Source organism: Amblyomma americanum, chromosome 1 (genome assembly GCF_052857255.1).
Source record: "Amblyomma americanum isolate KBUSLIRL-KWMA chromosome 1, ASM5285725v1, whole genome shotgun sequence".
NCBI classification, from domain to species: Eukaryota; Metazoa; Arthropoda; class Arachnida; order Ixodida; family Ixodidae; genus Amblyomma; species Amblyomma americanum.
This window is the reverse complement of record NC_135497.1, coordinates 9714412-9786500: the sequence shown is the minus strand read 5'-3', so window position 1 is coordinate 9786500 and position 72089 is coordinate 9714412. Positions and strand designations below refer to the sequence as shown.

The 72089-nt window shown below is 43.2% G+C and overlaps 2 protein-coding genes across 10 annotated transcripts; one reads left to right on the top strand and one right to left on the bottom strand.

The window, feature by feature from the left end:
• Window positions 1-43132: 43132 nt before the first annotated feature.
• On the top strand, window positions 43133-44428 carry LOC144109850 (BEN domain-containing protein 5-like). Its single transcript, XM_077642632.1, has 4 exons — window positions 43133-43532; window positions 43633-43754; window positions 43861-44001; window positions 44269-44428. Exons 1-3 carry the CDS (start codon window positions 43340-43342, stop codon window positions 43918-43920), a joined length of 375 nt encoding a protein of 124 aa, XP_077498758.1. The 5' UTR covers window positions 43133-43339; the 3' UTR covers window positions 43921-44001; window positions 44269-44428.
• An 11987-nt stretch (window positions 44429-56415) lies between these two features.
• LOC144109859 (uncharacterized) lies at window positions 56416-71271 on the bottom strand. 9 transcript variants are annotated; one of them, XR_013309639.1, is made up of 5 exons: window positions 70473-71271; window positions 70129-70238; window positions 61780-61952; window positions 58441-61225; window positions 56416-56879 (listed from the first exon to the last, which is right to left on the bottom strand). XR_013309639.1 is itself a non-coding variant. In XM_077642635.1 (5 exons), the coding sequence occupies exons 3-5, from the start codon at window positions 61810-61812 to the stop codon at window positions 56627-56629; spliced, it is 336 nt and encodes a 111-aa protein (XP_077498761.1). In that variant the 5' UTR covers window positions 61813-61952; window positions 70129-70238; window positions 70473-71271; the 3' UTR covers window positions 56416-56626. The 9 variants fall into 9 exon arrangements, 5 of the variants coding, with proteins under 5 accessions (XP_077498761.1, XP_077498765.1, XP_077498767.1 ...); XM_077642635.1 differs by having other exon boundaries at window positions 58441-58490; XM_077642639.1 differs by having other exon boundaries at window positions 58441-58490; window positions 70142-70238.
• Between the last annotated feature and the right edge of the window lie 818 nt (window positions 71272-72089).

Sequence of the window (72089 nt, the reverse complement as noted above, 5' to 3'; positions counted from 1 at the left end):
TGTAACGCTTCCCACCTATAAAGCTTCCCAGTTCAATTTGCCTTACTATATTGCCGTGAATCTTTGTAAAGCTTCCCATCTATAAAGCTTCTCAGTTCAATTTGTCTTACTATATTGCCGTGAATCTTTGTAAAGCTTCCCATCTATAAAAGCTTCCCAGTCCAATTTGTCTTACTATATTGCCGTGAGTCTTGTAAAGCTTCCCATCTATAAAGCTTCCCAGTTTAATTTTTTCTATTATATTGCCGTCAACCTTTGTAAAGCTTCCCATTTAAAAAGCTTCCCAGTTCAATTGGTCTTATATTGCCGTGAATCTTTGCACTGTTTGTTCGTTCGCACTCAGAACCGCCGGCACAGGGCATTATCATTTTGTTTTGTAATGTGAGATGTGACCAGACTTATCTCCATTGATCATGCCACCTGCAACAGCTTCTACATTTTTCCAGGTTGTTGTAGTTGCTTTTGGTTCTTTATCTCGAAGGTTCCTTGCCAGCTTTAAATTGAGCGTGGACAAGAACTGCAGGCATTCAGTTCCATGACCGCCGAGCATGGCTATCGCCACTGCCGAGTCATTCAGTTCTTAGTGGGTGCAAGTCAGTCCCTTAAAGTTTCATTTGGAAGCCTTATCGTTGTCTTCCTGACTGCTGGAGTGTCGTCACCACATGACAGTTTGCATAATGCTTTGAATACTGAAAAATTAAAAAATAATAAAACTATAAAATTTATTATGTAAATGAGAATTAAATAAATAAATAAATAAATAAATAGGAAAATAAGCTCGAAGTCTTGCCCCCAACTCAAAAAAAGCTACGGAGTCCCTGAGTGTCCCCCAATCACCTGAAAAAAATACTTTGAGGCAAAAGAATGTGATAATTGCTTTGTTGCCTAATTATTAATTGCTTGACGGCATGACCACATCAGAAGGTGTCAGACTGTCTGGAAAACTAATGGGCTGCATCAACTTGGGCCACAGTCAAGTCCAATGATCACAGATGATGCGTTGTTAGCAGGGAAAGCTTCTGTGCTCGTGGTACTTGGTGCGGTAGCTCCATAGAAAATGCCCTTCGGGTACTTCGTTACAATGAGCTAAGTGAACACGAACTTAGGAACATTGAAAAAGCCATCCAGCAGCTGACACAATGTTCACACTGAATGTCGTTGATGTCATGTGTGATGCCCTTGCTGCAAATTTATCCATGGGCTTGCTGCTTGAATATCGCATCCATGAAACCACAAGTGAACTGTTTGCAAAGGCTTTCCTCCATTCTTGCAAGCAATTAAGGGCCATATCCTTCAGTCTGTGCTGCCCATGTATTTAAATGACTCTGGAACCTCCTGGGAGAGAGCGCAGTGCATATGGAGTAAGACATTCAGGTTTCATGAAGTGTAATGTGTTTAACATGCATTTAATTTGTAGTGTATGTTGCTTGTTATTTATTTTCCAGTTAGTCGAATGGCGCTTAACGAGAAGTTGCAAGACCTTCAAGAAGCAAACAGTGTTCACGTTGCAAGTCCCTATTCAATACTACAACAATGAAAGTGGAACTAGCTGCACAAACATTCAGTGCATCAAATCAGCAAAAGCCTGAAGTTTGCCAAGGAGATGAAAATGTAAACGTTCAACGTATCCAGAGGAACCGCAGAGTTACTCTTATTGCTTTATTGCTTACAGTGACCACCCAATCAAAAACCAATGGGTCCAATTGGGACCAGTTGGACCGAACAGGTCAGCCAAGTGGGCTCATGAATAAGCTTGGGTAGTCTATTTGGTTACTTTATAGTTACAGTTGGGCATTCCATTTGGTTCTGCCATTTCAATTGGATCACCCAACTGGTTCCTGAGGTTCCAAATCGTTTTGGCACTGCCAACTGGATCGTCCGATTGGAACCATTTTCCAGCTGGGCATTCCAATTGATTCTGTCATTTCAATTGGATCACCCAACTGGTTCCTGAGGTTCCAAATGTTTTTGGCACTGCCAACTGGATCGTCCGAATGAAACCATTTTCCAGCTGGGCATTTCAATTGGTTCAGTCATTTTAGTTGGATCACCCAACTGGTTCCTGAGGTTCTAAATGGTTTTGGGACTCCCACCTGGATTGGCCGATTGGAACCATTTGGAACCAGTTGAAGATTCTAAATAGAACCAGGAAACCAAATGGAAGCAGATCTCCCAGTTGGAAACAATTGGAGCTACCAATTGGTTATCCGGGTTCTAACTGGAAGCACCGATTCGTTCATATGGGGTAATCCCAAGTGGAACCCAAGATTTGCAAAAAAAAAGAAAACTGAACTAATCAGGTACTTGTAACAACAGATATTAGCAGCTTTATCTTCTGAATTCTTTTCACTATTTCCACCACCACCACAGAGGTGATTAAATAAGAACACTTTGCTTCATGGACAAGCATCATTGGCACCAGCAGGAGAGTCTCATGAGTGCGTAGATATATAATTGGCTGCAAAAGTGCTTTTTGTAGATATATGTCAAGGACTTATATTAGTATAGTGTCCAACTATGGTGCTCCATGTGTGTGATGCATTCTTGTCGGCCTCGCTTGAAGATGTTGGCACAGCTCTTCAAGCAGTTCCAGAAGAAAAGCCAAATGGTTGCAAATGGAATTTTTTTTGTCTGGCTAGTTCAACGCATTTGAGTCCAATCGGTGTACCATTTGCCATTTCAGTTCACTTGGCGAGCCATTCTTTTTAATTGGAAGCACCAGTTGGGCTCAACTGGTTGAGCCCAATGGGTGGCAAAAACACAGTTAGCTTTTGACCAATTGGTTACAATTGGGAATTTTCCTAATGGGTCCATTTTTTTCTTATAGGATGGTGGGTTCCTGAGAAAGTCCTCTTTTGTGAAACTAATAATACAATTTCTTACGGCTCTTTGGTATTACTAAATTCTCAAGGTCCGACTGGAGTGATAAAAGGGGCGCAATCGACCCCCCACCCCAACATATCTTGAGAGGTGGCAATGCCCCCTTCTCCCCTGTCTCTAATGGTTCACACTCAAATCAGATTTCTGAGCAACGTTGATCAGACCTTCTGTGCCAATTCAGTGATGCGTTTCAACATAATGCCAAACTGATGACAGACATTGCTCCTGGAGGTATACATATGATGGTACCAGATAAAAAGCACAGGGACATGAACTTTTATTACAGCTGCACCATCGTCTGCTTTTGAGAATGGACTGTAGCTGTTTGCAACAGCGCCTTAAAATTCATTCCAGTCAGAAAATGTAATTGTCTCTCATCTTGGTGGACACCAGAACTCCACTGTAAAGGAAGGGAGGTAGGTGGGAGTGAAAGAAGAGAGAAAGGGGTACTAGTGGAGGGCTCAAGAATAATTTTTACCACCTGGAGAGCTTTCTCTCTTTCTTGTTTCACCCCCTCTTACCTCCCTTCCTTTACCCCAGAGTTCGGGTGTCCACCAAGATGTGCCATTTCCTTTCCTCAAAACCCAATTTTCTGACTGGAATGGATCTTAAAGCACTGTTGCAAGAAGCTACAGTCCATTCTCAAAAGCAGACGATGCTGCAACCGTAATCAATGTTCATGTCCCTGTGCTTTCCATCTGGTAACCTCATATGTATACCTCCAGGAGCAGGATGTCTGTAATCAGTTTGCAATTATGTTGAAGAGCATCATGGAACTGGCACAGAAGAGCTGACTTTGCTTATACAGGCAGGCAGGGACCCCAGAACAGGGGGCAAAAGGGGGCAATCGCACCCCCCCCCCCAATCTCCACAGTCTCCAATGGTTTGCACTCAGATCAGATTTCTGAGAAAGATTTCAATTCTTGGACATAGGACAATATTAATGTAAAGTGGAGTGGGGCTGATCATCTTAACCAGTCGTAAACTATTTCCTTTTAGTAACCTTAACCAATGTCCCAACAAATGTTGTTGAGTGTCTGTCCCATTCATGAGCCTGATTAGCAGATATGAAACAGACTATGTGCAAACTTCTTCAGTGCAGCCAATCACTCCTCGTTTATACAGTCATGCACACATGTACTTCTAGAGGACTCAAACGCTGCACCGAGGAGTACACTTACCAGTGACCTAGGGCACGAAAGCTGTCCATATGGTGCATGTACATTTCCACGGATCGCGTATATCTCATCGTGAATAACTCACAATGAATAAATCCTGTTGAAAGCGCAGCATTCATCCTGTTCCCTTACTCATCCGTTTTGCCATTTTCGCGCTCTCATGTCTTTCATGAATACCTCGTGTCTTTAAAAGCTGTATCGGACCTGCCAGTCAGCAGATACTGTTATAAATGCAAAAGAAAGCACGCATTCGAGCACTCTAGTGTGTGGACAACTGTACATCTTTATGAATCTGCCCATTTAAGTTCAAGGCATTAAAAAATACACCTTTGTAGAGTGCAAAATAGGAAAATATAAACAAGAAATATACATCTAAACATGTCAATAAAACATGGTATAAATAAACAAATAAATTACAAAACAAATTTGAAGTCTTGCCGCCTCCCCCAAAAAACAGTTTCGGAGTTCCTGCAGGCAGGGCTATACATTGTGCTTCCTGTACATTACAGCATATCGATAATGTGCAGTGAGAGTAAATAAGTAACCTTTCATGCATTACAACTTAAACAGCTCTTAATCTGCATTTCCAGTGCTGCTTCTTTGATAAAGAGTGCTCAAGACTACAAAGTACTCCGGGTAGTGAACCATGTATTTGGAAGCATATAATCAGGAGTTTCAAATGGTATGTGCATTTCATCCCGACTATAACAGTACACTTCAAAGCTAAAGCATAGCCATGCAAGCATAACAAGGTGACACTGACAGGAACACAACTGGTAAACGAATACTAAAACTGTTTGCAAAAAGAATATTATCATATAGAGCACACAGCCTCAGTTCTTATCACTGAATAACACAACATACCTGCTTGCCCAAAACACTAGCCCAACGACCTGACGGTGCAGTAAAATTTAAGTATAGAGACTAGAACAGAAGAGCATGCATTCTGAGCCACTCACAAGGCATATTTCTTGCATTAAAGAAGCCCGAAAAATAATAATGCATGGGGACATGGATACAGAATAAATAAACTCGAATTCTGAAGGGCATGACTGGGATATTGCCAGCATTGCAAGCAATTTAACTCTCCAATTGCACAGTATAAGAGGTACCACAATGCAGAAATCTATTTGATGTGCAATTGTGTTTGCAAGTGAGGCAAGTGGAAAGTCAACAAAAGAACAATAAAAAGTCGAAACGAACCAAACATTGTACTGTTTTGTAAGAGTAAGAAGTCTAAAAAATAATCACTGGCTCAAATTATTTCAATGTTCCATCAAAATAGAACATGAATATGACGCTACATAAAGAACAGAAACATTTTGCTTTGTCAATAAGCACAGAATGCTCTTGACAAATGATATGTGGTGAGGAGAACGGAAAAAATCTGTATGTTATGCAGATTGACCAGTCCTCCTTCCCCACCTTAAATTTGGCAAGCAGTGATAGCAAAACGGCTCAATAACAAAAACTGAATAGCACATTCAAGACATTTCATCACTGCGGAAGGAAAAAATAAATAAGAGGAGGAAAAAGCGAGATGAAAACGAAATAAAGGTAAAAAATCTTTTACCTCAACTAAACATGGCATGCAAGAATTCTTTGATAATAAGTGGAGTTTGTCTAAAGTAAGTTTAGAGTTATTTAGTAAACGCGGAAGACTGGACTGCAGCAATTGCAGACCATAGTTGGTACGGGAGAAAGGTACATACCAGAGCTCACCAAACCTAGTGGAGCGAAACAAAGCATTTTCTTTGAGGTGGGCTGTGTTTAATAAATTTTTAGTGAGTTTATGTAATTGACGTTTAAGTAATGTTAGAAGCTGAAATTCATAGAGGTGGTCTACTTCTAGAATGTTGAATTTTTTAAATAAAGGAGCACTGTTAGCATCATATGGTTCATTTTCAATGACACGGCATTTTTCTGCAGAATCTGCAGCTTATGAAGCGACTGTTGTGTTCCATTACCCTAAACTAGATGACATTACTGAAAATATGATGAAAACAGCCAGTTGTATAACATGTACATTCGTGATGGAGGTAGTAGCTGCTGACCATCCTAAGAATTAAACCTAGTACTCTACATAGTTTAGTAAGTAGATAAATAGTGTAACAGCGCCAAGCCATTTGTTTGCAGAAGAAAACACCTAGTGTTTTTACTGTGGGACATATTTCAGCTTCAAAAATCTTTACAAAATTAAAATAATAAACAAAGAAGCTAAGCAACAGCTATACTGTTTTGAGCCTTGCTAGAAACTTATTCACTGGACAACGTCAATACGATGGAAAACTGATCATGGTGGTTTTTCCTTCATTGCAGTTACTTGTACACACAGACATAACCAAGATCACCTTGAGAAGTTCTTTAGTTACACCCATCAGAGAAGTAAATGGAGCAATAACACTTCTCATTTGCAGAGCATGCCAGTATGCATACAGAAGCCTGCTGAAGCCTGTGACCGCCAGCAATGTTGCCTCAGTTCCAGAGGGGAATGACAGTAGCAGTAATCATGAATGAAGCTGATGAGTCCCCATGTACCTAGAGTTGCTGCCACAATCCATGACTACAGGAGCCTTAGGTATGGGCTAAAAATTTCAGCAGTAAGGTTGTTACATACATAGATGGTTTTATTTTGAAGGTTGCATCAGAAAGCATAAATTGCAGTTGATGCTTGTAGATTGATCTTTGTGCAGGATGATACTGCATGTGCTCTGATTTTTATCAAAAATAATAGAGGCCTCTGAAAATACCTTCAGCCTTCACGCCCTGCACACGGCAAAACACATTTTCTACAGTAATAAAGGGCAAAGCACCACCTCGTCATGCAGTCCTTTTATCAGTTCTTCCAAAGATATAATAAGAGCTTGCTGCCAGTAGAACATTATGAGGAAAATCGCTCACATATCATTGGAATCATAATGTTTATTTCAAAGAAGTATGTAACACACACTAAGAGAGGGGGCCAGAAAGACATCAGAGAGGACAAGGGGAGCTTATGTCAAAGTACTCATCACAACGCAAATTTTGTTTCAATACCAATAAAAGTAATTTTCGATCGCAGGATTGAATGAACTTCATTGCAATTAGGGGCAAAACAAAGAGTGCAGGAAATAATGAGGGAAGTAAAAAATAATGAATAACAAGTCAAAGCCGCACTTGGGCTGTGAGGCACAGTGTATAAGCGGGCTCTGTTTCAATCTCCGAGGTTCAGAGGGACCGATGGCTCACCAAAACGAGCCATGAGATTATGGCGCAAATGGAAATAAGATCATACCTCATATAGTGAGAATTCAGCACTGCAATATTGAAGAAATGAGGATATATAATTTTAGTTTAGCACTGAAAAATGCATGAAAAGCCATCTTGCAGTGAAACCCCCCATTATTGATGTATCCAACCACGTGACCACATCTCGGTAAAATATTGCTGATTTGTTTTGAAGTGCAAAGTTTTTTTTCTTTCAGACGTGTTTGTCATATTTAATTAAAGTTTACACTCTCTTCAGTGCCAGCTTAAATGAAAAACAACGTTCCCTTCGCGTCTTATGTGCTTTTAGATTTTGGCACTATATAGTGCCACGGTGTTTTGCATTTCTTAAATGAAGCGGCAACGACAGTCCACTAAAACTTTTGTCAAAGGAGCATACAACACTGTGCCATAACAGCTTTGAGTGTGGAAACTAATATGGACTCATCTCTACACTAAAAAATTAGTCTGGCAGGTAAGATTCATATTAATTTTTGATACACCATTTTTGCCAGTGTTGGAAAATATACATATTGTTTGAAATGAGGAAATAGAAGTCTTGGCATTAGCTTTGTTTAAAAGATTACAAATATGCCATATTTTGTATGCATAATGCGGAGAAGACATGCACTTCTTGATAAGTGCATGCCTTTTCCGTGCATGAAATCTTTTGAAGCCAACCTAAATGCACAGTAGTTACACATTTCGGTGCTATTTATAGCAATATTCTGAACAGATGTTCATCAGATACACCGTGATATTTATAGGGTTAAGACTTGAAATACTGATTCCAACTAACATTGTTCATGCCCAGCTGTTGCATTATGATGCCAAGATAAAAATGCAGGTTTTTTAGCATTGCTTAATGTTTGTACAACTGTGCGATGAATGGCTACCAAATAAATTTATTGTGACAAAAAATCCAGCTTTGTTTTTTTCTACAAAAGCAATAGCACCGCAACCAATAAAGTCAGCTTATTTGGATTAAGCATACTTTCTTGACAGCACTGCTCCTGTTTGCATCACTGCCTGTTTTCAGTGCCCACTAGATAAAAGGTGTCAGCCGGTCAATTAAACTTGCACATAAAATCTACAATATGAAATATGTTACAATAACAAGAAGAGAGAGATTAAAGGTATGGGTTGGACATTTTGGTTTAAACCTAAAAAGAACGATAAAAGTACACCGAATTCAGTCGTATAAATTCAGTTTTAACCGAAAAAGGTCAGTATTCTTGGTGTGCAAGGCATTGTATGCTGGCTGCTGAAACACTCAGTCAGAGAGTTACATGGGACAAGTGTAGTATTGCTGGATAAGCAGTGCAGTTGTGCGATCTGAGGTACAGCTCCTCTGGCATTTACACGCCTCTGCAGACAAGTAAGCATCACCTCCTCGCCTCTTTGTACTGTCTGTTCACCATCATTGCCTGCTTAGAGCAGTTAAGGAGAGTAATAAACTACACGTAGATCATTGACATGAAACCACGCATGGGCGCTGCGAAAGAGTACGTTCTGGCCCCCATGACGATTGAGCAACAGTTCCACACGCAGACCATGTGACGCCCCGCCCTCGTGCTCAACACAATTGACCATTTGTTTAAAAAACGAGCGCCATCTGTCGTGCGAACAGGGAAGCTCTGTTGGCACTTTTAGTTGGAAACGGGTTCTAGAGCAAATATGTGCAAGGCAGCGTGCAGCAGTTCACGTGCTTGTTTTGTTTTTATTGTTGTTTATTTGCCGGAAACGTGCGTCTGCTAACGAAAGAGCATGATAGAGGAGAACATCCCATTTCCGTTTTTAAAAACAGGACGGAACAAATACTTTTTGCATTGTGACCTGAAAAACGACCATGTGTGGCAATACCTGCACTCTGCTACCTCAACAGAACGCCGAACGATCAAACGAAAATTTGCATGAATGTGCACCTATGCACGGGCGAGTGTAACAGTATAATGGAATGCACTTTCCAAATTCGCACAGACGTTTATGTTTGCGCTTCCCTGATAGGGCAGGAGAGAGAGAAGCTCTTTAATAAAAAAACAGAATTCAGCTGGAGTTTAAAAATTGATGGCATGCTAATCTGTGCGGAAAGTAAGCAGCGCGTAAAAAGTAAAATAAAGCAAATAAAAATGTGAGAAGATAAAACGGAGCCATCAAATGCGTGCTAAGGTGCCTCAGCGAATAATGATGTTACATATAAAATGATGAAGTGTGCATAGTTTGACAAATTAGCTAATGAAGTTCACTGAGGAAAGAGTGCATGAGAGCAACATGCAACGTGAAATTAGGGCTTGTAAAGGTGTCCAGTGTCCTTTCAATATTGAAATAAAAAGTTTCTGCTCACTTCATACAGCACCTTTTGCCGCAAGCCACACTTAACTGATTACTGAACGACCCGTTGTATTATCTCAATCACGGCTCGTGCTGATACGGCAGAGCGTTGCTTTGCATGCTAATGGGACGCAGGAGCGTTATAATGCACGGATATATGCGAGGTTGTGCTCTGCCGCGCTCCCGCTGTACAGATAGCACAGCTTGACATAGTAGCATTTATGGTGAATGTCCGTACTAGTATATATCATTCGGTTTTAACCGAATACGCATGTGCGTCGATGGCAAAACTCTTGTAGAATGACAGCACTGTGCACACTTGGAAGCAAGCGCGAAATGTATCAGGAACTCACGTTTCGAAACATGCTGGATGTGCGCATTACTGGCCCCACCAATTGCTTCATCTTTTGCGCCTTGTATCTCATCATGACTTTTAGTAAGCCCAAGTCTCACTGTGGCAAAACGCGTAGTTAGTTTAGATAGAAAAACGTTGCAGTTGCATGGTGGTAACGTGCCAGTTACAGCTCACACCAGTCACCGCACTACAGTGCAGGAATGCTCGGCTGGCTCATGTTTTCTAACCAAAACCAAATCGCCTAAAGAGGTTGCTGGCTGCGCCTTCAGCCCGCGCATGCGCAGAAACTTTTCCGCAAATGGTCAATTCTCAGAAAGAAAAACTTCCACTTCCATTTTTGTCTCCCAGCTAAGGCATCTAACTTGAGTTACTCTATTACTGACAATAGCAGCTTCTCTTACAAGGCCAGCTCCAAGCACTACTGTTAACATGTTAATTTGTTCAGGATTACAAAAACACCGAGATAGACTTTAAGTGAATTTTTACCACAGAGGATTTTTTCACTGAATCACCGAAAAAAGTCAGTACTTCATTCGTCGAAAATAATAATTTCAGAGAAAAAAAACTTGCATACTGAAATAAAAACAAAAAAGTGTGCCACGTGTTCAAGAACTAGAAACCGAAAACTCCAATGCCTAGTTATATGATGTGAAGAATGGGGGTTTGGTGTGAGATAAACATCACAGAAAATTTGAATTAGCATGCCTGATGTAATTAGAAAATTTTTCTACCTGCCACAATGGCTCAGCTGGTTAGCGCGCTTGGCTACTGAGTTGGCGGAGGCGAGTTGAATTCTGGCTTTGGCAGCTGTTTTGGTGGCGGAAAAGTGCAAAAGGCATCCGTGCGCTATGCGATGTTAGCTCACGTTAAAGAACCCCAGGTGGTCTAAATAATTTGGACTGTATGTCAGTCAGAACTTTTTGTTACTATAAAATATGCCGCAGATATTAGTAAGTGTGCTGCGCTGAGGATTGTTTTTGTACATTTTAGTTCCATATGGAAGCATTTGGAACACTGTGTTGTTTGGCAGACTGTGTATGTATTAAACATTGTTTACGTGCTGTAATATTTTTCTTTATTGCATGCCTAGTGTGTAAGGGCATTACAAAATAAAATTAAGAGAATTTAGGGACACGACTAAATGTTAATGCTAAAATAGCACTGGTTATGACATCAGGTGCCGCCTTTTCAGGAGCAATGTCAAGAGGCCAGTTGTGTAACGTCTCGTATACTATAGTTGTGATTCTTTCAGATCTACTGCTTGCAAAAGTTCTTTTGATAGTGATCTGGTTGATATTTCAAAAGTTGTATATGAATTCTCACATTTCTCTGCACCTTAAATTCCTTGCATAATTAATATTTTGTGGGTGCTATCTGTATAACACTAATCCTATCATTTTCTTGCATGATGTTTTCCACATACGTGCTCCTGCAGTCAAAAGTTAATTAAAGGCAATAATTAGTGAAAAAAATTGATTTCATTGAGATATCTTTTCATTAAGCCACGGAACATAATATTGACATGAAAATTACACATTAAATGTCAAGCAATACATCCTGAATGCAAAAAAATTCAACTCCTTTGACAGTCGCCTTTTATAAACTTTTGACAGCGGGTGCAAACGTTGATGCTTCATTGCATACAGATCGAACTTTCGTGAATTGAACTTGCGCTTCAATCATGCAACATTCACATTCACAACAATTTTAATGGAGGCTGTTAAGATTTTTCAAGAATCTTGGAAGAACACTAACATCATCTTAATGAAAGAGAGTTCAAGGACTTGAAAAATCAGACTAATCAGCTGACTGCCCACTGCCTCCAAGGTATATATACTAAGGTAACTACTAGTCAGGACAGCCTTAGACTTGAATCAACCAAATGATAAGGCAGGCTTTCGTAAAGGCTATTCGACAATAGACCATCTTCACACTATCAGGTGATAGAGAAATGCACAGAATATAACCAACCCTTATATATAGCCTTCATAGATCACGATGAAGCATCTGGCTCAGTTGAAACCTCATAAGTCATGCAGGCATTACAAAAGCAGGGTGTAGACGGGCCTTATGTAAAAATACTTGGGTGATATCTGTAACAGCTGCACAGCAACTATAGTCCTCCATAAGGTCAGCAATAAAATTCCAATAAGGAAGGGTTTCAGGGAAGGAGACACGATCTCGCCAATGCTATTCACCACGTGTTTACAAGAGGTATTCAGAGACCTAGATTGGGAACAGTTGAGGATAAGAGTTATAATGCAGAATACCTAACTAATCTGCGATTTACTGACGGCATTGCCTTGCTATGTCACTCTGGGGACGAACTTCAAAGCATGACCAATGACTTATCAGATAGGCAGAGCATTAAGATGGACCTAAAAATTAATATGCTGAAAAAACAAAATATTGAAGCCTCGGAAGGGAACAGCAGTTTACAATTGGTAGCGAGGAGAAGGAAGTGGTAAGGGAATACGTCGACTTATGGCTGATAGTCACTGCAGATCGAGATAATGAGATTGAAATAACTAGAGGAATACGATTGGGGTGGAGTGCATTAATTGGCAGGTTTGCTCAGGTCGATCACGAATGGCAGTTTAACAATATCCCTCGATCAAGAGAAATGTATATAACAGATACATATCATACCAGTACTCATCTATGAGGAAGAATGTGGAGGGCAATGAAAAGGGTTCAACTTATATTGAGGACAATGCAGCTAGCTATGGAAAGATAAATGATAAGACTCAATGTTAAAAGACAAGAAGAGGGCAGCGTGGGTTAGGGAAAAAATGCAGGTTAATGACATCCTAATTGAAATCAAGAGGAATACATTGGCTTGGGGAAGGCATGTAATGCGAAGGAAAGGTGGTTTGTAAGGGAAACCCCAGGTGGAAATTGCACAAGTGCGGCCACTTAAAGTGAGTTACTGGACAGGCACCACTTGGCAAAGTAGGACCATTTGAGTAAGTGGGAGCACTTGATAAAAGGGACTATTTGGAACTTCCCGGTAAAAAAAAAATACGTTTAAAATTTTAGTTACAACCACGCAATTGGATATTTCCGATGGTTGCAACTGAGTTTTTAAACTGGCTCTAATTGTGCCTTTAATCAGCTCACATATTATTAAGGTGCAAAAGGAAAAATGATTTGTGAGGACTGTAGGGCAGCCGTGAGCCTAGCGCATGCCAAGATTTTCTCAGGAGAAAATTTGCAACTGTGAGAATTGCATATGCTCTCATAGAAATCAAGACACACACACAACCAGACATCCCACACAAGAAACACATAGCCTGGTCAGATGCTATAACATTAGGTCATGTGTACACACCCACAGAACGTACTTCTGCTCCAACATATATATCCTACTTATCAGACTCTCATACTTGGGTCAGTGGCGCTTGCCTACTGAGCGTAGTTATTATATCTAATTTCAACCTCGGTGATTAAGCAAATGATAAGTACAATTTAGTAGGTTAAGCTGCCGACAGCTCTTTATGCCTTGTTTGCTGAATAAGCAAATGTTCACATGGATCTTGGTTCTACTTGACTCCCAGCTGTGGCCACTTGCAGTCTAGTGGTCCCACTTTGCAAACCACTTGCTTTCAAAACACTGGCACCACTTGAAAGCAAGTGGGACCACTTGTAAAAACCACTTGCTTTCAAATGGTGCCACTTGAAAGCAAGTGGGACCCTTTGCAAGAACCATCTGCTTTGAAGTGGCACCACTTGAAACCACGTGAGACCACTGGTAAAACAACTTGTTTCAAAGCGGCATGCACCACTTGAAAATAAGTGGGACCACTTGGAATTTCAATCCATATTTTCACCTGGGACAGAATGGATTCCAAGAGAAGGCAGGGTAGCAGAGGACGGCAGAAGGTTAGGTGGGCGGATGAGATAAAGAAGTTTGCTGGGATATGGTGGTAGCAGCTGGCACAGGTCAGGGTTAATTGGAGATATGGGAGAGGTTTTTGTCCTGCAGTGGGCGTGGTCAGGATCAATGATGATCATGATTATATAAGGTTTTGCACATTCAAACAGAACTCACAACTTAATTAACCCTTTTACAACAAACCCTGGGCTGTACTCATCATGGGCGATTGTACTAATATCTCCAATGGTGAGTCACACTTGCCTAGCTCGATGTTGCATTGCTCCCACTGCCAAAGATGAGTTACAACAGCCAGAAGAGCGTGTTGTCGGGCAAGTTGGCTTTGCATGATATAGAAGAAGTTAGCGCAAAACTTAGACGAAGACAGAGAAGAAACACACAAGACGACAGACGAGTGCTACTACCAACTGTTTATTGGGTCTTAACACCCGGAATATATATCCGAAAAAACAAGCATGCGCAGAAAGTTGGAGGCACACACGTCATACACCAGCGCCGTGACGAGGCGAAAGGTAATCCAGAAAATCACATTCAGAAGTATAAATCTGTAAGGAAGGATCACTCGCGCAAAGATTCTCGAACAAAGATTCTGGGCAGGAGCGCCAATGTCACAGCGAGGCTTGTGCTGGAGGCCTTCCACATTAAAAGGCTATCTGATCGCTGCGCGAGTGATCCTTCCTTACAGATTTATACTTCTGAATGTGATTTTCTGGATTACCTTTCGCCTCGTCACGGCGCTGGTGTATGACGTGTGTGCCTCCAACTGTCTGCGCATGCTTGTTTTTTCGGATATATATTCCGGGTGTTAAGACCCAATAAACAGTTGGTAGTAGCGCTCGTCTGTCGTCTTGTGTGTTTCTTCTCTGTCTTCGTCTAAGTTTTGCGCTAACTTCTTCTATATCATACAACAGCCAATTGATCTGGTTGCAATTTTGAACACTAGGGGGGTAGTAGCTGTTCATGAAATGTTTTGTACCTTTAGCTTGTTTAAGCCTGACAAATGTCTAACCCCCGGAGGCCACACTCATTGGGTCAATAAAGGACATAAGCATATAGCTCTGAGCCATGAATGTGTCCTCTCATCCGTTCTGCCCCATCTTTTCGCACTGCAGTCTCAGGATGAAACCACACTCGTAACAAATGGGGGAATCATTATGCAGAGAAGTGCAAAGCCAAAGAAGGCTGCGCGCTGCTTGAGTTCCATTCATTACTGCTGGTAAGATGTGGTTAATAGTGAAGACAAGAAGTCACAGTGTTGCTCACTTCATATAACGGGGAACTCTAGATAGTAAAAGACACAGGGCACACATATTTTATCAAGCAACTCATACAACAAAACGTAAAACCTATCTGAACCTCGCTACCAGTTCTTGTTTACCTTGGCTCAGACAAGTACAAATCACATACGTTCCTGGCACAAGACTTGCCACTTAAGTACACTGCACAGTCACAAAATAGCAAACACTGGGCAAATGAAGAAGACAACTTCAACACATTGCCAGCAATATTAACACTGGAGCTCCATATACTGCACAATTCAATGCATACACTGCATGTGGCCATGATGGTCTAAGTTGCCAGGTTAGTACTCCATAATTCGTGATATACATATATGCATTTGTTTGGCAGCTGCTGGGTACATGCTGGGTACCATGAGCACGCTATGACAGCTCACGATCAAAAAATAAGTGGTGAGGGTGTACATGGGAATGTGACCGCTGCTTTTGCTGCAGGGACAGCATGTATTGATTCCATGGTTCGAACTGATCATTAAGTGCAAACTCCTCTCTTCTGCGGCTCTAGACCAAAGCGTATTCATTGAAAAAAAATAAAAATGGAGGCACCATGCTGCAGTGGTTCATCGCAGATTGCCCAGAGCAGTTTAATCCAGTGGTGTCGTGGGCAAATGGTTTTACCTTTGCTGTGGCTGATCAGCAAAATAAGGCTTTAAGCATGAGTTTATGGGCTCAATTCCTGCCAGAACAGCCGCATTTCCATTGTGTAATGTGAGGATACCCGTGTACTAGCTGATCAGTTTTAGGTGCATGCTAAACAGCCCGGGCAAGTAATATTCTGTGAGGTCAAATATTCCATCTCAAATGTCCCAGGTGCAGCACTCAATATCTCTAGTTTTAAAAAGATGTACGCCCTTTTGGTGCACTTTGATAAAATAGTTTTGATGAAAAAACCATTTTTGATGCTTGAGCAAATTTGGCGTTGGGCATACAACTTGGTAGAGCAACGTATGCGAAATTTGGAGGTTGTGGGTTCGGGCCCCACAGGCAGCACACGGTTGTTTCTTTTTCTGCTTTTTTATCAATCATCTTTCAGCTATAAAATGATTACAATACCAACCTCCCATTGATTAACACCACTTATAAATAGAAACATTCCTGTATGCCTTCCTTGGTTTTCAGTGACTGTTGGTTTCCTTCATGTAATTCATAATGAGCCCCTAATGTCCCTACTAATGTATTCTCAATATACTGGCAGTAATATTCTAAAAACAATGTGCTTCATGCAAAACTTCATTTTATTTTTCCTGTGCAAGCAAACTCATGGAAAAGTTGGTAATTGAATGCCTAACCAACTGCATGGAGGAAAACAACATGATACCTTTTATCAAGTTTGGCTTTAGACATAATATCTTGAGGCAATATTTACTCCCTGAACTAAAGAAAGAAATTATACATTAACTTTGAAAGGCCCCCACAACAGCCGCTTTCGCCTATGACCTCAAAGGGGCTTTTGACATCAAACATTGTAAGACTCTCCACAACCTCCAAGGAATCAACTGCAGCAGAAGGACCACTGCCCACATCCATAGCTACCTCGGTGTCAGAACCGTACACATTAATGTTGAGGGTGAAGATGTAGGCTATGAGAATGCTGCCAGAACACTGGCAGAACAGTTAAGCAAAATCAAAGGGATCAGTCATGTGCCTTACGCCGACGATGTAACAATTTGGGCAAACCAGGGAAACATCGAACAGATATGGAATCTACCCTTGAAGAAACAGCCAAAACAGAGCGATCTTATGGCACGGAATCCTGGCTCAAGTGCTGCACAGAAATGTCGGAGCTACTGTCCTCAGAAGGAAAGGAGACGATGGAAAGATCAAAACAGGATCAGTGGAACACACATTAGGGAGGTAGAAAACATAAGAAGCCTTAGGCTAATCACCAACAACATGGAAAACGACTCTATCACCACAGCAAAACTAAAGGAGGCGAGGAAGAATAACAAACAAGAGAGCCAGAATGGTCAAAAAAGGAACCCTGAGACTTGCCCAAGCATTTTGATTAACAGAATAACATTTCATTATTTACTTTACTTAGAACATACTGCAGTCTAAAAATACCAAGCAGATGGGAAGATATATAGATAAAATTAAAGGTGTTAGAAATGTTTTAATTGGGAAACATACTTGAAACATACTTGGGTGTGCTTGGTTTCAGAGAAGCAGTCACTAAAAATGACATGGCAACAACGACTTACCAAGTGCAGAAGAAGAATACATTCAACAAGAGAAAAATTTCTCTAGTGTTGTACATCTGCAGATACGTTTTCCACACACACAAAAAATATAAACAGTAAAACATCAAATATAGAACTGCGCTTGCAAAAGAAGATCAGAAAGTGTTGCAATGAAACGTTAAAGCACCATCAGGATAGTAATGCATATTGGTCAAAGCATGCTCAGTTTGCTTTGACCATGCAACTCACTCTCTCAGGCTGAAGAAAGCAGAAGTCATCAAACTTGATACAATCTTCAAAAAGGCCTTAAAAGAAAGCACTCAGCCAAATACACTTAATGAGAAACCACTATGCCTAGGCATTAATTAATGACATTGTGGAAGAAATCATAGAGGCCCACCTTACAGCACAGATAGTGAGGCTTGCCAACATCAAGGCTAGAAGAATGGTCATTCATGACCTCAACATCCCCTTCCACTGAACACAGACAAAATCCACTGAGCAGACTCGACATCCTTAAGCTTGGAGAGGGAAAATAAATGCAAGTCTCCTCCACCAGGAAATATGCACCCAATTTACAATGAGAAAAGAAGCCAGAGCGAAGGCGATCCAAAAGGCATTCAGAGGAAAAATAGGCATGACATGCCTGGATGATGCAGGAAGACTGATTGATCATTGTCAGGGGACTGAACATCCATATATAGGGGCAGAATTATCGTCACAATACCTCAGAAACCGAGGAAATAATCCCTATAGCTGCTACAGACAAGCACTCCGAATTTGTTCTCATGGACTCACAGACTGCCTACAGGAAGTTCACCAAAGGTAGAATTAATTCCAAAGCAGCAAGAATATGCAGAATACACTGCAGAAACTAAGCACTTAATTTGGTTACCTGTCCATCAGGGCTTCAAAGGGAACGAAGGTGTACACCCCGTTTCCCGAGCTTTCCTCCCCTGAACATCCTTCCATCCACTTAATTGATCATGACTGAAACACTGAAACATGCCAATTGCATACACAGTGCAGCTTCAACAATAGACTTGAGGGAAGCTAGAGTATATATATATATATATATATATATATATATATATATATATATATATATATATATATATATATATATATATATATATATATATATATATATATATATATATATATATATATATATATATATATATCCAGAATGAACAAAGTGCATTAGAGAAAGCTTAGGAAACTGCAGACAGACACTTACAATAACACTACGAAGTTACACTTTATAGACCCAGAAATTTGCAATTCCAAATCTTGGTGAATCCATCAGCGAACGAATGAGAGGTGGAAGACAGCTCTGTCCAGCTCAAGCCTCAATGGGCCAGGAATGGCTCATCACGCCGGCGAAGGCAGCAGCAAAATCCAATGGTACCCCGGACTAGGCATTCCGCCCAAGGACCCAACTTCCCTAATTCCCAACACTTGTGTGGCAAATAAAGTTGCCTCTCTCTAGCTCTCATCTCTTTTTGTGTTCAACATTTTCTTCTGCTTCTCCTCCTTATGTTTATACAAGTTCAGAATATTCAGCGAGATACTTCCTTGTTTGTCTGCTTTTAATGATAATTATAATGTCCCGCAATAGTGGCTATTTCACGAATTAGAAAAAAAAACGATTTTCTGTCGGCTCGCACTGTTTTACGGTTTTAGCAAGACAAAAAAAGATCACAATGTATGCGGCCGGTAAAAACACCGTTGTTTCTCACGTTTTGCTTCCAAGAGCAGGTTGTTCAAGCAAAATCCGCGGAAGACTTATAACTCAGGGATTTCTTCGGCTCCCGTATGCTCGCTTCACCGCATAGCAAGTCGACGTGCGTCACCGCACCGAGCCATGCGGCGAAGTAGACACAGGGGAACTGCTCCAGTTAGCGTATTTCCGTTTCCTAGCCGCTGCAGACAGAAGCGTTTGCGAGTCGGTGGGCTGGAAACGCCGATTTGTCCGTGGGATGCGTGTCTGCGTGACGTTTTTTCGCTTCGCCCTTGTTCTCAACCGGATGTGGGGTCGCCGCGCCTCTCTCGGCCTGTCCCTAGAGTGCCTAGGGAATCGCTAGGGCCGGCTGGCCGCCGGGCGTGCGTGGTCTGCGGGCATTCTCTTCGTGAGCGTAGGCGGCGGCGCGCGCGTTTCGGAAGCTGTCCAGGTATGGCTTTTTTTTTTGCGTGGTGCGCTCGTCGGCGCAGCCAGCTGAAATTTCTGTACAGTTCTTGCTTCCACGACATTGCGACGACCCCCAAAAGGCGCTGACCCGCGAGAAATCGCCAGCGACATAAAGGTACGCATTTTATCTCAAATTTCGCTTCATGCAGTGCTGTACCGCTTACCTACATGCCTTGCGCATTCCAGGATCTCGTTTTCCTGCTGCAGGAGCACGTCGTGCTGATGTTGAAAATTTTGCTACTCCATTACGACGACCCACATAAGATGCGGTTTGAGGACCGCCGGCGTCGCCATCTGAACCGCCGTCTGACAGCCACGATGAAGCGCTTGTCGGGCGTGCACGTTCTCAATCACGAGGTAAGAGTTGAACAACGTTTTCGCAAGTTTTCTCGTGCAGAACTCGCCAAATTGCGGCGCTTGTAACGTAACTTTTTTTGCAGCATCGTTTCCTGGATGCTTCTGGCGAGCTGATGCTGTCCTTATTTGCCGCGGACCGATACCACGTGGCGAGACGCCAGGGCATCGACCCCAGTGCGCCTTTGTTCCTTTGCAGTGGCAAGTCCGGGGTAAAAGTGGCCACGATAATTCTGCCACTACAATCTGCCCTTTAGGATCGCTATCAGCTGTAACGGTAAGTCCAGAAGTTCCGACTCGCGCATTGTGGAAATCGCGCCTGGCCTAAGTGTCCAGCATTCACCCAGTGCAGTGCAGCTTTGTTTAATTCCTTAGAGACTTCTCGCGCTTTGTCGAAATCGACGGCAGCCGTGAAAATTTACATATTAGACCTCGCTACAGCATTATCCCAGCGCAACGCGCCTTTGTTTCTTTGCGTCGGCAAGCGTTAGAAGCGCGCGCCGTCTCGCGCTTTGTCCAAGTCGGCTCTAAAACTCGCGCTAGGCCTCGTTGCCTGGTTGACAAAGTGCACGGCTTTGTTCCTTTCAATGGCAAGCCTCTGTCACTACAGTCGGCGGCCTTAATTTTTATGATCGCTGTCAGCTTCCACAGCAAGTCCAAGAAAAGTTATGACGATCGCGCGGTGTGGAAATCGGCGGTAGAGACAAAAAACTCGTGCTTGTAGCTGCAGACTTACCCAGCTCCAGTGCGCCTTTGTTTATTTCCGTAGCGACTACCCGCGCTTTGTAGAAATCGACGCCAGCCGTGAAATTTTACATATTAGACCTCGCTACAGCATTAGCGCAGAGCGCCTTCGTTTCTTTGCGTTCTAACTTGTTTGCTCGTTACTTTTGTTCTCTTCAGTCGTTTCCTGAATCTGTCCAAAGAGCCGGGGTAGGTGGATGATTGTTCGCCGTCGGTGGAACCACATGGCGATCGCACTGCATACAGCACGACTTTGGTCCATGTGTTTTTTAAATAAAAACATCAGATGTCGAAGGTCGTGTCCGAGGATTGCTTCGACAGCTGGGGCAAAACCATGGGGACCGCACACGCTGTGTCGTCGCTGCCAAGTGAAGAGGCACAAAACGGCTGTCAACCTTAATAAAGGCCCTTCTCGGGGCCGCCTCAGTGTTTCCTGGCAGATCACACGCTTTCCACCCTGTGCACGTGTTCTCATTTCCAATTAAATGGGTCCTTCAAACCCTGCAGAAGGCTTGAATTGGGAACTGCTAATATCAAGATGGTACTTGAGAAACAATAGCGGCTACAATAACAAAGATGAAGAGGGGCTGGAGTTACACGCAAATAAAAAAGGTTGGAGGTACCCAGATAAGCTGAAATGGTTTTGGGCGGGAGTCCTAGTTATTCTATATAGGACTCAAATAATGCATATTCAGCGTTTATCAAGGTTTTTGTAGAAATATATAAAGAACATTAAGCAGTCTAAACGAATAAGAGAACCATGGATCACGCCAGAGCTCAGAAGAATGATAAAGAGCAAAAACAAGTACCCTGCCTTTTTAAATAATCGCTCTCTTGAATCTCTTATTAAAAAAAACAAGAAATAATCTAAATGCTGAGCTTAAGCGTGCTAAGACTGTGTATCATCAAAAACTGTTCTCTGATGTTAGGATGAAAAATTCAGACACTGTGTGGAAAGTTGTAGATAACTTGTTACGTCGCAATACGAAAAATGCGCCAGCTCAAAGAATAATCTATAGGGGCTCTGAATTATCCGGTCAGGCTCTTGCTGGCCATTTAAACAGCAATTTTTTAACCACCCATTTACCTATGATGCATCTACCTGAAGTTCCTTCATCTTGTAGCCCTTTCGAAAGCCTTTTCCTTGAGCCCACCAATGAGACCTTTATGAATTTGAATAATAGCAAATCCTTAGAGGTTGACAATATTCAGATAAAACCAGTCAAATATGTACTATCATATATTGCACCTGTGCTTGCATACAATTTGTTAATTGAAACGGGAGTTTACCCGGAATAAATGAAGAAAGCAAGAGTGACAGTTGTGTTTAAAGGGGGAGATAAAGATGTAGTGTCCAATTATAGAACAATATCTGTGATTCCAGTCTTTTCAAAGGGCTTGGGAAAAGTAATCTTTTCCCGTGTAGTGAACTTTTTTAATGCAAAACAAATCCTGTTTGATGCTCAATTTGGCTTCCGAAGGGGAAAGTCGACGGAAACGGCTTTGTTATCACTTAAGGAATGTATCCTGCAAAACACTGAAGCAGGTATTCTCACTGTCGGACTCTTCATTGATTTTAGTAAGGCTTTCCATTCCCTAAACCATCAAATTTTAACTCATAAACTTTCTCAAAACGGAGTTCGTGGAACACCTTTAGACCTCATGAAATCATACCTGCAAAATCGAAAACAATCTGTCTATATCCACAACAATCAGTCTTTTTTTCTGGCGGTACGAAATGGTGTGCCTCAAGGCAGCATTCTGGGCCCGATGCTTTTTAACATCTATATAAATGACATTGTGCATATTTATGACAAAGCGAAATTTATTATATACGCCGATGATAGCAGTTTACTAATCCCTGGTCACGACATAAACAAGTTAATTGAAGAGTGCAACGTAATCCTTACGAAACTAGAGCACTGGTCCTCTTCTAATTGCCTCCAAATAAACCCTACAAAGACTAAGGTAATGATTTTCCGTGCAAGGAACAAGCCAGTCGAACTACAACGCGCTCCTAAATACGCAGGTCAAGAAATTCAAATTGTAGACAGCCACAAAATCCTTGAAGTTACTTTCTCGTCGCATCTCAGGTGGGATCGACATGTGGAAAATATTTGCAAAAAGCTCTCTTCAGTAGCAGGTGTTCTAACACGATGTCGATGGCTCCTTCCCACTCACGTGAAAATTCAAATTTATCATGCTCTTTTCGGTTCCGTAACTCTGTTTGGGCAACACCACAAAAACAAATGTGATAAAAATACAGGTTCTGCAGAAGAAAATGATCCGCTACATTGCAAACCTTCCTTATCTGTCTCTCCAACGCAAACTGCTTTTAGAAATTTTAACATCATTCGTTTTGAACATATATATGTTTTTCGCATTTTGAGGTTCTTTTACCATTCTTCTCCTGCTTATAGAGATTTCTTAATACGTACTACACATTTAAGGACCGCTTCGAATCGACTCTACACCTGAAATACCGATCTCTGGTATATTCCATATTTTCGATAAATTATAAACTACAAACGCATGAACACAATTTACCGACCACTCTTAATAAGCACAAAGTTTTGGATAGTGTTAAACCAAGCGAGTTAAAAATGTATTTTGTTAATATATAGCCAGGTTGCATTTAATGTTCCTTTGTTGTCTGCCGGAGCCATGTATGCCTATTGAGTGTTTCTTTTCTCTTCATTTTTCTCGGGTCTTCTCTTTGTTTTCATGCATCTGTAAACTGTTGTTAGTGAACATACATGCTCATTGTTTTCATTGCAGTTCAAAAAATTGAACAAAAAAGTAAAAAAAAATAAAGATAGGGGTGTGGGGAGCAGACAGGGACAAGATTGGGGGAGGAAGCAAAAATAGAAAGAAAAGAAAAAAAAGGGGAGGGGAACTATTCTAGTAAGGAAGGACGGGGTAAAAAAAGGAGATGGCAAAACGAGAGAAAGGGAGAGGAAGACGGTGCCCGCGATATGGGCAGCGCGGCAACCACAGGCGTACGAAAGCAAAACGTGCAAACAAGACACAAACAAAATGCACAAACACAAAGGGCGCCGCTGCAGATGCGTGGTGGCCAAAGAGGCGCCGCTGCGCAAATGACACTGGCAGCGACGAACAGGCCAAACCAGGCGCCTTTTGGGGGGTCTCACTAATTTCCGGTGAGCCGAGGGCTAGAACGTTAAGGAAGGAGTGGGCTACGTTAACGAGCACATGTGTAAGAACTTACTCAGGGGGTCTGGGTTTCACTGAACGGTGCACCCCTCTCCCTGGGCGGGTCGTTGAACCGACTTCGTCGGGAATACTTGGTTGTAGTGGAGAAGGGCTGGGCTAGCTGTGTACAAAGATTTCAAATTGTCGGAAAAAAAGTAAGGAAAGAACGTCAAAGCTTATTAATACTGCACGAGGCAGGATAGTGTAAGTAAGGAGGGGTATGATTGCCTGGGATATACACTACGAGTTATAAAGGGTATATCTGAGTTAGACAATTAACGAGAGGTGCAGTATTATTTTGTTTGGAGGTCGTGAATGAAAGAAAGGATACCAGGCTTTTCGTTAAGACATTCTTGAATAGTATTAAACCTGTGGATGAAATAGAATTCACGTTGTTCACGTTCTCGCCTGTTTTTGAAGCCCCCTTGAATAATTGTTACTTTTAGTTGGTCAAATGGGTGTCCTTCTGAGTTTACATGCTTGGATAGGGGAAGATTGGGGAGAGACTTGGTGTGTGCTCGGTGGTTGTTAAATCGAATGCGGAATGCAGTGTTTGTCTCTCCTATGTATTGCTGGTTACACACAGTACATTCAAGAAGGCAAATAATGTTTGATGAGTCGCAGTCAAACTTGCCGTTGATTGAATGCTGGAAAACTGACCTCGTACTAGTTGCGGAACACGTAGTCTTCATGTGCTTGCAAACTTTGCAGCGATCTTTACTACAGGGCTGGCATCCATATTTTGGGGTTTTGTGTTCCTTGGAGTGGACTAGATGGTTCTGAATGTTTTTGGCACGCCTGTAAATCACGCGGGGTGCGCATGTAAATATTTTCGATAGTCGTTGACTTTGCTGGAGAATATTAAAGTGCTTATTAAGAATTCTGTTTATGTTCGGTGCGTTACTGTTAAATGTGAGAATAAGGTTTGTAGTGTAATCATTTCGGTTATCTCTTCGGTGCCCCTGGAGTATTAGACTACGGTTCAGATTTGAAGCTCTGCTTATGGCGTCATCAATAAAAGAACGTGGATAGCGCTGTGTTAAGAGCACGTAAACATTTTTTAATGCTTTTTATACGTATATGTAAACATTTTTTTTGCTTGAAGTGCGTTTGTCGTGTACTGCCATTTCAGAGGCGCTTGGGCCCAGTCAAGCTGCTTTTTAGCAGCTTTTAGCCCTTGCATCTCTGTAGTATGTAACTTGCATTTTGTAAAAATGAAATGAAATTGCATTTGGAAGAGAAAGACAAGGTTTCATTTTGCAGTGTAAGCTTGCGTCTCTAGAATGAACAGAGAACGTTGCCTCACACTGCTTGGGCCTGTCGTTTGACCCCTCGTTCACCGCAGGGAAAAAAAGGACCTCTCTAGGAAACTATTTGTGGGATCTTTCCTCTGCTTCAGGAGGGGAGGGGGAGGGGAAGGGGGTTGATGGCCTCCCCTTTGTCGGGTTCGCCGCGACACGCGACGCGCGACGGACAAGACGACGAAAGGAAGCGGGGAAAGCTGCCTTTCCGAAATTAACCGTGACTTGCAGGTGCCTATAGCTGTGTTTGGATTCCAGGGAAGTAGCAGCCGACCTCTGAATCCTCCTCGCCCATTCCCACGTAGGGAGCCTACATACATGCCGCCTGCCGCCTGGCTTAGGGTGGTGACATCTCTCCCAGTGTTGCCGAAAACGGCCGCTAAACATGACGGGCAGCCATGTTGTTCCCCTTGAAGAGAGCATCCCCGGCTTTCAGTGGCGTGGTCGCTGGGGCGATCTATAACATTAGTTTATATTCTAGTTTATCGGCGTTTCTTTCGAAGTTAGTACCAACAGATGACGCCGTTCCGACGACATAGAGCAGTTCTCAGCGACGGTGCATTACACTCCGAACGGGTCTCTCCTCTGCGCGCGTCATCGCGCCAAAAGGCAGCGCTTATCAATTACGTAAAAAGGGTTCCTCCTCACGATGAGCACTAACCGAGCTTAGGTGTTGGGCGTTCAGAATTTAATGTTATGACGGTAATCAAAAGATTACGCAGGCCCACTTTTTAATGCTTATCAATTACTTGGTTCATGCGCGGCCTGTACAGAATGTGGCCGTAGTGGCTGTGTAGCTTATGTCGGGCATAATCGCCGCAAGTGTTCTATCGTTGGATAGCTTATGTCGAGTATAATTGCACCGGACTAATTGTAGGTCTCAATTAATTACCGGTAATTAGTTAATTGTAATGTAATTGAAATTTACGCTACATCACTAAGTCGCTGGATAGCTTATGTTGAGTACAATTGCACTGAACTAATCTTGTCTTACCGACCATTAATTAGATAACCGTGATTAAAAATCAATCGTTATGCTCCATCATCAAGCTATATATCGTTGGATAGCTTATGTCGAGTATAATTCCACCGGAGTAATCGCAGGTCTTAATTACCATTAATTATTTATTTGATTTAAAATTGAACCTAATGCTATAGCATCGTCATATATCGTTGAAAGGTCTCGATGAGTAGAATCGAAAATGTAACGGTAAACCGAGCTAACGCTGGTCTATGTAGGTTCAAAATAAAACCACGCAACAGAAGCAAAACAGTAGCACCTAATGCTTATGCATTCACAGCACGGGAAGAGACTTAAGTGCCCCAGTAGTTCTATTACCGACATCACAATGGCATTTGCGTGTGCAATGTACCATTAGTTTGTGCATTTTGCTCTTCTGTGAGCAATTACACATGCTCTACGCAATGAGCTATGCAACCCCATACTAGCACACTGTAGCTTCAGCAAAAGGTATAAACATACTTAAAAAAATTTAGGGAATCTTGAGGCTGATGTTAACAAATTAAGATCGAGTGTTGTAAGCGTCTTAGTTTTGTACAGATTGCCATTGAGTTAACATTAAAGCAGTGCTTCATTTCACATTGCCTACCATTTTTCCACGTGTGCTGAGAAACTAACTTACACAGGGTGTTCAGTAGGAGGCTCAAATGTTCAGAGTGTAACATGAGACTTGCTGGAATGGAATCAGAGAAAGAGGAGCAATACAAACAATGGGACAAGTGAGAAAACCTAAAATCAAGAAACCAAATGACATTTTCAGACGCCTTCGTGTAAACATTCAAGAAGCTTCTTTTATTGCCGACACGCTTCTGGCAACTGTCAATTAAAGGGGAGGTGCTCATATTCTTTCTCAAGCAAACTGACAGAATATATAAGCATCCGCAGCCAGCTAAAGTGCATATGAAATTACATTCTTCCATTATCAGCATCTGTGAAACCAGTGAAATTTTTGTACACATATCAGTCACTCCTGTAAAACATATCTGGTGCGCACACTGATGGTGTAATTGCAAACAGGCTTATTATTTTTAAACATTGACCGAAGTAAAGCAGCTTCGTTGCTCAATGAACACTTCTACATAAAACAAAATATACTGATAGCCATGAACAAATTGCATGAGTGCAGTACAGAGGACACAATAAATGGGCTAAATTAGCAGGACTAGTAATGCAAACAACTCAAATGATAATGAGAAACACCACGGCAACTCTGTGGGAGCGTATGTTTTACAGCCCCTAAATAATGCAAGGCATGGTAGTGATGCTCCAGCCACAAAAATAAGACTGTTACGCACTTCACAAAAGACTTGAAACAGTGGTTTACACATTTGCATCTAGTTCCAACACTTGCTCCTAAAAACTTCACCTTTGATGAACACACTAGTGGCACGCACTGTAAATCAGCTTGCTATTTCCAAATGCTGACTGAAGCAAAGCAGCTTCATTGGTTAGTGCACACAATCTGCAAGCAACAGCTTGCTACAGAGAGGTGACATAAAAATATGCTGAAAGACGTGAACAATTTACAGGCGAGCAAAGTACACACGACATACACAGTGAAAGTGTCAGAGTGCTATATTCGGGTACAACCCAAGGAAGTAGTGGCAGATGCCCCCCGACCGTTTCCCTCCAGCCAATAGCGGTGACCGATTTTCATGACAACGCGGTCAATCCGATTAAGCCACGGTTAACTGCCGTTCATCTGCCACTCCCAGCGATGCAACTTCCCAGCATTAAACATGGTGTCATGAAAATCGGTTGGCGCCATTGGCTGGATAGAATTCTTTAAGGACATCTCCCCTATTTTCTTGAGTTGTGTCAAACTATAGAAAAACAACGAAAGCAAGGCCAAATCATTAACTAGCTGACTGCAAGCATCTAAGCATATGATGTTACCATCCTTCTCAGAGTTCAGACCAGGTTTGTTGCGGCACATGTTTTGCTAGACATTCCATCCACCCTCTGTGCATGCTGCTGTCGTAGATGGATCCTCAGTCTTGTCCTCACATATTTTGTCAGGAGGACCTTCCCTGCCTGAGCATGATGTGTTTCACAGCAACCTAAGTTCAACTTGACAGCCTTGCACAGGGCATTCAGAATGCTAGCAAATGGGGTTTTGAGCACCATGATTTCCTTCATATCTGCAAAAGTCTTAAACTGCTCCTCACATTCTATAAGGACATTAATCACTGCTTGCGTTGGGTAAATGAGGTTCTCAGAATTTTTCACGTACTCTTTAAGCTTAATAAGATTGCTATACTGATTTGTAGCATCTCCAACAAGGGCATTTTTGCAGTCACTACAGTTACCAATGGACTTCATGACAGACTTGACCAGGAATCCTCCTAGATAAGCAAGAATGTCACATTCTGCTTCTGTGAGAGCACACACAAACAGGTTTTCTAGCTCTTCAGGCTCTTGGTTTTGTCCTTCATGTCTCTGGATAGTTGGGTCAAGGAGGTCAGCTAGATGCAAGCTGTCATCAACCTCGTAGCTAGAATTTGTAGGTGTGTGCATGAACTGTCCAACACAAATCAGCTTCAGTGCACACTTAACGTCGTATGCACTAGGGACCGGCTTCTTGAGTCTCAACACAGAGAATATGTTTTCGAGACAATCTTGTACGAGCCGGCCAAGAAGCACATACTTGTAGCTTTGGTTGTCCAAGAGGTCTTGCGACAGGCTGAGAGCAACAGTGGTCGATGCCAGAAGGCCAGCTTGTGAAGGCTTCCAATGTGCCGTTGCTCCCATTTTCATTTGACGGAAAGTGCTGCACGTCAGTTCCAAAAGCGCAGTGGCCTCTTTATGCTTTGAAGGATCTATATCGCTCAGAGCAACAACCTGATGTCTGGCCGACATAAGGGTGTACCACCTGCTCACGAGGTTAAAAAACCACGCTGTAGCCTCTGCTTCGGGGGGCAAAATTTTTTGTTGGATTAAATATCGGATAGCAGCAGGAGCCTCACGGAACAATTGCACAGCAATGTTCACTTTCATGGTAGTGAAATGTCCACTGCTGATGTGGATTTCCGACAGCCTATTTGCAATCTTCAGCTCACTTTGACAGTCGTACTTCAACACTGCTTCAACATGCTCCACCTTGACAGTGCCAGAAGGAAGACTTTGTTCCTTAACAGTTTCTTCACCCAGAGTGAATTCTCCCACTCGGAGTAGTTGGGCACGGATGTTCTTCAAGACGTGGGCGGGGTCAGCCATAAAGAATAGTTGCCTGCCACGGAGGTGCGGGTGCGGAATACAGCAGACAGTCTGTGAGTTTCTGTGGTTGGACAAGCCAAGCAGGCGCCAAACTGCACGGTTGGCAGCTCCCATGTCACTTGTGACAACAAGCACTCTAAGCGAGATTTGAAAACAAAGCTCAATCAAGTGGAACACAATGTCCTTTAAAATAGAGCCATCTATCGACCTTCCAGTGAAGTGATAGGCGATAACCTGTTTCCATCTCGTGTTCACGCCACCAACCATGAACACAAGAGCATGGTTGGCAACATCTGTAGCGGACTCCGGCAATGTAGTGCTCCCAAAAAAGCAATCAAGCGAGCGATCGTGGTCAAATCCTTGGGAGATTTCCATCTCATCCATGAAGAGCACACAGTCTTTTTCTATGTCTTGCATTGTGGCTACTTTGGATTTCAGGACATTAAAAACTTCATGAAGAACTCCAGGCAAAAATTTAATATTTTGAAGCCTTTGTATTAATGTCCTATTGCATGGCAGTGGATATGATAATGATCTTAATAATTCATAGCCTGCTGTTCCACATGCGTGCTTTATTTGAAGGGCCTCTCGAATAGTCTTCTCAGACCACTTAAGGCCCTTCGTAGTTTTCACCGTCAAAGCCCTTCTCTGGTCGTGTTTGAGGAACGGTAATTGTTCCAAGGTTATCATTTTTTGTTGTGGCGACTGTGACTTCTTTACAAGACTGCGCAGTTTTCTCTTTGTTTGCTCGTGAAGCCTCTGTAGGTTTCTGTACTTTTGGGCCAAGTCCTTATTTCTCTTTCTCAGCTCAGCATTCTGTCTTTGAAGAGACAAGTCAGTTGAAGCCGTACTTGAACCAAGTGTGAATGCAGCTTGAGGTATTTCTTTACTTGATCGCTCATTACTATGCTGTGACCTTTCAGCGCTTAAGGATTCGGCCTCCATGGGTGAAGCTGCGGGCAGAGGAAGTCGACTTGCATCAGTGGAATCTTCCCCACTGGCTTTATCTGTTCTCAGAAAGGAATGGGCAACGCTGTCTGCATAGATAACAGTGTCGACAGCTTTGGGCGGCAGCAAGGTGGTTGTTAAAGGTAGATCATACCCTGGTACCTGAGCACATTGTAGTGGACTGACAGTGTCCTGGGAACTCATGCTGTCACTCACAGCCGAGTCTTGTGTTTGTTCGGCTGTTGATGCGAAGACAGGCTCTAGAGCAGCACTACCACATGGTTCATTTCCGGTGGGGTCAAGTACTGGGCTTTGCGTTGGCGTGGCCGGACGAAAGCAAGACCGCTTCTTCGGAGGCTTCCGGTGTTTCGGGATGGCTGAAATAAAAAATTCAGTCAATAGGGTAGCACTACACTCAAGAACTGCAGAAATTCTGCATTTACAGAAGAGCAACCTAGTACCTGCATAAAACTTCCAAATAAACTTCAGGAGTAGTAATATCAGTTGGGTTTTAAGATCCCAAAGCTGTACTGGGGGGCTTTAGATTTCTTACCGCCAGTGCATATTTAACAGCGTCGGAAAGCATGCTACAACTGGCAATGATTCAGTCGTGCAAAATTGTGCTCAACAGCAGGTTGTGTTAGCAGCTGAGGTACCATTGATGCAACTAGAATTACTAATCGTCCTGAATTTTGCCATTTTAGTTTCTGTGCCATGTGACATAGAACAAATGAGACAGCACAGTATGCAGTCTGCTTTAGGATATTTGTTTGATTCTAGACGCCCCCTTTCTCGCAGGCGTCGGGTGAATTATAAAGAAAAAACGATGCTATACAAAGTATAAACACACTATAGGTGGCCTTGTGCTCTTTGAATACAAGGCTATATCTGTGTGTTACGTTTTGGATCTTAGTATCATATATATGAGTGCATTCAATGTGTAGAGAAGATAAACAGTAGTCCCTTAGGGAAGCAGTGGGTGTTCAAGAAAAGCAAATATAGTAGGGGTAGGCAGAGAGTTAGGTGGCAAAAGTTTTGTTTAGTGCCATACTTTATACCTTTATGGCTTACACGGAAGATTTCAATTGTCATTCATTCATTTTTTTTTTCAATCTACAGTGAAAAATGAGCCAGAGGTAATGCAGAAGCCGTTAAAACACGGCTTAAGGTGATTTTATGTTTGAAGGTGCTGTTCGAATGCATGATCCTACAATAACGTGCAATATACATATTTTTTTATGCCCGCGATTTAGTTTTACAAGAAATGAATTGCATGGATCCCAACAAATTTCTAGCTAGGGATCTAGATGCTGATGCAAACATGCGCTGTAGGAATGCTTGGATATAAAAGCCATATCAATAGACCAAGAAGTTTGTGTGGATAATGTGGCCACAGATGGCACAGGAACCGGTTAAAGGGAAGTCAGTAGGATAGGCTTCGTCCTGCTATGGACCTTGAAATGCTGATGGTGATGAACCTTTCTTTGCAGCCTTCTAAAAGCAGATGAGCGCACATTTTTGAGCTTGCACAAAGCAACCACAGCACTACCGTATACGTGTAGACAAATTTCTTTGCAAACATTTCATATGAATGAGGCAGAGTTGTATTTAAGAGATGGATCAAAATTAGAAGCTTACCTCGATAAGTAAAAAGTGTGGGAACCGCATCTGGCCTTAGCTTCTTTAAGCCATCCTGTCTGTTTTGCTCGAAACTTGTTTCTTCAAAATGTGCCTGAAATGAATGGCAGCAAGTACTTCATAAGCATCAAGAAGTATATTCATACCTGCACATAACTGTGACAAATGCTGCAAACCGGAACATGACTAGCGTTACAACTACAGAGCTGTTTCTACCTGCTGTAATGTTTTCACATGCTGTCTTTTACCAGGCTATAGTGCCAAGCTAAAAAAACTGGATAAGGGCTTCCTAAAGGCTTCATATGCATGCCAGTAACCGGGCATATACAAAATGTGTTCTTTTAGTCTGATCTTGGGATTCCAATCTTTTTCTACCGAATGGCGTCGTACAGCAGAACGGTGCCTAGATAACCAGACCTGACTGAAAATAAGTTCCTCCGACCACAGCGCTCACGAAACAGCGAACGCGTACAATGTCAGAGAGATGTATAAATTTATTTTCACTACCTCAGTCATGTTCTCTGACATGAGTCTTGGCGCATGTATTACAGCGCAAACAAGGAAGCGGGCGCCAATATATCGTGAGTGCACTCGCGTGAGAATTACAGTCAGCGAGGGCGAATGCGAACCGTTGCTTCTCGCCCTTGGTGCTCGAGACACGCCGCCAGCGCATCTAAAAACTAACGAGAAGATTGCACCCACGCCCGCAATGCGTAGCCTGTTATCAAACCCACGCCGCGCACGCCGTTCGAGGCGGCCGTGGTTTAATTATCGTAAACGTGAAGCACAGTACACCAAACATAACAAGCGAGCAGGTAACAAAAGAGAAAAAGGTACGGTACTCACAGAACATATGCGAGAAGCAGCAGTGGGTTCCCAGCAGTCTCGCTTTACTTGTGCCAGCCAACGTTTTCTTCGGTTGGAGTCAGCCGGGAAACGAAACATCCGTGTGCCCTTCCTGCAGTGGTTCGAGCACTGCGGAACGCGACACCCGGGCATTGCTGCTGCGTAAGCTTCCTGGCGCACTTAGTGCAACAACCGACAACATATGACTGTCCCACTCAACGATGAACGGCGATGAAGACGCAACTGCTGCAGCAGCTAATGCGCGCCTATGCACGGCGGGGAACAAGATGGCGCGGCGTCTTCCCGTAACCATGACAACACACGCGCTGGCAACATGGGTCTTAGCGGGAGGCGGCATGTGCTGTGTCAAAGGAAGTCACCACCCTAAGCCGGGAGGGGGCGCGACATGTAGGCTCCCTATTCCCACGGGGCTCCGCGTGCCATGTCGCCATGTGCGGTGAAAAGAGCAGTGTGCAGAGTTTAAATTAAACAAGTATGAAGCTATACAATGAAGCCAATTACAGACAGCTAGAGGAATTTCAAGAGCATGCTGTGTGATGCTAGTTATCTCAGTGAAAACTAATGCAGCCAACTATTATTTCGTATTTTTTTTTACCCGACAGACATGAAAGGTCTGAAGATGAATTAGTACCAAACACATCGGTACATCAGTTGTAATGCCTGAAAAAAGTTGTACCAACATATAGATGCCCATGTCGTGATAATTAGGAATACTGAAGAATTAAGAAAAATTAAAACATTTTTTTTTGTTCGGGCTCACACACCTGCTACAAACATCTTTATACGTAGCAATTTAAATGACTCTGTAGGAAGCTTTTTGGGTAAAAAGTACAGTATGGCAGAAAGGAGTCTTTTGGAAATGCACTGTGTAGAAATAGCCATACCAATTCCACCTCATCGTTCGATAAATATAACAAATACCGTGCAAAGAAGCTTGCTGCATAGTATAGTTGCAAGTTACTGGTTGCAGACCGCTCTGCAGCCACTGAACTGTGATTGTGTATGTACTGCATGACAGTGCGTGGATAGCAAAGCAGTTAACCAACAGAGATGCTTGTTCATATCGTTTACCACACATATAAACAACATCAATGAAACAGGATGATATGTGTAACTTTTTGACATGTTCCTTTTTGGCAGCCTCTAAAAATGTTTCCGCCTAAATGAGCTGGCTTGTTTTGCAACAATATAACCACGGGACTGCTGTAAATTGCCAAATTTTCAAATTGTATGAAAATCATTTCATGTGAGGGGTCACAACCCTATCCTGTTTCTTGAAGGTCCCGTTGCTTTGTTGGCAATGCTTGGACAACCATGGCCAGCTTTCCGCATTCATGTGCACAGGGTATGTCCATTACGTGCATGCCTTTCCACCTAGTAATGGCTTACATTGCAAACAGACAAAAAAAACACATAGAGCACAAGTACATATAGTATTTGTAGTCCACACTCTTCTTCTTCACCTCAGTAAATATGGCACATACCCACGCGGGGGTATTAGCCAAGGTACAGTGGAGATTTGCCAATGAAGTATTTGCACGAGAAAAAAAGACGTGAGGCGGCGGCGTAGAAGACTGAATCAAGATAAAGATAGGAAAATTCAATTAAATTTAAGAAATATGAATTACCAGGAATAGAACCAAGCATTTCGGACATGAGACAGAATTCTGTATACAGCTAACAAGGTAACCTATCAGTTGCACTTATGTAATCATGAAGGTATCCATGCACAAACACTACTTAACGGGAATTCCTTGGCGCTCGCACCGAACGAGAGAAGAACTGGAAGAGACTGGAAGAGGGACCTCCAAATACTGATTTCCTTGAACAACCGCCGGCAAGAGAGGAGAAAATGGTCTAATGTTTCAACTTGCCCACATGAGACACAAAGGTTTGTCGCAGGGAACCCGTATCTGCGTAAGTACAAATTTAAGTGAGGGATTCTGCATCGCAGAAGCGTCATTGACACCTCAAAACGCCTTGATTTACACCACCGGACATCCCATGGGTACTTTAAGTGGTGAAAATCCACGGTATTGAGCAACGGATCACTCAAGCTGGCTGAAATATGTTGGAACCACTGGAAACGTGAAGTTTCCAACAGAATGAGGTGAGGGACGGGATAGATTAAGATTACAGGAGCGCTGAGAGCTGACCTTGCCAATAAATCAGTCACCTCGTTAAAATAGACACCCGAATGCCTGCAGGTACCCGGACAAAGCGGATCTCACGCACTGTGCACGGAACGAAAAACCTAAGCGGCCGATTCAATAAAGATTTTCCGGAGTTTTGGAGAGAGCCTAAAACTGAAAGGCAGTCTGCAAGAATAAGATCCCGTGCTACATGTCTGGGAATTTTGAGAAGAACCAAACCAATAGCCAAAAACTCTACGAAGAATTTAGAAGTATAATCAGGGATACGAACGGAATAGCTCCAAGCCAGATCCTGCGAATATATCCCAATCGCCGCCTTCTGACAGCTGCCGGAGGCATCAGTGGAGAGAACAGCATGATGAGGAAAATTGTGTAGGTGTTCAGAAAGAAGACCATTTAGGATATTTGCGGGCATATGTTTCGCATGGAACGGGTAAATATGGTCGTAATAGAAGACGGGGTCAGCCTGCGTATCAGCAACTCGTTGCAAGGAGATCAGATCAACCTGAAGCGGAGCTTGCGTGAACCTAACTTGCGGAAGCTGATAGCCTGGCCAGTGTTGCTGTTGTTGTTAGCCTATCAAAAGATCGCACATACCCACACTGGGCGATCGGCGAAGAATCCGGTGGCTATTCATCTGTACTCAATTAACAAAAAAGAAAACCACGCGGGAACGCAACACTGGCGGATGTGCTGAATTTCAGGAACAAACCATGCAACAAGTAACAAAATATTCCTAAATCAGATTTTACATTGCATAATGAACCATGACTGTACCAAAGCAATGAGACATAAGTGAAGCATTTCATTCCTTTCGTGACATAAATGAGTTATGAGGTTTGTTGAACAATTAAAAAAGTGATTTTTCATGGCAGCCAGCCTGGGTCATTTCAAGTTATAGCTCAAGATTCCAATCACATCTGATGTAGATGACACGCATGCTATGAAAGCAAGATAATTTTTTTTCCTTTTTTTAAGAGAAATGCACAGGCAGTTTCAAGGCTTGCTTCACAATTTAATTTCTGGCGTATACACAAAGGCATGTCTATAAATTATTCGTGCGTTACACCAGAACCAACACTACTTAAGTCGGTAAATCATGTTCATTACCTGGGTGTCATTAATAGCAAACATATGATAATGCTGCTAATGTTATAGACGAACAAACAGCGGTTTTATGAAGACGTTAAGTAATACGTGATACTGTTGTGTCCATCAGGTAGGCAGTTTCAAGGCTTGCTTCACAATTTAATTTCTGGCGTATACACAAAGGCATGTCTATAAATTATTCGTGCGTTACACCAGAACCAACACTACTTAAGTCGGTAAATCATGTTCATTACCTGGGTGTCCTTAATAGCAAACATATGCTAATGCTGCTAATGTTATAGACGAACAAACAGCGGTTTTATGAAGACGTTAAGCAATACGTGATACTGTTGTGTCCATCAGGTAATGAACTGTGCGGCAGTTTCAGTTTCTCTTCTCTTATTTTCAAATAATTCTCTTACTTTCAGTTTCTCTTCTTCAGAGTTTCAGTTTCAGTCACATGCATGTTGCTTGACACCGCGTATACGTGACGCAGGAAAAGTAGGGGGGGGGGGGGTCGGAGGAAACTTGGCGTCAGCATGACATCGCTCGCTCCGGTGTGTCGTTCGATCTTGCATCTACAATACAACAGCGTGCCGACGAGGTAAACCTTTACTATGAGTTTCACGAGATCTTACGCCCCCTCGTACATTCCTGAAAACCCCGGATCAGCCACCAATACCATGGAACCAGTGGAAGGCACTGTTTTCTACCTACTTAGAGGCGTCTGGCGCCTGAGTTTCCTGCATCCCGGCGCAAAGCTATAGATGCTTCTGCATTCCCGCGGCGTCGGAGGTCAGCGTCTTTCCAGAACGCCTCCCGCCACGAGCGCAATTTTAAAACGAAGGAGACCTCAATTAAGTGAAGTTACGAAACGCGAAGATGCGTCGAAGGTGCCTCCGCCCGCCTTCCGTCGCGGAGACAAAAAGAGGGTTCCTTCCTAAAAACTGAGAGAGAGAAGAGAGTAACAGAAAGAAAATGGGGAACGAAGGCGCGAAATCGCCCAAGTGTGCGTTATTGCAATGGGTTACTGCCCTATATGGAGCATCACGCTCTATTATCTGCAAAGCAGGAAAAAAGAAATAAATAAAATATATAAAAATATAAAAAGTTGAGGGGGGGCATAGGCAATATGCTTTGCTCTCATAACTGTTTTCTCTGGTCATGAGCAAGAAAGACTGGCAGGGGGAGGAGAAGGGCGGCATGTGGAAGCAAGCACGCAAATTGGCATGACCTCAGGCGATGCAGTCCGGGTGCTGTGAATTTCAGTAGGGCTAGGACTATGATCTCTGAAGTGTGGAGAGAGTACCAGGGTTTTCATTTATACCGGCCTGCACAGTGTTAAACTGATATATAAAGTATGACTCTCGTTGCTCACGCTCACGGGCATTTTGGAAGCCGCTCTGTAGCAGCGTAACTTTTAGTTTGTGAAACTCGTGACCTTCCTGGGAAAGATGTTTCGACAGGGGGAGGAGAGAAAGAGATCTGGAGTGCGCGCGGTGGTTGTTGAATCTAATTCGGAAGGAATTCTCTGTTTGGACAATGTATTGCATCTGATAATCGCCACACTCGAGCATGCATACTACGTTACTACTGTCACAGTGCAAGTTTTCACGGATGGAGTGTTTGAAGTTATAGTGTGTGCTTTGAGCTAGTGTTGTTGTCCGCATGTGCTGGCAAACTTGACAGCGATTCTTCCTGCAAGGTAGGCAAACCACAGGGTTTTACTTATTGACAGTTGAGTGAACTACATAATTCTGCATGTTTTTTGGTAGTCTGTAGGTAACCTGTAGAACTGTCGGAAAAATTTTGACAGTCGATCGTTTTGTTCGATTATGTTGAAATGTTTTTTTAGAGTTTTGTTGACATTAGGAAGGTTGTTTGCGAAGGTTAAGACGAGATTAGAGCGGTGTTCATTTGCGGTTGCTAATGGGGATCCCCAAACATTTCATTACGATCTGTTGCTTCCGCTTTCGTAACGGCATCATCAATAATGGAGGCCGGATAGCATTGGTCCCTTAGAACCTCCCGCATACGGCTAGAATTTTTTTCGAAGTCTTCTGGTCGTGAGCAGATCCGTTTGAATCTGATGGCTTGGGAATATGAAATTGAAGTTTTGCAGTGGCGTGGGTGGCAGCTCTTCTAATGAAGGTACTGTTGCCTATCCGTGGGCTTTCTATAGACACTGGTGATCAAGGTACCCTTCTCCATTAGAATTGAGACGTCCAAGAAATTAATTTGACTGGTGGAGTAAGGGTGTGTGAAACAGATGTTTGGATGTACGTTGTTAAAAGCTGAAATAAACTGGATGAATTGGTCCTCTGTTTTCGTCCATACCATGAATATGTTGTCTAGGAAGCGTTTGTAAAAAGCCGTTTTTGTTGGGTATGAGCGGATAAACTCCGATTCAATGCTATGCATATATATGTTGGCATAGTTTGGGGCCATTTTCGTTCCCATAGCGGTAACACTCGTTTGTAGGTAAAAGGAGTTGTTGAATTCAAAAAAGTGGAGCTTGAGGACCAGATCAGTAAGTGCAGCGATGGTACTTAATTTGGCTAGGAGCATCATCGTTTTTGTGTTTTCCATAGGATGTGACCAGAATCGGATGCCATCATCATGCGGTATGTTTGTGTACGGAGACACTACATCAAGGGTAACTAAATATATATATGCAAAGTTGAGAGACGCTTCATTTAGACAGATTTATTTGGAGTCGACATTTCGGACAGAGCCTGTCCTTTCTCAAGACTGAAGTTACAGCGATCTTCCTCCCGTTCTTGAGGAGTTGTAATTGGCACACATGTCCGCCACATGAAAATAGCAACAAGCAATCGGGTGCTGGAAAGAAGATGGACAGAAAAGAAAAATACTAGAAAAGGGAGAAAGAGTAATAAATAGAAAAAGAATACGCGCTGTCGCACCCTGTCCACCGAAAAGCCGCTGGGAGCGTGCAGAAAAAAAAGAGAAAGAATTAAAGGAAAACGAGGAGCGGGAGGGGAGAATGGTCGCCCCTCAAGGCAGAGCGGCGGCGAGTACAGAAACAGACGGCGGCGGTTTCGCGGAGATGCATGTACTCGCGTGCCCCTGGCCAAAACGAGTAAAAAAAACAAACAGAATATAGCGCAGACATGGCAGGACACTTCCCTGGAGCCTCTTCGGCAGGAATAGTCAATGTGGAATCAGCGGCGCAGTTTGCTTAAGTAGAGACATGTGCACTGTGCATGCAAACACAAAAAAATAAAAATAAAAAAGGCGACAAAACATCCGAGTTCGGGAAAGTGTCGTGGGGGGGGGGGGGAGGCGGAGGGTAAACGTGAATGGCGGGAGCATTTAGGCAAGGGTTCTTCAACTGCACAACTGCACCCCGCTCGGCAAAGTGGTCGAACTGGGTGGGGTGGAGGTAAAGATGCGCTTCTTTATCCCGCGCACGCTGTCACAAACGTGGGGAATTCTGAGAAAACTCTAGGGAAAATGTGTCTGTCCCCAACCGGACATGACGTCATTAAAAGTCACGTGACCATGACGTTAGAGGCGTGACGTCACTTTTTTGGGGGCCAATCAGCGTTTCCAGCCTACCGACCCGCAATCGCTTGTCTGCAGACAAGCCCAATGTTGCCCATGCCCGTTCCCGACAAGTGCAATGTTGCCAAAACAGAGGCTTCAGCCAAGTTCAGTGTTGCCCACGCCCGTTCCCGACAAGTGCAATGTTGCCAAAACAGACGCTGCAGCCAAGTGCAGTGTTGCCCACGCCCGTTCCCGACAAATGCAAGCGTCTGCCAGGCCCAAGTTGTATTGTAGTAACGTTAGCCTGGCCTGCATTACGCGTGAGTGTCACGGGCAGTGTGTAAAATTCCTGGCCTTTGACAATAAGCAAGCCAACATTCCTGCCTGCACTTTTGTTTCATTGTCGGTGATTTTTCTGCGTAACCGTCGCGTTGTTGAGTCTTTTCTCTTAGCGCGGCTGCTGTAATGTCCCTGCCGGAGTGTTTTTTGTATGATGTAGGTTTTCAGCGTATATTTTCGTGGTTTACTGCAAATATTGTCACGACAGTCCATACTCATTTTGCCCATTCTTCGCCTTGGGTTGTGGCACATTTTTTTTTTCAAATTGCTGAATCGTCAAACGTTCATATCTATCTCACACCTCTCATGAAAGCTGCGCGCGGCTACGGGTGACGTTGTCGCATGATTGATTAGATGAAACTTAAATAAAGGAGCTGAAGTGACAATTGTGTCAGGTAACCTAGAACAGTGCATTGGGCTGTAAGATCATTTCCTTAATTTAGACACTGTTGCAAACAGTTTCACGGTGGCATATACTTGCTGTCTTATCTTAACATAGGGCACAGGAAGGGAAAAATCCCACTAAGCACAACCTCCGCTACATTAACTGTTCAGAGCGCAAACAGTAGTCATTATTAATATTGCATCCACTGCTTTGTGTCTAATCTGAGCTCGATGTGGCATCCACATATCTTCTGCAATCTGTGATCTGGTAGGTCCTAAACATAAGTGATATTGCTTCTGAAAGTGCAAGCTTCTCTCACTTAGAGACCTGCTTTCCATGCTTGGTTTATGTGCTTGCTCCTTTTCTCCAATGCATAATGACTCTTTTGATGTTGTGTAGTGAGCACCCCTTTGATGGCTTGGAGCTTATCTAGTGTCCTCAGAATAATAAAAAGAAAGGTGGCTACTTCTCTGAACATCAATATATTTTTTTAAGAGTTACTTGCACCACACCATAGCATCCAAGGAGTTAAAAATGTTGAAAAAGAAAAGTCTACTCATTGAAATCATTGAAGAAAGCACCACTGGATAATATAAGAACAGTACTTGACACTAAGCTGTTCTACTCTAGGATAGGTAAAAAGCAGAATGGAAAACACCACCCTTTAAGGAAAGCTCTTTTACCTTGAAATGCTTCAATATGTAATTAAGTTGTTGGTTGAGTATATTTCTCACAGTTTACAGCAGGTTTAGCAAGTAAATATTGTAGAAAGATTTTAATCAAAGATTTTTCCCGTGGTCGTTCCACTGCTGTTTCTATTTCAGTTTGCAATATTTGCTCTGTCATTCTGAGTTACTATTTTTAATTTCCCGGTGGAAATCAAGCAGCACTGTTGTGATTTTTTTCAATTTACTTATAAGTGGCCATGTATGCAAGCCCCAAGAAACACATCCATGCTCAAGTATAGGACAGACTTGACTATCAGCTGTATTCTGAAATCACTTTGCAAACCCAGGTGAAAATTTCCTGCTGGGAATCTGCTGGTTTGTACTGGTCCCAGCAGCAACTTTGCTGGTTTCGGTCTGGGCCTGCTGGTCCCAGCAGCCCACTTGCTGGTTTTGGTCTGAACCTGCTGGTCCCAGCAGCACTACTTGCTGGTTTTGTGTTGGGAACTGGTCCCAGCAGCAACCTTGCTGGTTTTGATGTCTGAGTCTGCTGGTCCCAGCAGCACCACTTGCTGGTTTTGTGTTGGCGGATTGGTCCCAGCAGCAACCTTGCTGGTTTTGTACTCGATCAACTGGTCCCAGCAGTAAACCTGCTGGTTTTGTACTCGGTCAACTGAAACATATTGTTGCTTTTAAAATCAAGTAGCCGGTCGTCAGAAGGGTTCTACTGGTCTCAGTAGAGAAGAAACCGGCTTTATATTGAGATTATTATTTACTTGCCTGGAGAAAAACTGATCAGCTGGGAATTCAACCTGGCGTGTATTGGACCAGATGACCTAGCTAGTTAGAAACCAACTAGACGTGACTAGTTTCATTCAGAAGGTGTGTATTAACAGCCATTTGGCAACTGCTTCAGCGCTTGAAACTTGAGTATTTATTGGGAGACAGGTGTAACTAGATAAAGAAACACAGTGACAAGCTTCTGCGACAAGCTCCATGTATGGCTAGCAGTAAAAGTGGAACTTCGCCTTGTGAATTCCAACTCCAACGCTTTTCTTAAAACGATACTTCGTCAATGGAAGATCATGCCTATCAAGAATATATAATATCAGTCTTTGAAGCGCTTTGATTGCCTTCCAAGACAATCCATACTCAATGGCAAAATTCACAGTCAGTGCAAGGAAGTCCTCAACAGTTAAATCACTGCATTGCGTCTGATCTGACGTCTCAGGGTGCTCGGAAAAGTCAGGCAGTTGCGTGTGATTGCTCGACGATGTAGGAGTTTCCGTAGGACCTGACCAATTATAGCTGCTGCCATAATCATCCCCATCATGATGCGTGGCCTGTGGTGATGTCTGCGCTGGTGAAGATGACCGCGTAGGTCCTTGCTCTGGCGAAGCTTAGCGTGTAGATCCTTGCGCTGGCGATGGTAGCGGCCGCGGAGATCCTTGCGCTGTTGACGTCGGGTGCGTATCCCCTTGCACTGGCGACGATTACCGCGTAGGCCCTTCAGCTGGAGACGGTGGGTGCGCAGACATCCGAAGATAACTTCTGGTGGAAGTCGGAAGACCAGCATCGCTGCCTGGGTCAAGACAACGCCGGTACCGCTTATTCCTGCGGCCCATTCTTTCAGCTCACTGTGACAATAATACCACGGCCACCATCCGAATAGCACTTGAACGTCGACCGAAGAGAAGCACTAGGCGGGGATTGCTGTTGCTGCTGCAGGATTTGGATATGGGGCTTTCTCTTTGTATCGGGCGGCCCTTACAAAAAAAAAAAAAACTCGTGTCCTAGCCTATTTTGCAGGAGGCCCTACAGTTACAGAAAATATACTAGTTCACTGCACTACAGTCGTCGAGTTGAACGAAGCGTCTAGTTGGATTTGGATTGGATTTAGACAACCTGGACTGGTGAAAATGCCGATGTGGCTATCCTTCAAGAGCTCATTGAACTGATTTACGAGTAAATTAGCACATTTAATTACATGAACATGCCACTAAAACTTAATAAGTAACTGTGTATCAATTGTTTTGTTTTAAACGAGTTTTGAAAAACTTGCTTACTGACTACCTTTTTTCTTGTCCGAAGTTTGTCGCGTCGATTTTTGGAGATAGCAACATTGGGTACCTGTTTACCTTTCTTTTCCATCTTTTCCCTGTCTTCGCGGAGTGCACGGACGAGTATCGATCCCCGTCTCTCTGTTCTATCATACTGTGGCGGCTTTTAGCTTTTTAAATTACTTCGCTAATCCGAACTTATTCAGTTAATTAATCTGCGGCTGATCTGCGCTTGCAGAGTTATTAGTGATCCTTGGTGTGCATCACGCTCCACAGACACGTGCGATGTTTGCCGTTGTCAGGTTCGCGCACGATATAGATAAGAAGTTGTACGTGATTCCTGCAAAGGATATTACGAATTTCAACCCGAAAAACAACACAGACTTCAATAAGCGGTCTGTGTATACCGCGTTCTGGAGAGATCCGCTGGACGGAAAGGACAGCAGTCACTACAGCACCCAAGTCCTGATGCTAGGAGGTAATGGCTCAGTTTTGTGCACCTTAATTGCATGAGATTTTGCCACGCGAACTGGGTTACTATAATATATGTGTGTGTATGTCTGAATTTCTCACTGCAGAGTCGGAGAAAGAAATCCAGGAAAGGATGAAAAAAAAAAGACTTGCGATGCCAAAAATTCTAGATTCGCATGATTCTTCAAGTGAGACATGTGAAGAGGAAACAGCAGCCCAAAAGAAGAAGGTGTGCTTGCATTGTGCAGTGTTATATCTTGATTGTGCAATCTCGTGAAATTTAACCTGCGATGTGTTGTAGTGTATGCTTGTTGCAGCACATCCTGTGTTTTTAGTTTTTTCGTTCTTTAGAAGCAAAAGCAAACTCTGCTGGCATCCAAAAAAGCAGAGTATGATGAGACCATGCTAAAAAAAAAAATATGGACGATGCCAGAAGCAAAACACTGGCAGCTCAAAGCCGCGACAGCCGCCAAGTGGTAAGTAGTACGCCTGCTTAGCTATAAGCTGCCTTATAATTATCAGACACCTTTAAACGTCAGATTAAATCTGAAACCGTGAATGATAATTCTTTATAGGCCAAGAAGCGAGTTGGCTAAAGTTCTTTAGTTATTATAGCAAGTTGGGAGTTATGTGCACTATGCCCCTGCAATCACCTGCTGGATCCTAGTCACACCCCTCCTTCCTTTCATATGGCAGCTATCTCTGCAGCACCTTATTAACTGTTGTAAATACTTTTTTTGCAGCCACGGTCAAGCACTGGGGCCTACAAAGGGGCGTGGATGTTGACCCTGTGGTAAAAAATATAAACAGGATTCTCAGCGAGAAGATCCAAGATATTGTTAAATCCAAGCGGAAGGAATGAAATTTCCTTTCACATGAAAATAAACATGTTCAACTCCACAAGATGAGTAGATGTTCCTGCCCTGTCTTGCTGTTGAGAGCATGTAATGCATTAGTATGCGCCAAAGCAGCAAGTGGGATTCTGTGTCCAATGAGCTGTGTTTGCTCGGCAGTCTCGGATGAGCAGAACTGGCACGTTGGTTTAGCTTGGGTTCATCGAATTCTGCGTGAAGGAACTAGAACAATAGAAGTGACACCAATACCATACAGCTCTGTGTTGGTGGTATTTGCCTCGTTTCTACTGATCTTATTCTTTCACACATTTTGAGAGGTCAAAGCTCATTTCAATGCCTGCTGGCCCCACTAACACCTGCTGGTCCCAGCAGCGCCTGCTGGTCCCAGCAACAACTGCTGGTCCCAGCAACGCCTGCTGGTCCCAGCAGCTCCTGCTGGTCCCAGCAGCTGCTGGGAATCTGCCAAAATCCCAGCAGTGTTGGGACCAGCAGATTCCCAGCAGGAAATTTTCACCTGGGAATGACCGAATCTCTACTGTAATTAACCCGGAGCTGATGGCTGCCTCATTCCAAATGTAATTCACATGCTTAATACAAGGCCTGAGATAAAAAGCACTCCTAAACATAAATTTCTTGCTTGTTCTTAAAGTAATATGATTAACTCTGTGCCTATCAAAGTGATTACAGCACTTTCTTGTAAAGGTGATGTGAACAGTTTGCAAAGCTTTTAGCAGAGTAGGTGAATCATACACAATTTGTGAATTACACTGGAGGAATATCATCAGGACCAAATACCTTGGCCTAATTAACATCTTGGAATAATATACCAATCCCGTTAACTCAAAATCTGACCTCCAGCATGCGGTCTAGCTTAGCAGGCGGTGTGAATCTAACAGTATGTAAGCAAGACGGCATGCAGATGACGAATAACCACTGCAAAGTTTTGTTTGACATACATTATTGTTTATTCAAAAACTAGCAAGGTGATGGTTCGGGCTAGTGGGTATGCATATGGGTATTAGCGCTTGTGTTTGTCCCCTGTTTTGTTGCTGCGCTATGGATCATAATCAAAAACTAGTGCAGGCATGAGGTAAATAAATTAGTAGACGAGGAGGCCCCGAGTAGAAACTGTCAGGGGGACCTCCTGTTATTAATTGTATATATGACGCATATTAAACATATGGCAGATAGCAACTACATATCGGAAAACAGGTGCAGCAGGAATTAACAATCACAACTCACTCTGCATGTGGTATAGAGTAAATGGCAGAGTTGATGACAGAGTTGAGTGGGCTCGGCAGCACGCCAGCGATGGCCCTTGCTAACGTTCTACGCTTCTTGGTGCAGTTCCTCGGACTCTCGAGCTCGCAGCTGCTGGAGTGTTCGAGCCCCCGGGTCCCGTACCTAGCATCCGTCGTCAACTCCAGTCCAGACGCAACACTCCTGCTTTCCGGACTTCACACGGTTGAGCCTTTCTCGGCTACGAATGGCCAGCCCATCGACAACGCATCCCGGTCCGCGCAATTTCTACACGGCCACGGACCATATCTTCAAGCATCATGGCTTTCCCTGAGCCGCCTGAACGCCGGAACCGCCCCTGTACATCCTGCGCATGCGTGGACTTGTGCTAAAAAGGCAGCTCGGAGCGGCGCGCCCTTCAGTGGGCTCGGCAGCACGCCAGCGATGGCCCGTGCTAACGTTCTACGCTTCTTGGTGCAGGTAATGAAACCTTATTGCCTTTACGCTAAGCCAAGTAGCTACCGTGCACTCTTGGTGCTGCCGAGCCCACGGCGTTTCCGGTCCATCATGTATGACTGTGCGCATATGTTGTTAAAACTTCTTATGGTAGCTGGTGATATAGAATCTAACCCCGGCCCTAACAAAGAGATTCTTGATGCTTTGAAGGAAATTCAAACTGGGCAGACAGCAATGCTAGCGCAGCTAAAGTCGATTGAAATGAAACTAGTTGATCATGATAAAACGTTTTGCGAGATTAAGGCGCGACTAGATAAAATTGAGACAGCATGTGTTGGTATTGATGACATGCAGACTGAATTGAAAGAACTGCATGGAATCAGCACTGAGAACACGGCGCAGATAAATGCTCTGTCTGCCCGGGTAAATGATGCAGAAAATCGGTCCAGACGAAACAACCTTGTTTTCTACAGCCTTGAAGATAAAGATAAAGAAACATGGTCAGATTCTGAAAATATCATCATTGCACACATTAATCCGTATTTAGACATCCAGTTAGAGCCACGCGACATTGAGCGTGCACATCGCCTTGGGACTTTCCAAACTGGTAGGTGCAGACCTATAATTGTGAGATTTGCTCACTTTAAAGACAAAGAGCAAGTCCTGTCTTCCGCTCGGAAATTCAAAGACACAGGATATGCGGTTGCTCAAGATCTTTCTCCCAGCACGCGCCTTGCCCAGAAACACCTCATCGAATTTGGAAAGGCTCGAAAACTGAAATACAAGTTGCGAAATGAAAAGCTTGTCACAAGTGAAAAAACGTACCATTTCGACCATGTTTCTAACCATGTCGTTGAGGACAGCTTGTAGCCACCATTAAAACCAAATTGTGAACCCCGTTCGCCGAATCGTCACCCTTTATCATTTCTGCTTGCTAACATTCGAAGTGTTGTTCCCAAGCGCGATTCATTGTGCAGTTTAATAGGTTCATCTTCATGCGATATCTTACTACTAACTGAAACATGGCTTAACGCATCAGTTCACGATTCTGAGATTCTTCCATTTCTCCCAGATTTTGAGATATTCCGGAAGGATAGACCCGATAATTCGCGCGGTGGGGGTGTATTGCTCGCCACTAAACGGGATCTGCATTGTTCATTTGTTAACCTCCCTTCACAACTGGAAATGATTTGGCTTCGATGCACTGCTACACATCCGCCCATCCTCATTGGTATTTGTTACCGCCCTCCTAATGCTGACAGTTCTTTCACCCCCTTATTTCATGATGCCTTAAATGTGTTAATTAAAACATATCCACTTAGCCCCATCCTTCTCTTCGGTGATTTTAATTTTCCCACAATAGATTGGTCTAATCCCGCCGCTACATTATCGAAAAACAGCCCGGCTAGCGATTTCTTAAACACGTGTATGACTTTTGGCTTAACTCAACTCGTCACTGATCCCACACGCGTTACTGACCACTCGTCCAACGTTCTAGATCTCGTATTAACAACGCATCCTGATAATTTTACTCCTATCACCTTGTTGCGCGGTCTCAGCGATCATTTGACGATACATACTTCTTTTTATTGCAATGTACTAAAGAAACAAAAAAATAAAAACACTTACGCTTTATGATAAAGGAGACTATGCCAGCATGAACCGTGAATTATCAGATTACTTCGACACCTTCGCTGCTAACTTTCCACTACATTCTCTCGAGTCAAACTGGTTACTTTTCAAAACAGAGATGCATCGGCTTATAAGCCTTTACATTCCAACCATTACTATATCAGAAAGAATAACATCACCATGGTTTAATGTATTACTCAAACGACTCAATAACAAGAAAAAACGCCTGTTCCGGTCGGCCAAGCTGTCTAACTCTTCTTCCACATGGCAGAAGTATCATGCTGTCGCAAAAGAATACGACAAGTTAACCGCTCAGACTAAACGGAAGTTTTTTCTACTACCTTACCATCTATGCTGCAGACTAACCCAAAACGATTTTGGAAAACCATTAGCCCTAATCAATGTAATGAGATTTCACTTAACAGTAGCTCTAGATCTCCTATTCCCGACACTGAGGTTGCAGATGTTCTTAACACAGTATTCAGTTCGGTCTTTACTAATGAACCCCTTGACAATCTTCCAGATCCACCATATTTTACGCACCCGCTCATGCAAAATATCACATTTCATCCCGTCGGCATAGAAAAGGTAATTGAGTCACTGAAGAACTCGTCATCTACTGGAGTGGACGGTATCAACGCCAAAGTGCTAAAAAATACTAAACATACGTGTAGCCTGTTCTTATCGCTCATATTCCAGGAATCCCTGAACACCGGTTCGATTCCACGTGACTGGCAGGTGGGCAAGGTCATCCCAGTCTTCAAGAAAGGAAGCCGATCATCGCCGAGTAACTACCGCCCGATTTCCATAACAAGCGTTTCTTGTAAAATAATGGAGCATGTTTTATACTCGCATATTGCTACCTTCCAATCGTCCGTTCATTTTTTTCACTCAAGCCAGCATGGTTTTCGCAAGAATCATTCCTGTGACACCCAACTGGCACTCTTCCTGCACGACTTACATTTAAACCTTGATCGTAATATCTCGACTGATGCAGTGTTTTTAGACTTCGAAAAAGCGTTCGATAAGGTTCCCCATGGTCGTCTCTTACTAAAGCTATCGCGCCTTAATATTCATCCATGTGTTCTGAACTGGATTCGAGGGTTTTTATCTAACCGTCAGCAGTTCGTATATGCCAATTCACACTCTTCATCCTTAACACCTGTGCTCTCAGGGGTAGCTCAAGGAACGGTACTCGGGCCCCTCCTTTTCCTGATATATATTACTGACCTACCGTGCAACATTTCTTCTCATATCCGACTCTTTGCCGATGACTGTGTCGTTTACCGAAGCATTACTAACTCCACCGCCCATCTCGCATTACAAACTGACCTTATTCGCATACAGGACTGGTGTAAAACATGGCTCATGTCATTAAATATTTCTAAAACCGTGTTAATATCCATTCACCGTCGTCGTAATTACGTAGCGCCTAATTATAATATTAATAACCTGCAGATTGGAACATCCGAATCATTCAAATATCTTGGTGTGCATATCTCGCCTGACCTAACTTGGACCTGTCATATTAATCACATAATAAATTCTGCTAATTGTGCTCTAGGTTATTTACGCCGTAACCTTTCACTCGCTCCTCCCCCTATTAAACAGCTTGCTTTTCAAACCTTTGTGCGTCCCAAGCTTGAGTATGCTAACGCTATTTTTGATCCGCACCACGTTAATCTTACTAACGCCCTCGAATTGGTTCAGAACCGCGCAACACGATTCATTCTATCAAATTATTCCTACCACTCAAGCATCTCAGCACTAAAAGCTCGAATCAACTTGCCCCCCCTAGCCTCGCGCCGTAAGATAGCACGTCTTAACCTTTTTCATAAATTTTTCCATTCTTTGCCTCTTGATAACCCCTACATAAAAAGAGCCCACCGCATCGCCCGGTTCAGTCACAGTAACGCAGTGTATCCCCTACAAGCCCATACTGTGACATTCCAGCAGTCATTTTTTCGGCGTACTGCACGAGACTGGAATGACCTGCCCACCGAAGTTGCCATTATCATCAACCCACTAGAATTCAAGCGGAGCGTCGCCAACCTTTCATCTTAACATTTTTTACCATTGTTTGCCAGATACCGTCCACTCCCTCACGTAATGTCTCAACCGAGACCTTTGAGGAAATAAATAAATAAATAAATAAATAAATAAATAAATAAATAAATAAATAAATAAATAAATAAATAAATAAATCTGTCTTGGCCTGCATTGAAACAAGCGGCCTGATTGCTTTCCAAAATACTGCCGGAATATCTGCAGATAACTTTTTAGCACTCTTAGAGTTTTATTTGTCTTCGACAAGCGTTTCTTTTCAAAGTGAAATGTATGTGCAAAAAAGAGGAATATGCATTGGTTCGTGCGTCGCTCCCGTACTGTGCAACATCTTTCTTGCGGGCATTGACAGAACCTTATCGGTGGCATTTGACGCAAGCAAAGTTCTCAAGACCTTTAGGTACGTTGACGATTTTTTAATTATATTGACTAAGCAATCACCCTTGACTTATTTGCAAACTGTGCAGGATATCCTTTTAGATTTTAAACAACATGGCAAGTGTCTGGATTTTACTTATGAACTCACGGAAAAAAAAAGTTAGTTTTTAGATATTGACATAACCATTACTGACGAAGGCGTTTGCTGGATGTAGCGACCTCGTGCCCGCAAAGAATTGTTGCCCTACGATTCGACGCACTCTAAGACTGTGAAACGTGCCATTGCCATCATGTGCCTTGAAACATCTCTCAAAAAATCGTGCTGTCATAAAGTACAGGAAAGCTTTGATATACATGCAGATACAAAAGCTTAGACAGGCAGGCTTTCCTTCCCTGGTGATTAGTTCTGTCACGGAAGCATTACTGAAAAAAGTAAAAAGAAAAGAGAAAGAAAGAGCGAAGATGGTGAAGTATCTGAAACGAAAATCAAACCGGTGGTGATTCCATACTCCCACAAAGTGGCTCATAATCTTAAGCGTGTTGCTGCAAAATACAAAGTACCAGTGGTCTTCTCTGCACACAGAAAACTTGCATCACTGTGTCGAAAGATTGGAAATGATGATGCCAAATCAACAGAATGTGAAATTAAGCATGTAAACCCGTTTCTGAAATGCGCTGTGGGGGTGGTTTATAGCATCCCGCTGACCTGTGGAAAGGTGTACATCGGCCAGACAGGCCGATGTATTAATGCACGTTTAACAGAGCACAAACGGTCACTAAGAGTTGGTACCGGGTCACATTTGCCGCATCACTGCAAGGACTGCGGCAAAGAAGAGAAGAAGAATTGTCAACCAAAGCTCCAGGAAACTCAAATCCTTTGCAGAAGTAAAGATAATTAAGACTGCCCGAGAACTGCTAGAAGCCCACCGGATTAAAAAAGGCGGGAGTTCCTGCATCAGCACCCCATTGCTAGTCATACATAAGAATGAGAGTATATTTTTAGATAAGTTTAGAAAGATTTGAGTCACTTTTGTTCCCTACAATGCAGTATCCATACCATCGCCAGTATCTTTTACCCTTTGCTTGTGTTTTTTTCCCATCACCCCTACCTCTTGGCTATAAATAAGCCGTGCGTGTATCCAATAAACAGTTGCAAGTAGCGCCTGTGTCGTGTCCGTCTTTGCCTATGTGCCGTGTCTTTTGTGCGCTTCATCCACTCAAGCTATGAACCAACTTGCCCAAGAACGTGTTCTACTATGATTCAGACAACCAAACACACTCGTAATCGCACTGACGGGGCACTTCCTAGTGCATACGCCCGCTGCCTAGGGCACATTTTCAAGCTTAAATAGCCAGCCTTACACGTCTGCACCTGTTCGTGAACAAGGCTCCCCTGTGGGAACTGAAAGGTCATTTAGGAGTTCATTTTATTTTGCTCGGTGTTCTGCCTTTTCCACGCCCAGCCCCGACAAGACAGGTTTCCGTCCACCCCTTCACTTCATGCAGCAAGCATATAGTTTCTAGAAAGCCCAACAGGGAACCTAAACTCAAAACGTCAGCATGTGTTAGTTCATGCTCTAGATCATCCTGCTAGGATTGCAGCCACGGCAAAAAAAAAATGTGAAGTTGCTTCCATGCATGTTGCACAAAGCGTTATCTAACATTGTACCTAATCCTAAGTTTCAGTGTACTCCAAAAATGCAGAAAGTTGACCCTGAGAAACTGCCAGAAAGCACATGTTAGGTCCAACAGGATTGCAGCATAAGAATCCAGTTATCTAAAAGCTTCCTGCTACATTTTATTCTATTGCAAGGAAAGTAACTTCAAACACTCTGTGGACTGCAGCTACTAGCCTGCTAAATATACCTATTAACTAAAACAGGTGCAATCAGTCTCCACAGCCTTGGCAAAATAAGAATAGGAAATTGGAAAGGAATAGGTAATGCAGGCAGCACTGCAGCAAAAACCCTCTTATAACCAAAGAGCAGACATGAAGGTTCATCGTGAGAGGCACTGAATGGAACTGTAAAGTGAGAGTGCGATTGATTTGTGTCCTAAGTCTGTATACACAATGCTGTATCAAAAATATCGTTACAATAGGGTCCATATATTCTTAAAGACTGAATAGAAAATTCCTCTTGACAGTGTCAGCATGGAGCCTCTTGTTTTGTTTTGAGTTCCAGATTGCTAACGATTTTAGGGCAAGGATAATATTGGGGAATGGAAGATGCTCTTGGAATGCACATTCACAATGTAGTCCAAAGTGTTTAAGGGAAACACTAGAGACGAAGTGAATTTCAATTAGGCTGTAATTACTCATGAGTTTCGACTTGATCGCAGTTATACGGTTGCAGAGCAAAGCTAGACAGCTCTCTCAGAAGCTTTGCAGCTGAAGGAAAATTCGTCTTAGTCTGGGGATAAAACCAGGGACCACTGCTTGCAGTCACTCTACATTTAAGCTAACCAGGATGCCTCGCAGATGTCATGGTGAGGTCGAATTGATCAACAACCTGAAGCACGAACGGTGCTAGTCTCGCTCTGAGCTGTTGATGAATTAGCTCTCTTTAGCTAAATGGTTTGGAGCTTCTGACACCATGAGACACTACGCAGGAAATAGTTCGGGATAGCCCTTGGCCTTTTGCTTCTGACAGCCTATGCAAAAGTTCTCGAGGCAGCATGGTCACATTGCATTAAGTGTATGTCTCTTCAGTCTTCTTTACGTGCTTGAAATTAATCCGGAGCCCTCCACTAAGGCGACCCTTGTAGCTGGCGGGTTGTTTTTGGATGTTAAACCTTACAATTTACAAATTTTCCACGTGCAGTACGCTGGTGCAGTAGATGGGGCAGAGAGAAAGTCAAGAAGAGTGGCAATCCAGTGACCTTTACGCTGCTCAGAAGTCATGTCGCAGGTGTTGAGTGAAGGCGCAGCGGATTCGAGGGCAGAGAGGCTGGCAAGCTTGGCCAGTAGCGGGGAGCGGGACAAGGCATCAGCATCATGGTGCTTGCGGCCCGACTGATATACGACACGTATGTTATATTCTTGTAGATGGAGAGCCTATCGAGCCATGGCAGGAGACCGAAAGGATCTTAAGGCGGAGAAAGCCAACATAGGGCATGGTGGTTGGTGACCACGTCAAAAGGACGGCCATTATGATAAAGTGTAAACTTGCCAAGGGCCCAGACAATGGCCAAGTAGGCCACCTTAGCCAAGCACTCTTTAGTATACTTCATACACTATCTGGCAACTGACTAGCGAGGTGTAGCTGCAATAAACGTTTTTCCAAATACTCTCGTCCCGCAAACTTTTGTGCACGGTAGTACATATGTGAATAGTGGCCTGTCACGTCCGCGAAATATGCGGTGCGGCACTGCTGTATTCTTGTAAACGCGGCTTATCTCAGCCTGCAATCTTTACCCGTCCAATTGTGAAACGAGATATGACGCCTCGAGAAAAGGGGTTGAGACTGCACAATTATAATAGCTTCGCCATATCTTCCATGTACCTCCATGAATGCCAGCACCTCTGTTCAGCCGCTGCTGTGGTTATTGTGCTCGGCTCCTGACCCGAAAGACGCGGGTTCGATCCCGCGGCGGCTGTCGCATTCCGATGGAGGCGTTAATGCTAGAGGCCCGTGTACTATCTGATGGCAGTGCACGCTATGGAACCGAAACCAATCTCGTTTCGGTTACGAGAGAGCATTTGATTCGAGAAAGAGTATCTAGACCTACGGCGTATATATGTAGCTTGTAAATTTCTGCTTGAAATACTTCTCATGCCTGGGAGATCTGCCGCTGCCGTGACGCAGGCGCTGTCGCTACTCGGACAGGAAAAAAATGGTGCCGGTTTTAGGAGTAACATTTTTACGCTTCGAAATTGAGACTCAAGTTGGTGCAGCTGTAGGTCAACGCGCTTCGATGACAAAAAAAAAAAATGGTGAAGTTGCCTTCCGAATGCATTCTTTGCAGAGTTTCGGTTTTGATTTTACGGTTGGCCGTTTTGTCTAAAATCTGTACTTTCGTTATTTTTGCTGTCAGCTTTCATTGTTTTTATGGTGCTATTGTGGTGTTATTTTTAATAATTCTGAGCCATGTTTCCAGCGCATTTCGTATCAGTTGGAGAAAAAGTTCATTTCGTAGATAGCGTTGTAGCGCCATCTGTCTGGGACGGCATGCCCATCGACATCAGCATCATCCTGCGTGCCGCGGGTCGTTTGTATCTGTGGCTGGATTGGTGCTGTTCTTGCGTTTGTTGTAACACTGAGTGCATTTTTAAGCGCAAGCAAAAGAAGTTATGCTGCAGTGTTCAAGTATGACACGTTGGAGCCAGTTCAGGTGAGCTTTCCGTGCTGCGCGGCTACCTACACGGCCTTCGTTAGTACTGTACTAATTTTTCGGAAAAGAGTAGTTGAGGTACCTTATGGTCACTTTTCTTTTCTGAGGCTTTTACTGCTGCGTAATCCTATCGGACAGAGTCAATGTATGTACCACCAGCAGCAAAAGTTATTGGGGTGCGTGTTCTCGGGGCAGAAAAGTTATTGTGGGGCTTCCTCGCGACCTAGTGCTTTAAAAATGCTACCAGCGTGTGGCGAATGCACATCCCCTCGTTCAGACACTTCGAGCGATTGGCTACTGTGCCGGAGTTCCCGGGTTCGAACCCGACTGCGGCGGCCGCGTTATCGATGGAGGCCAAACGCAAATGCACCCGTGTGCTGTGCGATGTGAGTGCACGTTAAACATCCCTAGGCGGTCGAAATTATTCCGGAGCCATACACTACGGCACCTCTTTTTTCCTTTCTTCTCTCAGTCCGTCCTTTACCCTTCCCTTACGGCACGGTTCAGTTGTCCGCCAAGATGCGAGACAGATACTGCGCCATTTCTTTTCCCCAGAAACCAATCTTCCCCGTACACTCCCACCTCGTAAATTTTGCCTGCCGATAGTACCTCCTTGTGGCGCCATTCGAAATTGATCACTTCAGGCCTGACCTGTTCAATTAAGCGAGTTCACACAGTTAATTTTCTTAGAAATACTGAGCGCAGTACGCGAGCTGCTCAGCCACTGTGACCCTGTATAGTAAACGGGTGCCACACAGGGGGGGGGGGGGGGGGGGGGAGGGGAGGGGGAGGGGGAGGGAGGGGGGGGGGGAGGAGGAGGAATGGTAGGGTTTTAACGTAGTTAAACCGAGTGTATGTGTGAAAGCACGTGTTTAGCCTGGTTGTCTCGTGGTTTCGCTTTGCTAGGTCGTCGGCAGTTCTGGCGACGAGATTAGGCCTATAGTAGTTTTAGTTGATGGAAGACGACGACATGCAATGCACAGCGCGAGCGTGTGTTGCAGTTTAACGCGAGCCGGGGTCGTCTGCGGCAGCAGCATAGTGCTCTCGTGCACAGGCCAGCGAAATTGATCTGTTCGCGCCGCCGCGGGTTCGAATCCCAGTCGCGGCAATATTTATTTTATTGTTTGCCAAGGTCATCCTCAAGGTCAAGCTTTACATTAACTCTGTGAGCCAGTTAGACCTCGTGAAGTAGTACTTTCACACTAAAATATTAGCCCTCCTGAGCCAAAATGACAGTGACATTTACAATTGCTGTACAGTTGAGGTCTTCATAACCGTATAAAGACACTCCATAAGCACGTTTCTGACCAGTCCAGCTCGATTCAGCACCTCAAATGAGTGTGAACGCGGCTACCAGTTCAGTTTGACATAACTAGTCGTAACAGAGGTCATCAACATGCTTTAGCAAAGCATCTGTATTTGATAGCCTCTTCTCTCTCTCTCTCTTTTTTTACTGTAAGTGTTTTTCACCACCATTGCCTGCTCATAATGACAAATGCTGCAGCTGGTTAACATGTCTTGTATTTGGCAACAGCATGGCAAGACAGCCTAATACATTTGTAGCGAAGTCTGCCAAACAAGTTGTGGTACTATGTATTGCTGAACTTGGCATCACCGTATGAGGATATTGTGAAATAACATTGAGTGGCAATAAACTCTTGGTGCGTTTTTCTCAGATCTATCTGCTGTAGGCCAAAGTTTGGGCAGATGAGTGCAAAACAGATTTGTTGAAAATAATTTTCATGAAAACAGTTACGGTACTGAGTACTGTGTAACAAGAAAGTATCTGCTGAGACTATGTTCAACTGTAAAAAATGTCTGAACAGTGAAAAGTAAATCATTTCATAGTGTTGTGGCGCAGGGGTTATCTCTAACCCGGGCTCCGTTGGGTAACGTGTCCGAGCCTTCAGGTTGAAGAAATGTGGAACTTCAAACTTGGGAAAACAAAAAACAAACGGGTCTACTGGCACTTTTCATGAAACTTGATTACATAATTTAAAAGGAAACAGAAAGAGCAAACAGTCAAGAATTAAAAGTTCATAGCGTCGAGCAACTGGATGAGCCTTGTCGTCAGGGCCCAGAGCGATCGTTCGTACTCGGGACACTTGTTAAATGCACCGAGGCTTTGCCGCTTTCACCACACGATTCAGAGATCGGAAGAGTCGTCGCACATAGCACGCTGAGTCCTGTGGGAATGGGCGAGGAGGATACGGAGGTCCGCTGCTACTTCGTCCTCTGGAATGCGCTTCTGCCCGCTTCCTTTCGTCATCTTGTCCATCGTCAGTCGCGTCTCACGGTCCGACACAAGGGTAGCGTGCGTGGGAGATTCCACGGGTAGTTTCCCCGAGACATCTTTTTTTCTTTTTCGTAAGGTCAACGAGGGGTCAAACAACGTGCCCCTAGCAGGGTTGTAACAATAGTTAACAGCAAATTGAGAATAAGAAAAGGAGCATTAAAAAAAAACCTGTGTTTACTTATAAGAACAGATAACACAGTGTCCCCCAAAATATCTGGGAGGAATGTATGCAAAAGGACGTAGCAAACATATACTGTAGAAGCTTGGGCAAGTTGGTGTGACATGGTTTTTCAGCAGCGCAGGGGACAAAGGACGTGACGAGTGCACGGACACGGCGATGAACTTACAGCTGGTTTATTGAGGCGATTTCCACTACTGTCAGGTAATAGAACAAAAATCACTCGTGAAATCATTGAAGCTCATGAAATCCATTAATTCAAAGATGAATGCGTAAGCGTTGCCTTAATAGCTCTGTCTGATAAAGAACTATGTTTCCTTGATGAGAATAGAAAAACGTGCGCAGCTGGTCTTGTGCCTCTGTAGACCTGTGCTCAGGAATTGTTATTTTCGTCAATGTTTTGCATATCTGTCTTTTCATTTGAGATTGGTTGCCACTGTATTTAAGTCGTGGAAATCGCCTCAATAAACCAGTTGCAAGTTCAGCGCCGTGTCTGTGCACTTGTCACGTCCTTTGTCCCCTGCACTGCTGAAAAACCATGTAACAAACATGTTTGAAGTTTTCTGCCAGCATCTTGCCTCCCCCCCCCCCTCTTCCCAGAAAAAAAAAAAAAATCTTGAAGCATGTTATGAGTAATTCAAGAATGGGTACAAGTGTTTAAGTTCATTCTAAATATAGATTTTTTTTAAGTATTTGCAAGATACCAGGTTATCATGAGAAGTACTGGATATAGAATATTCAATCTGTGGTCGAAGAAGCAACAAAAGATATTGACAGAAGAACTAGGGGGCTGTGCTGATCCTGTGCCATTGTCTTGTGGTGCTGCTGTTGCCATGGTATACCAACAACTCACCAATATACGGTTCTCCTCTGTTGTATGTTAGCTATGTGCATGTTTGACAGTTTTTTCCATGGCCACTTTTGTTAAATCCTATCATCCAAAAATGTTGAGTCACAGTCATGACCTTGTGCTGCACTGCTATCTTCTGTTTTGTCAGCCTCAAAGGTTTGCAGAATGTGGCTGTGTAGGAAAAACTTCAATGGTGTGCTGGTGCCTTGTGTACCAGTTGCCTGGCATTATGCCAGTGAATGGAGTGTGCATGTTCCCTCATGATTGCCTTGGAAATGTTGCTATGGGTTATCGTGCATGTATATGGGTTTTTCAGCGCACCCAAATTTCACTGAGTTTTGTAAGGATCATACATGTCAGAAGGGCTGGTAGTTATATCAGAGCAGTGTGAATGTGAAAAAACATACTGCAGTGGGTAAATGGAAACTAAAAAGACTGGTACGATGTAAAGCTGCTGGAACCGCTCACCAGTTCTTGAAAAAGTGAACATATCACCACTAAATTAAAGCTTCTGTTTGGGCAAGTTGGTAATGATCCAGTTGCTTCAGTGGTTGTGTTGTTTGTCTTCCTTTCATGTGTCCCGTCTTCCCGCACTCTTTAACAATGACATCACTACTACGCTTCACAATTTTTTACCTAATGTGTTTGTCTTGGGTGGCTTGCAAAAATGGCTCAAGCTTGCAAATCTGCAATGTCAACAGGCCGGCATATCAAGGTCCACAGAATGTTAAATTATGGAAAAACTTGGACGGTGATCTGCGTGCATTGCTAAATAATAAATTTCAAAAAGAACTGCCTAACTATGTTATTGACATTGTTGTAATCAAATGCTGTGTAGCCCACCCCTGTTATGCCTCTATGAGAAGAGACAGCAGTATGTGTAAATAAATAAAAAATACTCGAATGCTTCCTTCCCAAAAAATTGATGACATGCAATGCCACCATTTTTTAGACATCAACTGATAATCCTTATCGCATGCTTTGTAGCATTTCCAGCCTTTGTAGCGTTTCCAGCACTCAGCCTGTCTGTAAAAGCGTTTTTTGTTATTGTTTCGGCGATGTGGGTCGGCGATTATGGTCTGGAGTTTTTTTCGGCATTCTGTCCCAATGCATGGATCTCATTTTTTACACCCACAACACATCGATTACCTCTTCTCGCTGCTGAATTGGCTTTTTCCTACCTGTGGTCGTGTTTCGTGCGAAATAAGCAACATTTTCTGCGGACTAGATTATCCATGTGTGAGTGACTTGGTTCATATGCCACTTAACGCGTACAGTACACGTTGATAAACAGTAATAAACATGCTGTTCTTATTGACAGCTTCATGCACTAACACTGCGCCTTGGTTTAATCGGCACCTACATCGCCGAAACAATAACAAAAAACGCTTTTACAGACAGGCTGAGTGCTGGAAACGCTACAAAGGCTGGAAATGCTACAAAGCATGCGATAAGGATTATCAGTTGATGTCTAAAAAAATGGTGTCATTGCATGGATAATCTAGTCTGCAGAAAATGTTGCTTATTTCGCACGAAATGCGACCACAGATAGGAAAAAGCCAATTCAGCAGCGAGAACAGGTAATCGATGTGTTGTGGGTGTAAAAAATGAGATCCATGCATGGGGACAGAATGCCGAAAAAAACTCCAGACCATAATCAGCTCGGCATTCTTTCCGGCTTTCCTCAGCAGCGCCTCGCGGAAAGTAAACTTCATGCGACCGCATGTTCCCTTTAACAGTGTACCATACTGTACAGAAAACTAACATCCACATCAGTGTGACGCTGCATGTGACCGAAGGTGTGGTTTGACTGCCAGTTTATGAGGACTGGAAGGAATACATCACTCGTCTAACATCCACACTGTGCAGAAAGTTGTGTGGACTCTGTTGTGCAGGTCCTTAACTTATGTTTCGAACAGAAAACTCGCAGTGCCTTGGTGCGAAGTATATTGTAAGAAATAGCTTGTTTGATGAGAAGGGGCCTGGCCTTGCAGCATCAGTAACCTTAATTTTTATTTTTGGTTAAGTACACAGACAATGAATACAGGGGAAAGGATGATGCACTGCTGCTGCTGCTTGCCATTTACTGTTTGCACTCTTGCACAGACTTATGCTGTAAAGAGTGCTACCACTGTGATTGAATAAGAATCATCATCATGACGGCAGGTTACTGCAGTAAAATGTCGGCCAGAGTAAATGTGCAGTTTTCTCTTTTCAGACTATGAATTATTTCTGTTCAGACAATTTCTCGGGTTATCAGATATGCTTCTTCCCATTACAATATGTCAAAGATATGTTGGCATCTGCATACTCTGCAATGAAAGCTGAGGAAACCACCATTCTCTGACTTTTACAATCATTTAAATGTACCCCAGTCTGCCGTTAAAGAAACCACACCTAAGACAGCGGGATCCAATGTACAATGAATCCTGTGCACTGAAAAAATCTGATGTTATGTTTGTCTTTTTTCGCATTCTATTCGTGCAAGAAATGGTTGGCTTAGGCATCTGGTACAACGATTGCAGCTCGTTTGGCACAGAAAACAACCACTTTGACATTGAATCGCTGTCCGATTTTCTCTTGGCTATATATATGGCAGTTTGGTTGCTCTGAAGAGCAATGAGGAGACAGTGCCTTTGTTAAAGGACTGCTTCCATACAATTCATTCCACCGTAAACTTGTCAAGACAGCTATCGTGAAGACATCTCTTCAATGTCATGTTCACACGATGTTGGCATCAGGTCCTCAAAGAATGCACACTTAGCAGAAGCACAGTACCTTAACTACGTTTTGGCCAATGTTGCTGAAGGGTTATGGGGGCTTAACGTCCCAAAGCGACTCAGGCTATGAGGGACGCCGTAGTGAAGGGCTCCGGAAATTTCGACCGCCTAGGGTTCTTTAACGTGCACTGACATCGCACAGTACACGGGCCTCTAGAATTTCGCCGCCACGGCCGGGATTGAACCCGCTACTTCCGGGCCAGCAGCCGAGCGCCATAACCACAGAGCCACCGTGGCGGGTGTTGCTGAAGGCTTCATGGTATAGTCCCCAGGGCATTTCAGCTGTTGCATAGCTTGAAAATCTGGCAGCAAACTAATGTCAGTGTTTTTTTTCTGCACAGCACTAGTTGCATTACTTTGTAGGATGAGGGCAACCATTTCTGGGAAAAAAAGTGTAAAGAAATATGTAAGGAAAAAATTCCACTGCACAATATTCAGTGTATTAGACCCTGCTGTCATCGGGCAGGTGTTCAGAAGGGCACACTGGGGTACATATTTTTTCCGCTCCTCACGCCACAGTTTCACCTGAGGCTGCAGGATGTGAAAATAAATAAATTTTCAAATGACCACATCCATAAGCATTTCAACATTGCAAAGAAAAGAATGGAAGCTTTGTCATCCTTTGTTGCACCAACTTGCGCCTGCAAAGAGAACAAAGCCACTCAAAAAATAATGAAAACAAAGCTGTTCACTTGCAGTGTGATGATCACTCAGAAAAAGAAGCACACAAGAAAAACAGTTGCGGTGAAAATTGAGCCGTATTTGGTCTTGAGATATGACTGCGGTTAAGCGCAGAGAAACTGAGCTTAACAGCAGTTCAAAGCTCTAAATTTACAAGTATAAGCAGCAAGAACAATTTAATTTAGTCCAACCAATGAGGAATGAAACCGAAATTAAACTTTGGGAGTTAGACAGGTCCAACACTTAACCTCAGCTTTGACGCACAGACCCTAGCATTGATACCGCCAGATTCGGGAATGGCTTAACTCAGCAGTGCAGTGTCTGTCATTGTGCAGACATCTTGCACAAGAATTGGAATTTCGTTAGGGAACATGCAAATGGTGCTAACATGAACACAGAACCATATGCAAACAGATGGGTGAACCAGGGAACCTATAACTCCAGTACAAGCAAACGCACACAAACCTGGAAAGATTCTGCATAGCCAACAAAGCCCACATATACATTGGCTCACCATCGTTGTCACAGAGCAGCCAAGAAATCGCATTCCTCACAGGGAGGTCACAGGCAAATGAATGTGCGCATCAATGACATCCTCCTCGCGAGTCTTCACGAATGCCTGCAGCTGATGCAGTAGACCAGGAAGTGATGAACAACTGGTGAACAAGCAAGTAGTCTACAGGGCCACTGTGGATACAACAGCAAAAACAGAATCGGACAGAGAATCGGGCACCAAGTGCGAATAATGCCATCATGTCTCTCACGGCCTGTGAGGCACTTCGCACCGCAGTACAACTTTTGCGACCGGGAAAATGTTCAAGTTTCTAAGATTATAATTTGCAATTCACTGCTTGTTGTTATGCAGAAAAGCATACTGTAATCCCAGTGTATATATCTGAATAAATGCCTACTTTTTATTTTTATTCCCAATTTGTTATGGACAGTTTTGACGGGGGACAAAAGTACCATATTAACGAGGCATGCCTCTATAACCATGCAGTATTCGAAAAACACCACCTGATTTCGCATGATATGCATGGCCTTCCTAAGGAATGTCCCTCATCTCTGCTATGACAAAAAAAATACAGAAATGGTAGGGCAGTAAGTTGAGCACACAGAAAAGGTATTATGCAAAACTTTCTGAAGTAAACAGCAGCCAGCCAAACAAGCTTCAGTGTTCATTTTGAGAGTCCTTTCAATGTTCCTGTTATGAGGAAGCCCACTAACTTTGCATGCATCTTCTAATGTGGCTGTATCAAAAGACGAACAGCATGATGAACACTGCCACTATAGTGGGAGCGATGCACAGGGAGACTCTTTGGATACAAATGATGGCTGGGGGTCACCTTTATCTCGGCCATGGAAGAACAGATGTGGTAACTTGCAGACAGTGGCTACATACAGAGTGCTACAAAGTGGCGTTTCTGGAGTGCACCCATGGCAATAAACAGCCTCACAGTAAAGTATTCCTGCATCATGGTCGGCTGCTGAAGTGTCAAGCAAGAGTGATATCTGAATATTTCCAACGAGTCTGCTGGCACTTAGTGATTGCCAAATGGCCATTACTTCAAACAACATTTCTGGTCATGTGCCACTTTGTGTCAAAAAGAGGTGGCACCTTGCCCATTTTCAAAGTTCACTCACACTTGGCAAGGAAATGCGAGAACCAGTCAGAAAGGCAATGCAGCAAGCAATACGGCACTTGATGTAAACAATAGGATTTCAAGTCAGCATGATATGTCCGGCAGTCTGTCCCACATCTCCATTTAAGAAGGGACGCAACTTTCAACAAAATTTAGTTTATTTCTAGCTGTATTTACATGACATTTTTTGAGCAATTTAAAAATAATTTTATGACTGCTCTCATCAAATGTCACTGTTTTATTTGCAGAAAATTATTTTCCTAAATATATTTTTCTTAAAACCTGCAAAGCTAAGAAAATATATGGCAGAAGGCTAGTTCAACATTCATTGTTCTTGCAGGGTGAAGTCATTCTTGTAATTCTTTTTGTTTTGCAAAGCTCAAATTTTTGTTTTGAATTTTTGAGATTCAGTGTTTGTTGACATATTAAAGTGAGAAGACAATTTCATACAAGAAGTTTAAAATTCATAAATTTGAAAAAACGGTTGTCTAGACCTGCGCTGCGGTCCTAGGAGTGCAACGAAACAAGTGGCCCAGAAAACATAAAACTGTTGGGGACAAGTATGCTCCGTAAGGCATATATCTAGGCAGAAAACCTTAACAGAGAAAATTGCCCGTTTCTTGAATGTGTCGTCACTATTCACATCCGCCGAGGTTCATGAAACAATTTTTTTTAAAGTACTTCCCAGTCGATTTCAAGAATTAAATTTGGGGACAGCAGAGTCATTCCATGCGAAAGGAGATGCACCAAATTCTTGGTATTTTAGATTCCGCTGAGAAAATTCATGGAAGACCAGTCCCAACAGAAGTGTAGAGACCTTCTTTCAAAGAAAAAAAAATTTTCTCCATATATCATGCTCCAAAGTGTAAGACATCACCTTCATCTGGGCATTTTGCAAGAATTATTGTTCAGGAACCGGTCCTTGTCGGCAAAGTTTATCTCTGCACGTAGTCTGGTATTGAGATGCCCTGTCATGCCTCAAAAAATAAACTGTGGATGATGCCATTTTGATTTAAAATGGAAGTGCTTAACAGGAGAAAAATTTAAAGATTTCCGCATTTTTTAAACTAAACTTGGAGTCTAAATTTAAGCAAACTTTTTTGGAGTTTTGCCTGAAACCTTGATCTAGCACTGTTTGAATTAAACTTGAACCTTGCGTTGTTCTGTAATTTAATAAAAAGTACATAGATTTCTGCGGAAATGGCCACATTGAGGACCAGAAAATGCTATGTGGGTAACAGTGCTAGACAAAAAAATTAGCCAAATAATCAACCCATTTAGTTTCACATATTAAAAAAACTAGAAAAATATATTTTGTTGGCGAGAAATAAATTTTTATAAAGGAGTTCCAGCGATGTGGTGCCAGCACCTGTTATGGTCCGTCAGGTAAAATGCTGCTTTGATTTCCGGCCTTGATAAACTCTAGCAATTGCCATTAGCATTGACATATTGTGAGAAGATGGCGCAATGGAGCCATTTCAGTGTTTTCATTTATTCTTAAAGAATATGTTTGGGCGGAATACTCATGGTATACAGGGTGTGCCATGTTATTCCCTATAGATATGACTTAAACGCAGGATTTAAAAAGCCAATCTGAAAGTGTTATATGGATAAGCATTTATTATTTACATTGCACTTGACTGAGGCATGAGCCTCACTGATTATTCAACTTCCAAAGCTGTGGTGTACAGCAAATGCAATGTTTAATAAACCATTTGTATTGAATTAAATCGGACACCTTGTATATGCACAAAATATGAAGGGGAGACTGCATACTACAGCAAAAAAAAAGGGTTATAACATCATGTGGCCTGAACTGGGAAAAGCTGGGGATAACAGTTAATGGAAAATACCTAAATAATCTGTGATTTGCTGATGACATTGCCTTGCTGAGTCACTCACGAGATGGATTGCAAAGCATGATCAATGATTTAGACAGGCAGAGCAAAACGGTGGGTCTAAAAATTAACATGCAGAAAAGCAAAGTAATGTTCAATAGCCTAGCAAGGGAACAGCAGTTCACAATTGGAAGCGAGATGCTGGAAGTGGTAAGGGAATATGTCTACTTAGGGCAGGCAGAGACTGTTGATCCGGATCATGAGAGGGATATAACTAGGATAAGAAGGGTGGAGCGTATATGGCAGGTTCTCTCGGATCATGAATAGCAGTTTACCAATATCCCTCAACAGAAAAGTGTACAACAGCTGTATCTTGCTGGTACTCGCCTATGGGGCAGAAACGTAGAGGCTAACGAAAAGGGTTCAGCTTAAGTTAAAGACAATACAGCGAGCTATGGAAAGAAAAATGTTAGGTGTAACGTTATGAGACCAGAAGCGGGCAGAGTGGGTGAGGGAACAAACAAGGGTTAATGACATCCTAGTCAAAATTAAGAGGAAGAAATGGGCTTGGGCAGGGCGTGTAATGCGAAGGCAAGGCAACTGCTGGTCCTTAGGGGTAACGGAGTGGATTTCAAGAGAAGGCAAGCGTAGCAGGGGACGGCAGAAAGTTAAGTGGGCGGATGAGATTAGGAAGTTTACGGGGATACAGTGGCTGCAGCTGGCAAAGGACAGGGTTAATGGGAGAGACATGGGAGAGGTTTTTGCCCTGCAGTGGGCGCACTCATGCTGATGATGATAATGATGAAGATAGATGGCGTGCTCATATATTTTTGTCGGCATTCTTGGCGGTATGAAAGCCTCAGTTACCTTCCTTTTAGCTTTACCTCTTGCCTTTGCAAAAAACACTGTGTTTTCAAGGGCAGGGCAGCAGCCATGTTTCTTGCATATACTGCAGTGCATTGCCAAATGGGCATACTCCCACACGGTAGGCGAATCTCGGCCTGTATTCCAATTTGTGTCCCTTCAAGCTGGCTATCCTACTCTGCTCAGTTGCCAAAGTGTTACTGAAAAAGGTTAACAAAAGAAAAGTGTAATAACAGTGCAAAAAACGATGTTGCCAAACAGAAAACTAAACCTGTGATAATTACTTATATTCATAAGATGGCACACAATCTGAAACATGTTGAGGCAAAGTTTAAAGTTCGTGTAGTTTTTCCACCCCCAAGAAGCTGTTCTCCTTGTGTGGCAAAATGGATTCAAACAAACCGAAAAAAGCAGAATGCCAGAAAAAGCATGTGACGCCATTTGTGAAATGTGTAGCGGGCGTAGTTTATCAGATCCCGCTGACATGTGGGAAATCTTACATTGACCAAACGGGCTGATGTATTAATGATAGCCTTGCTGACCATAATCACGCATTAAAGAATGGCACGGGTTCTTTCTTACCACATTACTGTAAAGCCTGCAGGGAAAAAGAAGAAAAAATGCCAGGCAAAGCTGAAGGAAACAAAAATCCTAAGCAGGGGCAAAGATATTACAGCCTGTGAACTTATAGAGGCTTTCCACATCAACAAAGGCGGAAGAGATTATGTAAGGACACCCTCGCTTACTGACAGAAAAGAAAGTGTCTTTTTAGATATGTGCGGAGACACATTTTTTTCTATAGCCATTTGTTACCTTTTTGTTTCTACTTGTGCGCATGTGTAGGTCCCTCTCTACTCTTGCCTTTTTGTCTATATATTCACTTGCTGCAATAGGTCAATAAACAGTTGCACTTGTTTCTTCTATCTTCTCCCAGCGTTGTCTGTTTTGCACGTCTGTTTTCAAAACCATGCACCAACTTAGCCCCACAGACAGTATTACCAAAGGGGATGTTTTTGAATGAGCCGCAAGTTGGAATAAAGGGTCTTGTTGATGGCCGTGAGGTGCATTGTGTTTGCTTACATATTTTTTTGTTAACTCTTTCAGCTCTTAATCTTTTGCTCAACCTTGGGTACACCTTGGCAAGCTTACGAGAGGAGGTATAAAATTTGTGGCCGTTAGTTGATGGAACGAAAGACAAAAATTGTACCAAAAGAGTCTATTCATTCAAACATCTCTCAACATATTTGCCATTGATGTCAGTGTTTCTTGTTGTGAAAGATTTATTTTTCCTAATATGCTTTGAAATTATTCCTTTGTAGCTTTTGCAATTCACTGTTCCGAGTGGCAGTGGTCTCATTTCTGGAAATAAACAGTGGTCCTAGATGAATCTTCATTCACAAAATGCTTTTGGAATTCAACAAATCAATAGGTGGGCCCAAACTCATAGTGAAAATGGTACAGTATCCTTGTTTATTTTTGTTCTTTCAAGAATGTCACCATTGTCCTTGCACTATCTCCCCATTTTTCTCATATTTATAGTCAGTATGTGTATTTGGAAAAGCGCCATGAAGCAGTTATGCCTCTAAAACGACATAGGAATGCCACTATAAGCTTGACAAGACGGAACATTCATGCAGCAAAATGTATTGCCAAATTCCACAAAAATTTGGAGCTCCTCGCATTAATTGCACCAAAAACATAGGCTTACTCGTTACCTGCCTGCAGCTTTCTTGACGTGAGAAACATAATGCAGGTAAGGCATGGAACACACTCGCTTCCTCTCTTCACTGCTCTTCAAATGCTGTGTGTGTGTGTGTGTGTGTGTGTGTGTGTGTGTGTGTGTGTGTGTGTGTGTGTGTGTGTGTGTGTGTGTGTGTGTGTGTGTGTGTGTGTGTGTGTGTGTGTGTGTGTGTGTGTGTGTGTGTGTGTGTGTGTGTGTGTGTGTGTGTGTGTGTGTGTGTGTGTGTGTGTGTGTGTGTGTGTGTGTGTGTGTGTGTGTGTGTGTGTGTGTGTGTGTGTGTGTGTGTGTGTGTGTGTGTGTGTGTGTGTGTGTGTGTGTGTGTGTGTGTGTGTGTGTGTGTGTGTGTGTGTGTGTGTGTGTGTGTGTGTGTGTGTGTGTGTGTGTGTGTGTGTGTGTGTGTGTGTGTGTGTGTGTGTGTGTGTGTGTGTGTGTGTGTGTGTGTGTGTGTGTGTGTGTGTGTGTGTGTGTGTGTGTGTGTGTGTGTGTGTGTGTGTGTGTGTGTGTGTGTGTGTGTGTGTGTGTGTGTGTGTGTGTGTGTGTGTGTGTGTGTGTGTGTGTGTGTGTGTGTGTGTGTGTGTGTGTGTGTGTGTGTGTGTGTGTGTGTGTGTGTGTGTGTGTGTGTGTGTGTGTGTGTGTGTGTGTGTGTGTGTGTGTGTGTGTGTGTGTGTGTGTGTGTGTGTGTGTGTGTGTGTGTGTGTGTGTGTGTGTGTGTGTGTGTGTGTGTGTGTGTGTGTGTGTGTGTGTGTGTGTGTGTGTGTGTGTGTGTGTGTGTGTGTGTGTGTGTGTGTGTGTGTGTGTGTGTGTGTGTGTGTGTGTGTGTGTGTGTGTGTGTGTGTGTGTGTGTGTGTGTGTGTGTGTGTGTGTGTGTGTGTGTGTGTGTGTGTGTGTGTGTGTGTGTGGTTCTCATTTCTCCTCCTTCCTTGCTTTTTCACTGTTTTTTTTACAGGACTATACCCACCAAATCTTTGCTTGCGTGTTTTCTTGTTTGAAACGATGCGTTAGAAATTAGTATATATGGATCACCTCACACATCAGAGTCGCTAAATAATTTACAATCGAATTTCCTCTTGATGCTGTTTTGATTCCAGCGGCTAGGAGATGGTTGTGATATCAAAGGTCGGTGTACGCCACATGCGGCATAAAAAAAACTGCAATATAACTGCTCCTTCTTTGTTTCCATTAGCTGCAATGCTAAAACCAGCCTGTCTCAAGAGCGAGAATGACTACAAATGAAGAAGCAGTGACCTATACGACCTTTGATGTTATAGCCATTGTTCGGCTGCCTAAACCGAAACAGCATGAGAAAATAAATTGAATTTTAAATCACATAGCAGGCCTAGCTAAATACCATGTGGTGATCCGTGTATTCTAATATCTTATGCTTCACTACAGAGAAGACAAGATGTAACTAAAATTAGGTGTCATTTTCGAAAGTGAGTGACAGTATGACATTTACTGTGTCCTCCCTTTATTCTTGTTTAACCATGTTCACAATACATCAACCTTTTCATGCAGTTCAGATTATAGTAACTGCATGAAGCTTATCTATGTAATAATGTACACTACTTGTGCAATGTATGAAAGGACTCTGACTGGCACATACAAAATGTGCAAACTTCCTTCTTCTGTCATGAGCATGTTTTCAATTCGTAGCGGTTCGAGAAAGCTTAGCTAGCAGCACAAGCGGCCATCTCAGCAAGAATGAAACAATTAATGACCTCACTGACACCATGCCTGGCCTCATCTTTTTTTTAAATGCATATAATTTCATACATGTAGAACTGCAAGGGAAATTAGCACAGCTCAAAACGGGACTAAGCCTTTAAGTTTGTTCAGCGTTACACTGTGTATGACCCTTTCAAATGCCGAGAACTGGAAGTGATTTCCTCACTAAATTCCCTTCAGATATAGTTTCATGCACCTACATTTCGAGCAATCTATCTCGAGTCAACATACACTGAAGCTGGGTGCAACACTAATGAGGTGTATATTTCAGTGTTTGCCGTTCAGAAACTTTGTACGCCACAGCTCTCTGGAATATGAAATTGCGCATATGAAAGATCTGGGTTTTAGATGGACCAGCTTATTATTAGTCAATATACAACCTCACTTACACAGCTTTAGACTCAATATCTAAAAGCAATCTTTGTACAACGTACAAGTTTTATTGCTCTCTCAGTGCATAGCAATCGTGAACCTCATGTTAACTAAATAATTTAAGGAGAAAGTGCACTTTTGAGAGTAATTTTAAAGTGCTCTGAAAAATTTCAGCCCCCAAATGAATGCTGGATAACTACACACAATATAAGCTTCAGTTATGACTGGGCACAAATCAAACAAAACTTAAAAGAACATTGAGGATAAATTAAAGTTGACCTGCTACTCGGCAGACTATGATATTCTAATGTCAAAGGAACTGCTGTCACCGAAAACTGAGCTTTAATAAGACGGAAAACACCAAAAGGTGAACTACAGGTGTTGTCATCACCAGCTGATTTTGCAAGTAAACTGCATGCGTGCGTAGGCACCAATTTTTGGGCATATCCAAAAAAGCCAGAAAATACCAGGAGGTTTTAAAACATTTGCATGATTGAACAAGATGAAAATAGCCAAGTTGTGGCAAATTTCTAATAAAAAAAGCATTACCTAGAATATTTACCTGTACCATTCATGGCTTTTAAAGCCAGAAAATACCAGGAGGTTCTAAAACATTTGCATGATTGAACAAGATGAAAATAGCCCAAGTTGTGGCAAATTTCTAATAAAAAAAGCATTACCTAGAATATTTACCTGTACCATTCACGGTACCTTGTTCTTCACAACTTCTTTCTGTTCCGCTCTAAGAAGGAAATCCACAGGGTAAACTGTTCTGTGGTCGTGGAACGCACTAAAAAAAAAAACGGACAGCCTAGTTGTCCCAGATAAATTTCCCAAACGGCACTCTTTTACGCCATGTATCCATGTAGTCTCTTACGCACTAAAAAAAACGGACAGCACAGTTGTCCCAGATAAACTACTCACCTTCATGAAACTTATCCCATACCACCCTTTCGGCAGACATCGTTGCTTCACCGCCTCACCGGCCTCGAGGCAAAGAATGAAAGCGAAAAAAAATACCCACCTTGAATTAAGCTTGTCCAAACGGCACTCGCATAGTCTGATAGTCGCCGCAAGCGGCAGTCATCGTTGCTGTCATCGAAAAGCACGAACACCCAGAGGCGGCTGGGCGCCGCCATTTGCAATTACCGGCGTCGCGTCTATTTTCCACACTTTGCCATGGGAACAGCTGCTCCGTGTGCGCGTTAGCGTAGGCAACCATGGCATGTACAGTACTCACGGATTGAAATAGGACATTCGGAGCGCGTGGCCGTCGCTTCATGGAGTGCCGCCCGTAGACGCTCATGAAACCAAGGTGGTGCATTGTGGTATGGCGCGAGAGGGAGAACATCTACAAAGCAGAATTGTTCCTTCCAGTAGCCAATGAGCCGGCCTGTGGTTTACCACATGCCGCGTGGCACTGCAAGGTTAGCGCTCCGAATGTCCTATTTCAATCCGTGAGTACTGTACATAGTTGTCATGGCAACAGCTGCTCCACGCGCGCGTTGGCGTGAGCAACATTGTGCTTGTCTGCAGCGGTACAGTGCGTCTGCAGCGGCTAGCAAACGGAAATACGCCTCCATTCAGAATGTTTTTTCTTTACTTCGATAACCCTTAGAGAATGAGTCATGCCATGCATTTCTACTTGGGCCGCCAAAGTCTGCATCATCAGAAAAACACGAGAAACAAGAGCGTTTCTCATACATGGATTATTTTTGTCAGAAATATGCCGAAATAGCGGGGCTTGGAGCTCATTTTCTCGAATGGCACGGTGTCCTCTAACCATCGCAAAAAGCCATGGAAAGGGGCGGTATTTTCTTCAAGATTACTGAAATCTGAAAAAAAAAACAAGGAAACTCGTACGTTGGGCAGCCGCACATTTTGAAAGGTGCTCAAGCAATAAAAAGATGCGCCAAAAATATTTTGGCGCAGTATATATATTCCCCGCGCGCCAGGAGGACACGATTTAGGGCCGTAAATCGGCACGGTAAACGAATCATCCAGCCACCGTAGTAAACGACTGGTAGAACGGCGTAGAGAAGAATAGCGTGGCCGGCACTAGTACAGAAGATCGACCATTAAAATGGCTCCCCCATATGGATGACAGAATATATGGCTTTTCAAACATTCTTTTTCTTTTTGTTACCCGAGAAAACGACCACCGCCATTGCGTGGAAACGGACAGGGGCACTTCTGCTAAAAAGAAAGACGCCTCTTGACATGTCTCACAAATAGTCACGTCAAGAAGTACGAAGCTGCCTGCCACTGCTGCTGTGGGGCGTGCTAGTCCGAGTCCAGAGTTCCCGCATGCAAAACTGGGCTACAGTGTAATGAGCAGTATTGTGCGTTTTTATCGTGAAGACTTTCAATCTTCACGACCCCGCCTCAACCGCTAGCTCATTTGCGATGGAACTGCACACAGAGCTTGCGTATTATGGTAACTTTTGTATCGTAGCAAGTTTGACAACTGTACTTACTTAGTTGAGCCGTGCATGATGCGAAAACGTAATCGTCTACGTAACATCGGCGAACCAAAACCCACAGACGAGGTTTTTATCGCTGAATGGCGGCAGTTGCGCCATCTGTTTTCGGCAGTCGAAAGCGTCACAACAAGGCCGCCGAGGCGAACGTTGCAAGAAGC

What these genes read in the sequence shown, in the direction of transcription:
- LOC144109850 (XM_077642632.1), top strand. Translation starts at nt 43,340, where the DNA reads ATGTTTGCCGTTGTCAGGTTCGCGCACGATATAGATAAGAAGTTGTAC. An exon ending in CCAAGTCCTGATGCTAGGAG is followed by an intron (nt 43,533 to 43,632) that starts GTAATGGCTCAG and finishes TTCTCACTGCAG; the next exon opens with AGTCGGAGAAAGAAATCCAG. An exon ending in CAGCAGCCCAAAAGAAGAAG is followed by an intron (nt 43,755 to 43,860) that starts GTGTGCTTGCAT and finishes CTGTGTTTTTAG; the next exon opens with TTTTTTCGTTCTTTAGAAGC.
- LOC144109859 (XM_077642635.1), bottom strand. Translation starts at nt 61,812, where the DNA reads ATGCGATTTCTTGGCTGCTCTGTGACAACGATG. An exon ending in GCTGCTCTGTGACAACGATG is followed by an intron (nt 58,491 to 61,779) that starts GTGAGCCAATGT and finishes TTGACATTGCAG; the next exon opens with ATTTGCAAGCTTGAGCCATT. An exon ending in ACCCAAGACAAACACATTAG is followed by an intron (nt 56,880 to 58,440) that starts GTAAAAAATTGT and finishes CAACCCTGCTAG; the next exon opens with GGGCACGTTGTTTGACCCCT.